This window comes from Chionomys nivalis, chromosome X (assembly GCF_950005125.1).
Source record: "Chionomys nivalis chromosome X, mChiNiv1.1, whole genome shotgun sequence".
Taxonomy (NCBI): domain Eukaryota; kingdom Metazoa; phylum Chordata; class Mammalia; order Rodentia; family Cricetidae; genus Chionomys; species Chionomys nivalis.
This window is the reverse complement of record NC_080112.1, coordinates 124,556,083-124,627,910: the sequence shown is the minus strand read 5'-3', so window position 1 is coordinate 124,627,910 and position 71,828 is coordinate 124,556,083. Positions and strand designations below refer to the sequence as shown.

The window sequence follows — 71,828 nt, the reverse complement described above, 5'->3', positions numbered from 1 at the left end:
ATTTTAAAAAATGCTCCTGGATAGTAAAAAAATTACAGATTCACAATAGAACAGATTTCAGACATAGAAGATCTATAAATGAATCACAGTGTTGGGATGACTGTACGTAGGCTTGAAAGAAAAAAAAATAGAGAGAAAAAATAAAGTTAATGCCCTTTAAAAAGGGGGGATAAAGTCCTTAAAGAGACAGAGTACAGATAGTTGTAGATTAAAGAAATAAAGAAAAATAAGCCACATAGAAATGGAAAATTCACAGAGAGTGCTGGATTCTTTGTATTATTGTGTTTTCTTAAAATTTTTGACTGTAAAGGAGCTAAGTGCAGAGAGACATTTCATTTATGGGCTGCCAAGCTAAACCAGAATGGATATAAGGGTATTATGATTTCAGAATATGGGTCTAAGGATATGATGCTTTGGAGAGGGTCTTCTTTTGTTTTCACAGAGGATGAGACTCTGTGGATTGCGTCTATACTAATATGGTATGATAGACCACGCCCTCCTGAAAGGTTGCTGTGAACACCCTCAAAAAATTACTTCACTCAATTGCCGACTGAGATGACCCTGACACACAGGTTACACCATGAAAGATCTGAATACAGCGCCCCCATTCAGCAGGAAGCAGTTTGGAGAGAAAAACTGCACCCATGTTCCCAAATATGATTTATAAATGTTCTTTTACATTTAAAGGGGGATATGATATAGATATGAATAATTTGCATTGGTGTGGATTTTAAGGTCAATTTTGTTATATATATGTGCATATTTCTAATCTTGATTAAGGTATTGTGATTGTATAGTTCATTTAAAAATGTAATGTATATAGGTTGTTAATGGATAATCATCGATAACTGTCAAGCTTTTAGTCATGTTATTAGATTTTCTAGATGTGCATAGATATATTTCAGCTAGATAGGCATTCTTCATATCTTTCAAAGACTGCAGAATATGGCATTTAATATTTTAATAACTTAGGGCGTTTCATGATAATGAGACACGTCTGCTCCTGGCAGCACCAATCTACTTCAAGAGGAAGATGGGCACCGAAGAGGCTCCTTAAGGAGTTTGATAGCCATTTGGGCAAGAAACTGCTCTTGCCTGGACTGTTGCATAAACTGGACACAGAGAACCCGCAGAAAGAGGACTGCTGAACTTGCCTAAAGGTGAGATGGTCTTTCGGGGTTCCTGACTCATGAAAGAGTCTACGAGACATTCTGCAGGACACAGCAGAAAGTGACTGAACTGTCTTTGGAATTTTCCTGCTTCGTGGAAATGTCTGCTGAAAACTATGGGCCTGTAGGCTGAAGATGGATGCCCCAACGGTACAGAGGAACTTTGGGTGACTGTCCAGGGAGCAAGATGTCTCTGTCATTTCTAGAGTTTTCTTATTTCTTGTTTGCTTAGGTAATATATCCTTCTGGAGTCTTTGATGGAGTTGAAGAATAAATAGATAGTTATAGTTTTCCTTAGTTATGATAAAAGATAAAGTAGATTTAAATATTGTAACTGTAATTCTTGCTTGATAACTGTTTTGTTATATGTAATTTTACTATGTTAAAGTTAAAGCCTTCATTTTTGTTTAAACAGAAAAAGGTGAAATGATGGAGGTGGGTCTTTATCTATCTGTTGCTTTCATTGGTTAACTAATAAAGAAACTGCTTAGGCCCATTTGATAGGCCAACCCTTAGGTGGGTGGAGTAGACAGAACAGAATGCTGGGAGAAAGAAGCCGAGTGAGGAGTCGCCATGATTCTCCCACTCCAGACAGACGCAGGTTAAGATCTTTCCTGGTAAGCCAGCTCGTGGTACTACACAGAATATTAGAAATGGGTTAGATCAATATGTAAGAGCTAGCCAATAAGAGGCTGGAACTAATGGGCCAGGCAGTGATTAAAAGAATAGAGTTTCCGTGTAATTATTTTGGGGCATAAGCCATGTGGGCGCCCGGGTGCCGGGGACGCAGCCCCGCCACTCCTATTACAACAGGATGTAGCTTAAACAAAGGATACCTCAAAACCCAACTCTAAAGTGACACACTTCCTCAAAAAAAAAAAAACAGCTGGAAAATTTCAAATTCTTTATCTTCATGTCTGATGTCAAAAAGCTCTTCAGAGGTTCATCTCCTTTTGGCTTTGTTGATATAACACACTTCTTCCTCTTGGGTTAGCTTCACTTCGTTAGCAGCTTTCCTTGGCAAGTATCCCCACAGCTCTGGCATCTCTACCATCATGGGGTCTCCAAGGCAATCCAGGTTTCAACTCCACAGCTTCACACAATGACTTCTCTTGGTCTCCATTCAGGGACACCCCTGACACATGCCTGGACTCAGTGACTTTCCTTCATTGTGGAGGCCAATTTCATAACCCCTTTTATCTACCCTTAAAGCCAGAACTATGTGGCCAAAGGTGCCAATTTCTGCTGCTTACTGGGGTCGGAACCTGGCCCCCTCATTCATTTACATCTTCACTAACTTTCTGGTTTTGATGGTTTCCTTCACTGTCTAAGCTTGGCTCTTCTGAAACTGGCTTGATAGAGCAGGCTGCCCTTGAACTCAGAAATCTTTCAATTAAGCCGGGCGGTGGTGGCACACGCCTTTAATCCCAGCACTCGGGAGGCAGAGGCAGGTGGATCTCTGTGAGTTCGAGACCAGCCTGGTCTACAAGAGCTAGTTCCAGGACAGGCTCCAAAACCACAGAGAAACCCTGTCTCGAGAAAAAAAAAAAAAGGGAAATCTTTCAATTACATCTTCACCAGCTTTCTGTTTTTCATGATTTCCTTCACTGCCTAAGCTTGGCTGTTCTGGCTGGTTTCAAACTCAGAGATCCACCAGCCTCTGCCTCTGGCGTGCTGGGATTAAAGGAATGCACTGTCACACCTTGCTCTAAGTTTTTCTTTAATTCCTTTTCATAAATTGGAAATTTAACTGGTTGGGATCTTGCCCCAAAGTCACCACTCCCTTTAATCCATTTCTCAGTCTGTTTATTTCTTTGACGATAGAACTCAGCTCCATTCCACTTTCTGGTGCTCCTTTTTCCCTCAAATATCTTTCCTTACTCAGTTTACTCCTTTTCTTTTTATATCTTCATTAAAGTCACCACTAATAACCACATGACAGAGTCTATACTAGGTTGTTTTGAGATTTCCTCTGCCAACAGAATTAATCCAAAACTTTTTCCTTTAGCCTCAGGCAGACTCTTCAGACAAGGGGAAAAAGCAGTCACTTTCTTCACCAAAGTATCACAAGAACATCTCTAGGCAACATGCTAAAATTACTCTCCTCTGAAACCCCTTGAAGCAGCCCCCCCCACCAAAAATCATTCTCAGCACCATTGTTTTCCATGTTCTTACTGGTGTGACTCATTAAACAGTGCTTGAAGCATTCCAATGCTTTTCTAACCCAAAGTACTAAAGTCCATATTACTCGTAACAAAAACATGGCCAGGCCTGTCACAGCAATACTCCACTCCTGGTACTAACTTCTGTCTCAGTTAGGGTTTCTATTGCTGTGCAGAGACACCTTGACCACAGCAACTCTTAGAAAGAAAAAACATTTAATTGTGGTGGGTTGTCGTTTCAGAGGTTTAGTTCATTATCATCATGGTGCCACATGGTGGTGTACAGGCAGACATGGTGCTGGAGATGGAGATGAGAGTCCTACATCTTGACTTGCAGACAACAGGAAGTGGTCTGCCTCACTGTGTGTAGCTTGACCATAGGAGACCTCAAAGCCCAGCCCCACAGTAATACACTTCCTCTAACAAGACCACACCTCCTAATAGTGCCACTCCTTTTGGGGGGCATTTCCTCTCAACATCATAATCATCAAAAACAAAAGATTCCCTGGAAAAAAATTATAGGACCAAAAGTCACTGTGTGTAAATGGTCATACTTTTTATGTGGTTTTGGTTTTATGAGAGTCTTAAGAGTCCAGGCTTACTTGGAATTCCTTGTGTACTGTACAGGCCAGAATTATCTCACACCAACTACATAGCTGATATTGACCTCAAACTTTCTATTCTCCTGTTTCTGTCTCCTGAGTTCTTGCTTGGCAGGTATGTGACACCCCACTTATCACAGCAGTATTTTTCAAAGATGTTTTATGTGTACCAGTGTTTTGCCTGTCTGTACGGCTGTAGTGCCTGCAGAGACTAAGGGATGGCATTAGATCCTCTAGAATCTCAGGTTGTTAGTCACTGCATACATGCTGCGAACTGAATGAACCCCAGTTCTCTGCAAGGGTAGCAAGTTGTCTCAACTGCTGAGCCACTTCTTCAGCCCAGTCAATTTTACTTGTAATTGCTTCAAACCAAAATCAGCACAAATGTTCATCAACTAGTAAATGGATAAGCTGTGGTATATCTATAGAATGAAATAGTTTCCAGTCATAAAAGGGAGGATATTTGTTGGACTTGGTCGTGCACACAGTAATTAGAGCACTTTGGTGACTGAGGTGGGAAAATTGCAAGTTCAAGCCCAGACTGGGTGACAAGAGAAGACTCCAGCTCAAAAAAAGGAGGAGGGACCAACTATTATGCACACGGACACCAAGATTAACCTGAAAGTAATAATGGTGAGTTAAAGATGGCGAACAAGTCAAAAGCATATTGCCATGTTCGTCCACAACTCTGGGAAATTCACAATGTTTCATAACAGCAGAAAGCATGTCATCAATGGATGGGTGAGAGGGAGGAGGAGTGACAAAGGGCACCAGGAACCTTTTAGGGCTGATGGCTATTCACTCTCTTGATTGTTGTGGTTTCATAAATGTTGCATGCATCAAAATGCATCAATTGAAGCCTTAAACAAGTGAAATTTGTGGTATGTCAATTCCACTTTAAATAATAAGGTTAGATTTTTTTTTCTCAATTTAATTTTAGATCTAAAGGGCAAAGAGGAGGAAATTGTGGTTATGGAGTTGGGGGAACATTTGATGGGATGCGAGGGAGAATGTTCCAAGCAGTGAGAACACTGTGCAAAAGTCCTGAGTAGGGGAAGACTAGGACATACTTCAGGAGTTCAGAAATGTCCTGTTGGGATTGAGTTGAGAGATCAAAGAGAATAATTGTAAGGAAGTAAGACTGCAGAGGTTGAAGAGCCAGTAATATGCAAGACCTGCTAGTCATCTCTTCTTTTGACAAATACCTGCTGAGTCCTCCCTGGACACCAAAACTGTGCTAGGTGTTTGGGAGTAAAACTCTTGGGGAATTCTCTCTTTGACTTTTAGACTGGTATCTTCTTGAGCCAGGTATACTAGTAGCACAAGCCTGTCATTGCAGCATTCAGAGGGGTGGAAGCAGAAAGTCTAGGAGTTCAAAGCCAGTCTGGGATGTGTGAAATTCTATCAAGGAAGGAAGGAAGGAAGGAAGGAAGGAAGGAAGGAAGGAAGGAAGGAAGGAAGGAAGGAAGGGAAGGAAGGACAAAAGAAAAGACTAAATAAAGGAAGGAAGAAAACCTAGAGATTCCTAGTCTCGTGGAGCTTCCATTCTAAAAAAAACAGGAAATAGGCAATAAATAGCAGTCAAAATAAAGTATCTAGAGGATGAAAAGTGAGCCAAATGTTGTAGTACATACCTTCAATCCGAGCACTCAGGACGCTGAGACAGAGGCATTTTCCTGAGTGTAAGGCAAACCTGAACTGCTAGACCTCGTTTTCAAAACAACCAAGTGAGGAATGAGAAGTTCTTTGGAGGGCTGGAGAGATGGCTCAGAGGTTAAGAACATTGCCTGCTCTTCCAAAGGTCCTGAGTTCAATTCCCAGCAACCACATGGTGGCTCACAACCATCTGTAATGAGGTCTGTTGCCTTCTTCTGGCCTGCAGGCATACATACAGATGGATCTCTGTGAGTTCAAGGCCAGCCTGGTCTACAAGAGCTAGTTCCAGGACAGGAACCAAAAGCTATGGAGAAACCCTGTCTCGAAAATCCAAAAAAAAATTTTAAAAAAAAGAGAGAAGTTCTTTGGAAAAATGCAAAGGCAGCATGGGGTCCTGGGAACGTGAGCTATAGGACAAACGCGTGGGTGGAAGAGATCAGGAGCATCTCCAAAGTATGGACATATGCTCCTTATTCTAAGGGCAATAGAATCTATCAAAGGAGTTTAAACAAAGCTGTGCTGTGTTGGAGCCAGATGTGTTTTAAACAAAGTTGTGCTGTATTGGAGGCAGATATGGTAGTACAGTCTTGTATTTTCGGCACTCAGGAGACTGAAGTAGAAGAATTGTGGATGGGCTACAAAATGGTGACTCACAACTGCCTATAATTCTAGCTCCGGGGGAATCCAATGTCCTCTTCTGGCATGTGTGTATGTGTATGTGTGTGTGTCAAAAGTTGTGACATAATTTTCTTTTGAAAAAGATCGCACTGGGCTGGGGAACATATGTTGCTCTGTCATAGAGAGTAAGACTCTGGGTTTGATCTCTAGTGATGAAAAAATATAGGTGATCTTTAGTGGTCTGGAGAAATGGTTTAGTTTGTAAATTGTCTGTCATGTAACCATGAGGATCTGAAGTCAGATCCCCTCTGCCCACGTGAAAATATGTTAGGTGGTGTGTGTTTGTAAATCCAGAAACGGGGGAAGGTAGTCTTGGGGCTTGTTGACTAACTGGTCTAGCCAGTTGTTGGGCTCTAGATTCAATAAGATAAACTGTCTCAATAAAATAAGGTGGCCAGCAACAGAGACAGAATCTGACATCTCTAGCTTCCACACATATATACACATGTATACATATGCCACATTAACCCACCACACACACACACACAAGACAGAGACAGACAGAGAGGGGGGAGAGAGAGAGAGAAAGAGAGATTTTCAGACTACTGTGAAAAATAAAATCGTAAGTGGGAGAAGCAGAGAGGAAGGTATAACAATAGTCCAGATGAAAAATAATCTTGCCTCTGAGAAGAGCAGCATTGGGCAACGAATTTAAGATGGGCGGAAGAAATAGATGACTAGGACTGTGACTGATTGAATATAGAGTTAAGAGAAAATGGACCAGTAAAGCAGGACTCCTGGGGTACCAACTTGCATAACGAGATAGGCGGTGGCATTATTCCCTAGGATAAGGCACACTAAGGGAGGACCGGGTTTGCAAAGATCATGAGCTTGATTGGGGATGTGGTGACTGAAATGTGTTCATGGTGCCCAAGTGGAGACGTCCAATGACTAGATGGGAGTCTGGAGATCAGAAGAAATAGGTAGGCTGGAGGAACAGATTTGGGAAACAGCACTTTATAAGTGATAGAAGCAATGAGAACAGATGAGGTCAACAGTGCCTGGAAAGATCATTTTGTTTCTCCATTGTGTTTGATCTCTAATTTTTATCCCCCAAGGTCTTGGGGTTTAGACTTAGAGCCTTGCCCAGGCTAAGCAAGTGTCTTGCATCCTCAGTCTTCTTTTTATTTTTATTTTGATACTGGTTCTCACTAAGTTGCCCACCCTGGCCTTGAAGTCACTCTCTAACACCATCTTGGCATCTTCTTGCCTCCACCTCTTGAGTAGGTGGAATTATAGGTGCTGGGATTACAGGTATGTGTCGCCATATCTGGCAAGAAACGGGATCTTAAATGCAGCCTCAAGGTACAGGCATTAGAATGCAAAGCACACTCAGGGATGGGAAAGAAGGAAAATTTACAACTGCTGAAGCTTTCTCTCTCCTAGGTTAGTCCTGACAGACTCTAAGGAGCAGACTTGGGCCTGCCTCCAGATTTCAACTAAGGTTTCAAAAACAAACAAACAAAAGTCATAAAGCCAGGGATGGCAGTGCACGAACTTAATCCCAATTCTCAGGAGACAGAGGCAGGCAGATCTTTGTGAGTTCTAGACCTACAGAGTGAGACCCTGTCTCAAAAAAAAAAAAATCACGAAAGTATCATGTTCTGTGGTCCTCTGGCTGGCAGTGACAGGGTGCGACAGATGAGGAAGAGCTGCTGGCTTTGGCAATTGTTAGATTACAGGACACTCCAGTTAGTTCTGACATATCAAAGAAACCATTCCTAAAAGGAGTGTGCAGATCTAGGTTTTCTTCAGATGACCCTGGCAATGACCCTGGGGCTTGACCATGCTGGGCAAGTGCTCTACTGCTGAACCACGTGGTCCCTACCCAATTCCATACCTCCCTCTTTTTTGTTTGAGAGTTTTCTTTGATCATTTTTAAAACAGCTTCTCATTGTACAGTACTGGTTGGCCAGGAAGTCACTATGTTGACCAGGCAGGTCTCAAAGTTCCAAAGGTTTTCCTGTCCTTGCTTCCCAAGAGCTGAAATTGTAAGTGTGAATGAACATACCTAGCTAGATTTCTGTCCTTTGGTCTGGGACAGGTCTCATAAGAGCCCAGGCTGACTTTGAACTTTGTATATAGCCAAGAATGAACTTGAAGTCTTTTTTTTTTTTTTTTGGTTTTTTTTTTTTGAGACAGGGTTTCTCTGTGGTTTTGGAGCCTGTCCTGGAACTAGCTCTTGTAGACCAGGCTGGTCTCGAACTCACAGAGATCCGCCTGTCTCTGCCTCCCGAGTGCTGGGATTAAAGGCGTGCGCCACCACCGCCAGGCCTGAACTTGAAGTCTTAATCCTCCTGTCTCTACCTTCTAAGTTCTGGAACTGCAGGTGTGTGCTCCCATGCCTGCCTAGCCCTTCATACCTCTTAAGAGACGGATATAGGGCCAGAGAGATGGCTCAGCATGTTTGGCATTTACTTATCTATTTTAGAATTTTACTTGGTTTTCAATTCGTTACACTTATTTGTGTGTATTGTGAGGTGTGCAAGACATGATGGGAGTGTGGAAATCAGAAGACAACTTTTGGAGGTTGGTTTTCTCCTTCTGCTACATGGATCCTGGGATTCCAAGCCAGGTCATCAGGCCTGATGGAAGACATTTATCTGCTGCAAGGTTTCCTGGGCTGAACTTGAGCTTCCTCGCTTTCTCGAGTGGCATCAGGACACCATACCAGGCTCATCCCCATCTTAGAAATAAAACCAGGGCTACCATGAACAAACACGACGAAGGTGGCACACAGCTAGGATGCGGCAATGATGAAGTGGTAATCTAGAGCTGAATGCATCCTCTCCGAGCTCTTCATCAGTGCCCCGCAGTTCAGGACTCCTGCCTCCTGCCAGGCACTTTTGGAAACAATACAACTGGATTATAGGGCCGGTTCCTTTGAAGTATGAAATCACATGGACTGAAGTGGAGTATAATTATACACAAGCTACATCTTAAGTATGTGTTACTGAAGGATCTCCCTGCCTGGCTTACTCATCCCAGTCAGCAAAATCAGCTGTGTCTCTTTGAAGAAACACGCCAGCTGTGCTATGCCCTCTGCGCTTTCCTCTAAAGTACATCCGTTTGTTGTTCTCCCCCTAGATATGTCTTCCAAGTTTGCTTACAGAGAAAATTGAGAAGTGGGTAAATGGGTAAATGGGATAGATCCTAGATCATGGATGTCTCCCTACTCCTTCCCCCTCCACCATGTGTGTGTGTGTGTCTGTACACACGCTCACACACATGAGACATGTACTGGGATTAAAGGCATACACAGTTTGATTTTTAAGAATATTCATTTAATCATTTTTAAGTTGGTGTGTGCACGGTTGAGTGCATGAGCCATTCGAGGCAGGACATGTTGGGTCCTCCTGGAGCTTGAGTGCCAGGCATTTGTGAGCTGCACAACATGAGGGCTGGGAACCTGGGTCGTTTGTCAAAAGCAGGATGCACTCTAAGCACTGAGCCGCCTCTTCAGACTGCACAGTTTGAACTGGTACTGCCTTGGCATCGCCTTCATTTTAGGCTGTTATTTTCTAAAGCCTCCATCACCTGGGACCTAGCTCGTCCCATTTACCACATGGACTTTCCTCCTATTTGGCAGGCCACCAGGCTAACCAAAAATTGTCTATCTAGAAGTATAGATGGCCTTCAATAAGATCAATGTATCTTTAAGGCTCAAAGTTGTACTTAGCCTTTGGGGTCACAGTGTGGACAGTGTATCAAAGGGCAACACTAAAATTTCATCATGCATCCGAGATGCAAAGCTGGGTGAGGTGGCTTGGAACTTGGAAGGCTGATCCTGGGGCTGACAAATTCAAGGCCAGCTTGGAATTTCCCTGCCTGGAAACTCCCTGCCCTCCAAAAAAGGAAAATAGTAGAAAGCCATTTAGACGCCGGGTGGTGGCGCACGCCTTTAATCCCAGCACTTGGGAGGCAGAGGCAGGAGGATCTCTGTGAGTTCGAGACCAGCCTGGTCTACAAGAGCTAGTTCCAGGACAGGCTCCAAAACCACAGAGAAACCCTGTCTCGAAAAAGCAAAAAAAGAAAAAAAAAAAAAGAAGAAGAAAGCCATTTAGAATACAAAATGGGACCTCTACAACTGAGATAAAAGTGGCCCAGTATGGTAGTATACACCTTTAATCCCAGAAGCAGGTGGATCTCTGTGCTTGGTTTGTATAGTGATTTTCAGGATAGTCAGAAACACATAATGAGATCCCATCTTTAAAAAAATGCAGAGATAGTTACCTAATATAGAAAATGCTGAATGTGTCTGTATTTCTTGTAGAAAAATGGCAAAACTTAGGATTTGATGTGTAGCAGAACCAAAATGACATGTAGAAATATTCAAGGCTAGAGGAACACTAAAATATGGGGAAGTATAACCTGGAACCCATGTGCTGAGTATTGAGATAAGAGGAGATTTTGGAGTTGACCTAAGACAGTATCTGGGTCACAGCATAATTATGGACTCCACTTGACTTTGTTTTTCTTTTGAGACAGACTTTCCAAAGACCTTGAACTCATTCTGTAGCCCTAGCTGGCCTCAAACTTGAAGTGGTCCATATACTTCAACCTCCCAAGTTTGAGGATTTCAGACATGTAGTAACTATAACATGCCTACTTTATGCAGTACTGGTGGATTGAACCCAGGGTCTCATGCAAGCACTCGACCAATCTGAGCTACATTCCCAGCACCTCCCACCCCCTGATGCTGTATAACAAAGTTAACCAGTTTCTGTAACCCTTGGACTTTCTTTAAATTCCTGAAATCTGAGTAATAGTATAATGGACTGAAGGTCTTCTAGTCGCTATACAAACATACATTATCCTGTCAGCTCAGTTAAGCAATTGACCATAGTTTCCAGAGGTCATTAGTCCTTGCTTTGCTGAAAGTTCATACGCTTCATAGGCTTCATTCCCCAGCCATTTTGTATAGTCAGCAAGAATTCCAAACTGGGCAAGATGGTGCTCACCTGCAATCCCAGCAGTTGAGACCTTGGAAGCAAGAGAATCAGAACTTTAAGGCCATGGGTGACAGTCAGGATGATTGCCCACGAGTTTGAAGCCAGCCTGCGTTACAGAGTAAAACTCTGCCTTAAAAAGACAAAAACAGAAACAAAAACAAGGGCTGGGTGTTGTGGTGTACATCTTTAATCCCAGAACCCAGATGTCAGAGGCAGGTGGATCTCTGTAAATTCAAGGCTAGCCTGGTCTACTAGCAAGTTCCAGGTCAGCCAGCACTACATAGTGAGATGCTATCTCAACGAATGAATGAATGAATGAATGAATGAATGAATGAATGAATGAATGAATGAAAGGTTTTGGGCTTGAGAGATGGATCACCAGCTAAGAATACTTGTTGTTTGTGCAGAGGACCAAGGTTTGATTTCCAGCACCCACGTGGTGGCTCACAAGCACCCACAACTCCATCCCAAGGGATCTAGTGCCCTCTTCTGACCTGCATGGGAACCAAGCATGCACATGGTATACATACATACACATATAATAAAACAAATAAGTCTAAAAAAAGTTGACAGATGAAAAAGAATTGCTCTCTTTTATCTCAGTCCTGTGCACAAGACATTCTTCTTGTCTTAATCAACTTTATTTAGCAAGATAACTTGAAAAGCCTACGTAAACAGTGTTGTAATTCAACAGATACAAACAGTACAGGTGCCCTTATTGCCACAACAGAAGATGAAAAACATTCTAGGCTTTTCCCAGAGACTCTAAGTAATCCACAGTTCAAGTCATCGGGCTCCCTTGCTATCTCTAATGCTACCTGCAACTCCTGAAGAATGGGATGTGTTTCCATTCTTTAAAAAACAAAACAACATTTAAAAAGTCATATATACATAGTGTGAACATATAGCAGACAATTTAATAAGAATTAAAAAATAACTGGTAATTGTTAATATGTATAAAGATGTGGAGTGGCTATAAAATACAGGACAATTTCTCCTATGGTTTGATTCTGTAAGTTTGGGCAAAGAAAAAGGCAGGAGATTCAGATGGTAATGGCCATGCTATGGGTAGATGTCCCACAACTGCTAGGTATACAACACACACACACACACACACGCACCATCATGAATAATGACATGAACATGGTGTGTGCTTGACATCAAGTTACAACATATAGGTTCAAATTTGAACTTCGGCTGCCCCTAATAAGTTCCTAGTCCAGTTGGTGAAGTAGACAGTGAACTGGCAATTTGAACAGTCAGCTCTGTGTAAGTCCGCCCATATACTATATAGGGCACAGTGAAAAGCACAAGCTCTAACAGGTGGGTGAGACTAGGTCTAGCCCTTTTCACATGAAAGACAAACAGGAAAATGATGACAGTACTTAAACACCATCATAAAGGGCTATGAGAACTCTGGAGAAATGATCTAACAACAGTAGTTGGTCAGAGCCATTGTAGCACTAAGAAACGTATGGAATATCACCAATTAGTTTGAAGCGGTAAAGATCCTGTTTAATCATTTGGCTTTCCTGGTACGTTAGTTAGGTTAGCTACAATTCTTATTTCACCTGGAGCCAGGTTCTAGAACATTGGGAGCATGGATAAGGAAGTGCAAGGGGATTTTATCCAGATTAGCTGTTGGCATTAATTTGACTGCTTGCTTGCTTGCTTGCTTGCTTGCTTGCTTGCTTGCTTGCTTGCTTGCTTGCTTGGCTGGAGACTCCTTCCAATCTCTGTTTCATCTCTCTCTCTCTCTCTCTCTCTCTCTCTCTCTCTCTCTCTGTGTGTGTGTGTGTGTGTGTGTGTGTGTGTCTGCTTTATCTAAGGACGTTTTCAGAATGAATCCTAAATGAGCTTGCATTGATATGTGATTAACTGCTCATAGAAGAATCTCCCACACTTGCCCAAGGATAAGATCTACCTGGTGTTATTCTGAATTGTATGGTCAACCTTATTTTTCTCTTAGTAATTTGCATTTTGTGAGTCTGATGTAGGGTCTGGAATCTACTTTTTAAAATGTCATTCTTACCCTTAGGCAAATTTGGAAAGTCATGGTCTAACTACACTGTCCCTAAAAATAGAACCACCATATAACCTAGATAGACCACTCTTGAATAAAGAAAATGTGCATATGCACAATGGAGGTTTATTCAGCAATCAAGAAAAAATAAGATTATAACTGTGAAAAAATAAATGCACTTGGAGATTATTATATTAAGTGAAATAAGCCAGACTCAGAAAGATAAATATGGTACAGTTTCTCTCTTATGCTGATCCTAGATTTAAAAGTGTGGGGGAGGGGAGAGGACAGAGAGGATCAGGTGCATGTGTTATGAAATTAAAAATTGGATCATGAGAGAAGAGGAAGAGATTTAATTGGAAAACAGGAAATGCATACTTGACATGAAAGCAGTAAGGGAGACTGCTCATGAGGGCAAAGGGAACAAGCCACGGGAGGAGAGCTGAGGGAGGAGCAGCAATTAGAACGAAAAATGATACATGTGAAGGAAAATGCCATAATTAAGCCCTTTATTTGTATGCTTACTTAAAAAACAAAATATAGAGATTAAACAAAGGTATTGTCCCCAAGGTTTGTAATAAATCACTTTGATTCGTAAGCACGTATGGTTAAGTTGTAGACCATTAAGAATTTTAATGACAGAGTCGGAGAGATAGCTCAGCGGTTGGGAGCAATTGATGCTCTTCCAGAGGACCTGGGTTACTTCTCAGCATCTATATAGTGGCTCACAACCACTTGTTACTCCAGTTACAGGGGATCTGAACCCTCTTCTAGCCTTTGCAGCATGTACACACAGTGCACAAAACTTCACACAGACACACACACACACATATACACATAAGTGAAAATAAATCTTTTTAAAAAAATTTAAAGATTAAATTTTTTTTAAAGAATTTAAATAACAAAACAAATCTTATGTTTGGAAAGCATCATATAGTTTATGATACCATATACACTGTACATGTTACCATAATAGAACTTCCTAGAAGCCTGTAAATCACATAGACCAAGGATCTGCATCTCTGTTTTGGGGTTATGGAAACCTTGCTGTTGTAGAACATAGTCTCCAAAACAAAACAGCTGCTATCTTCAGCAGATCAATTGAACTTGTTAGAAGAGACCATCACAACAAGGTTTGTAGACTGTTGACATTCTCTCAAGGAAAAGTGGGCTGGACTGGGTCACTGGGCCCTCACCTGAGGTTCTAGTCATTCTACTTAGCCATTTTCGTGTGTAAAATTCTGCATTAATTGCTCTTGGCCTCAATGATCTCTAGAAGAGCTAGAGTCCATAGGCTGGGGAAGGTTAACTGAGGGATGCTCCCTTATGCAGCTGAGAAGAAGCCATTGTCCATGCTGATGTGGGATGCCCTTCTGTATGCTGTGAATATGGCTTACTACCATTGGTTAGTAAAGAAGCTGATTTGGGCAATAGCCAGGCAGAATAGAGCCAGGAGGGAAAACCAAACAGAGATACAAGGAGAAAAAAGGCGGAGGCAGGGAGATGCCAGCAGCTGTCAGGGAAGCAAAATGTGAGGCAACAAGCCACGAGCCTCATGGTAAAATATAGAAAAACAGAAATGGACCGGGCGGTGGTGGCGCACACCCTTAATCCCAGCACTTGGGAGGCAGAGGCAGGCAGATCTCTGTGAGTTTGAGGCCAGCCTGGTCTAACAAGAGCTAGTTCCAGGGCAAGCTCCAAAACTACAGAGAAACCCTGTCTCGAAAAACCAAAAAAGAAAAAGAAAAAAGAAATGGGTTCATTTAAGTGGTAAGAATTAGTTACTAATAAGCCTGCCCTAATAGGCTGCACAGTTTGTAATTGATATTAAGCCTCTGAGTGGTTACTCTGGAACTGGCGGGCAGGAGAGAAACACCACGCTGTGTGAAAACTTTCCAGAGTGACTGCTTTGGAGTCACCCACATACTTGTAGACAAGCCCTCAGTCATTCTCTGTTACTAAGCCTCATACTCCTTGATCCCCCAGGTTGAGCTTTAGTGGAATCATACTTTGGTTTGTTATTGGGGCCTTATAAGGAGGAGGCAGACTTTGTTTACACCTCTCCAGGGAAGGAATTTTCTCAGCATCTGCCATAATATCCTTTATAATACAATTAGAATGCAACAGCACCTTAAATGATGGGAGAACAAGGAAAAAGTAAGGCGCCTATTGTTAGATCACAGAGGCTGCCCCTCTAGAGGGGATCGGTCATGCTTTGCATCCTATAAGGTATATTCTCTAAAACTGCTAAGCATGTACCAGCCCCAGAGTAGTGTGGGCCACTGGGATTAGCTTCCTAAATTAGGGCATTGCATTCTATGTAGAACTTTGATTAATGTGCTACACTTAGAGGTCCCCACCCTCTAAGCTCAAAGACCACTTACCTTCTGAAGTCTACAACTGTAAGGCTTTTGCTTTGTCCTGTGGGTGGCTGTTGGACGGTCACCATATTCCAGCTTCCCCCTCTTTATTTTAATGCCCACTCTTGCAATATACTTTTATGTCGCAGACAATGCACGTAGGGTTTGAGTTGGTATGGAGCCCAGGGATAGCCTGAGCCAATAGGAATCAAAAAGGTTCCAAAAGCTAGCAGGTGTCTTGACACGGAAACTCAGCTATTTTCTAGGGCACCATACACTTTTCTTCACTGGACTCGCAAGGGAGCTGCACGAGTTATGTCTCCCACAAGCACATATTGTACCAAACCAGTCCGACCTGCAAGAGGAGTACAAGCTTTGGTCCTTTTGCAATGCTCTGCTGCCTAACCAGGTCAAGATGGAGAGATGGCCTAGTGAAGAAAGCCTTGCTTGGAATCCTTTCTGGGCCTACTTAGGGTTTCTGATGCAGTCAAGATGAAGTATCGCATTTAATTAAATTGTATATATGTATACATGTAGAAAGGGCATTGTGCTGGCAGCTGTGACCTGTTCTGAGGTATTCCTATCCTGGGCAGAGCAGAAAGGAAGATAGAAACATGACCATGTTACCAATGTCAGAAAGAATAACAAAACGGAATAAGCAGTGTTCTTTGGTGATGGAGTAGGAGTCAGTGGTTCTTATGGAATAATCTGATGGACTTTGTGGTGTGTGCTGTAATCCCAGCATGGCGGAGACAGGAGAATCACTGTAAGTTAGAACTAACTTGGCCTACAAAGTGAGTGTCAGGCCAGGACTACATAGTTGGCCATGTCTCAGACAAAGAAAACACTAGGTTCTTAGGTTCTTATAGAAGCTTTGGAAAGGCTGATTGGGAAAGTGACATTTCCCCTGGAACCTGAAAGGTAGGTAAAAGACAGATAAGAGCATTACACACCGAATCTGTGAGTAAAGGTATCACTTAGGCTCTAGCCTCTGATAGCCAAGCTGGTTGCTTGGGTAGGGCAGCCAGGAAGAAATCATTGAGTCTCATACTTATTGGGAGGGGACCGGTGACCATTGCATCTTATTCTTCCTTTTTGAGTAAAATTTAGATTGCATTTTCAATTTATTTTTGAGACAGGCTCTCTCTATGTAGTCTTGGAACTCACTATGTAGACCAGACTGGCCTCAAACTCACAGACATCCCCCTGCCTCAGCCTTCCAAGTACTGGGATGATTAAAGGTCTGTGCCATCAGCCTAGCACACTTATCTTTAAATACAGGTGTTCTAGTTAAGCCCAGAAGCTATTGTCTCAACAAAACACCAAGACCAAAGCAAGTTGGCAAGGAAAGGAGTTTTTTGGCTTGCACTCCATATCACAGTTCATTGTCAAAGGAAGTCAGGACAGGAACTTAAATAGGGCAGGAACCTGGAGGCAGGAGTTGTTGCGGAGGCCACGGAGGGGTACAGCTTACTGGATTGCTCCCCATGGCTGCTTGTTTGTTTGCTTGCTTTCTTGTTTTGTTGGTTTGGTTTTGGTTTTGGTTTTTTTGAGGCAGGGTTTCTCTGTGTAACAGCCCTAGCTGTCCTGGAATTAGCTCTGTAAACCAGGCTGGCTTCAAACTCACAGAGATTCCCCTGCCTCTGCCTCCTGAGTACTGGGATTAAAGGCGTGCCCCACCTCCTCCCTGTTCTCAGCCTGCTTCCTTATAGAACCAATTAAGAAAATGCCCTAGCCGGGCGGTGGTGGCGCACGCCTTTAATCCCAGCACTCGGGAGGCAGAGGCCGGCGGATCTCTGTGAGTTCAAGACCAACTTGGTCTACAAGAGCTGGTTCCAGGACAATCTCCAAAGCTACAGAGAAACCCTATCTCAAAAAACCAAAAAGAGCCGGGCGGTGGTGGTGCACGCCTTTAATCCCAGCACTCGGGAGACAGAGGCAGGCGGATCTCTGTGAGTTCGAGACCAGTCTGGTCTACAAGAGCTAGTTCCAGGACAGGCTCCAAAACCACAGAGAAACCCTGTCTCGAAAAACCAAAAACAAAAACAAAAAAGAGGGATACGTGCGTTGACTTACTCCTTTCTGCTATTGACGCGGCCGAGGAAGCATCGCTGAGGGCTCCCATTTCCCTGCCGTCATGTCTAAGTCAGAGTCTCCCAAGGAGCCGGAACAGCTGCGGAAGCTCTTCATCGGAGGGCTGAGTTTCGAAACAACCGACGAGAGTCTGAGGAGCCATTTTGAGCAATGGGGAACACTCACGGACTGCGTGGTCATGAGAGATCCAAACACCAAACGATCCAGGGGCTTTGGGTTTGTTACGTACGCCACTGTGGAGGAAGTGGATGCCGCTATGAATGCAAGGCCCCATAAGGTGGATGGAAGAGTTGTGGAACCTAAGAGAGCTGTGTCAAGAGAGGATTCTCAGAGACCAGGTGCCCACTTAACCGTGAAAAAGATCTTTGTTGGTGGTATTAAAGAAGACACGGAAGAACATCACCTGAGAGATTATTTTGAGCAGTATGGGAAAATTGAAGTGATTGAAATCATGACTGACAGAGGCAGTGGGAAAAAGAGAGGTTTTGCTTTTGTCACCTTTGATGACCATGACTCTGTGGACAAGATTGTTATTCAGAAATACCATACTGTGAACGGGCACAACTGTGAAGTAAGAAAAGCCCTATCCAAGCAGGAGATGGCTAGTGCTTCGTCCAGCCAAAGAGGTCGAAGTGGTTCTGGAAACTTTGGTGGTGGTCGTGGAGGCGGTTTTGGCGGCAATGACAATTTTGGTCGAGGGGGAAACTTCAGTGGTCGTGGTGGCTTCGGTGGCAGCCGTGGTGGTGGTGGATATGGTGGCAGTGGGGATGGCTATAATGGATTTGGTAATGATGGTGGTTATGGAGGAGGCGGCCCTGGTTACTCTGGAGGAAGCAGAGGCTATGGAAGTGGTGGACAGGGTTATGGAAACCAGGGCAGTGGCTATGGCGGGAGTGGCAGCTATGACAGCTATAACAACGGCGGAGGCGGCTTTGGCGGTGGTAGTGGAAGCAATTTCGGAGGTGGTGGAAGCTACAATGATTTTGGCAATTACAACAATCAGTCTTCAAATTTTGGACCAATGAAAGGAGGAAACTTTGGAGGCAGAAGCTCTGGCCCTTATGGTGGTGGAGGCCAGTACTTCGCTAAACCACGAAATCAAGGTGGCTATGGTGGTTCCAGCAGCAGCAGCAGCTATGGCAGTGGCAGGAGGTTCTAATTACAGCCAGGAAACAAAGCTTAGCAGGAGAGGAGAGCCAGAGAAGTGACAGGGAAGCTACAGGTTACAACAGATTTGTGAACTCAGCCAAGCACAGTGGTGGCAGGGCCTAGCTGCTACAAAGAAGACATGTTTTAGACAATACTCATGTGTATGGGCAAACAAACTCGAGGACTGTATTTGTGACTAATTGTATAACAGGTTATTTTAGTTTCTGTTCTGTGGAAAGTGTAAAGCATTCCAACAAAGGGTTTTACTGTAGACCTCTTCTCACCCATGCTGTTGATTGCTAAATGTAATAGTCTGATCATGACACTGAATAAATGTCTTTTTTTTTCTTTTTTAACAAAAAAAAAAAAAACAAAAACAAAAAAGAAAGGAAGGAAGGAAGGAAGGAAGGAAGGAAGGAAGGAAGGAAAGAAAGTTCCCTAAAGGCTCCCCTGCCTTATGGAGGCATTTTCTTAATTGAGGTTCCCTCCTCTTAGATGACTTTAGCTTGTGTCAAGTTGACATAAACTAACAAGCACATTACCCCACCACACAGGGTCTTGCTATGCAGACTAGGCTGGTTTGGAATGCAATCCTTGGGAACAGTTTAGACAAAAGTAACAGTGGAAGGAATAAATCCAAATTGGGGGCTACTGTAGCAACATGAACAAATAGCCCTGGATCCTAAACAGTCTGCCGTGCTGATGTTAAGAGTGGAGATACAGGGCTGGTCAAGATATTTCTCAAAGGAAGAGTCGCACGCCTTGGGTACTCATTGAGTGTATTCTGGGTTGGGGAGAGGAGTGAATGAGACAGATGTCAATGGTCACCATCAAATGAGGGCAAAGGGATGGCTCTCTGAGAAAGTCCCTAATCGTTTCAGGGGTCAGAGGAAGAGGAGGAGCAGCCACAGGACAAAGAAGGAAGTAGTTCGAAGCACTGAGAAGGAAGAAAGCCCAGAAGCCAGGTGGCAACACCGAAGCCCCGCCCCCGATTAGACCCCGCCCCCGGTTCCGCCTTCTCTCCCTCTTCTCACCCACCCTCCAGTTGCGACTCATCCTCCTGGGCGGGGAGAGGTGGCAGTCGAGTCCTCCCGTATCCCAGCAGGCAGTGCAGTCCGGAGCCGCTGACAAAGGAGCAGGGAGCAGTCGCGGCTGCTTTGCAAGGAGCCACTGTTACTGAGGTGAGAGTCCCCCAGTGTCCCGTCACCCACTTCCTCTGACTTGGGGGGAAACGTGGAACTTACGTGGCCGAGCCCCCGCCTCCCGGTGTAGACAATGCCCAGGACCCACAGCAGAGCTTGGCTCCGTGACTGACAGCAGGGCTGCGCGGTGCCGGGCTGCGGTGGGCGGCTGGGACCCGGCAGCGGGTCCACCACTCTCTGACTGCTGGTGACCCTTCGACAGGGTCGGCCGGCGGGTGTGTAGCTGCCCCTGCCTTGGGGGGCGAAGGCAACCTCTTAAGCCTCCCGCTGCCGGTCTGGCGGAGTTCAGTTGCCCTGGGGATGCGGCTCCAGGGACAACTCTTTGGCGGACGTTGCCTGGAGGGCTGCGGGAGAGAAGTCGGTCGACTACTCTGTTCGGGGTGACACTGTCCTCGCCCTTCCTGCAGTTTAGCCAGTCCCCCCCCCACCGAGCAACTGAGAGGAAATGGGTGGGGAGGTGGGGGGGAGAGGATGGCTGGAGCCAGGCGTCCCGGGATGGCTTTGCCTGAAGGGACATGAAAGGAGGTGGAGAAACGAGGAGGGTTGTGGTGGAAGCAACCGTCTTCTTGGAATTATAGGGGGTACATGGCCTGTATCCTTACTGCTCCCTGGACCTCTGCACGGATCCTGATGGTTGCACCAGCTGCTCAGCTGTAAACAGGCTCACATGACCAGGTTCACATGGAGTCGGGCAGTGTGGGGATAGAGCTGTGAAGGCTGGGCCCCAAGCAGGTGGGGCTGATGTCTTAAGGAGGAAGGTTGTAGTCCCTCCCTAGCTCAGCCTTTAAAGTTCTGTGGTTCCCCTTTGAGAAAAGTAACTGACACTTGTCATTCTCCAGCTGAACTAGCATCGCAGTCCCAGTGGAACTGAAGGAAATTTCACTTGGGAAAGCCACAGGGCAAATATGAAGTGGAAAGGATCCTACCTAGCATTTTGTCCTTTAAGGAAACGAAAAGAAAGTAATCCTGAAAAATTCAAGTTCCTAAATTTTGCCTAGTAGGCAGTCCTGGACTTTTGGAACACATTTTGTTCTTAATGCGAATTCCAGACAGAAGGAGAGAAAGTCTACTCTTTCGGGAAAGGCACACATGGGATTTAATACATTCTTAGTGATGAAAATCTTGTCCACACTTCCTGTAAGGATTGGGAAATTCCTTTGCCTTTTAAATACTACATTCATGAAATTGAGTAAGGGGTAGACACCCAGCTTTTCGATTACACATGTATTTGGTATAGATCGGTGATGAGTTTGGAAAACAGGAAATACGACCAAAAGTGTCTTTAAAGTTGACAAGCTATACACTCAAACAGGGTGTGGGAGTAAACTGGTTTCTGAAGGATATGTAGAACTCGCAAAGCAACACAGGATTTCTGACATGCCAGGGTGCTTAAAATTTTAGTATTTTTCAAATCTGTGAGAAAAGGTTGTGATAGATTCCCTGTACATGTAGTATGTAATCAAGTGTAATTAATAGGTAGTATTTCAGTGTAGAGTAGTGATCCCTTTATAGGCAGAGACAGAAAATAGATACTTCACCTAGCTTCCTTAAATTGTTCACGTTTATTCTTCTCAAGTATTTTATATATATATATATATATATATATATATATATATATATTTGAATATATATATATTCTTTCTCTTGGAGGTCTTACATTGAAGTGCACTGTCTGAAAACATGAAACAAGAAACTACAAAACGCACCGCATTCCTTACTAAACCAATAAAGAAATTACAAACTGAGTGTGCTGGCGTAGGCCTTTAATCCCAGCACTTAGGTGGCAGAGGCAGGCGGGTGAATGTCATAGAGAGTTCCAGGACAGCCAGGGCTACATATGGGATGTCTCAAAATACTGCTACTCTTTCCTTTTTTAAATTTATTCATTTATTTTTGGTTCTTCGAGACAGAGTTTCTCTGTGTAGTCTTGGTTGTCCTGGAACTGTCTTTGTAGACCAGGCTGGCCTTGAACTCAAACTGCCTCTGCCTCCCTCCCAAGTGCTGGGATTAAGTTGTGCACCACCACTGCCCAACTCCCTTTTCTTTTAGTTTTATTGGGTTGTTTTTGTTGTTTGTTTTTCTGAGACAGGAATTCTCTGTGTAGCCCCAGTTGTCCTGGAATTCGCTTTTATAAACCAGACTGGCCTTGAACTCACCTGCTCTGCCTTCCAATTGCTGGGATTAAAGCCATGTGCCACCACTGCCGGGCTCTCCTTTTTGTTTTTAAAAAAGGTTTAAAATAAGCTGGGTAGTCTCCTGTGCTCAAGGCCATCCTGGTCTACATAGTGAGTTCCAGGACAGCCAGAGCTACATAACAGGGAGGGTTTGTGTCAAAACACAAACCGAAATCAAAAAACAAAACAAAAACTCCAAACCAAAACCAAAAAAAAAAAAAAAACCCAAATAAACAAAAGCCACAATAAAGCAAAAAGGGGGGGGGGACATAGAAAATAAAGAAAATTTTAATCTCTCCTAAAAGCTAGCAATGAAGGCAACCAATTCTAAAGGCTGTCTTGTCCCCTTTAGCAGTCTGGAGTATATTTACTTACAATAAATATATTAAGTGATCTAGTCTTTAAATCCTCGATTTCTTCGTCTCTATTATGGGGCTTTCATTTTCATTTCTGTGAACCTCTCTAGCTCTCAAGTTACCCAAAAGTATACAGTTGGAGGTGGAGGGGTTGAGACAGTCTTGACTATGAACCTGCATCTAGCCTGGAACTCAGTGTAACCCAGGGCAGCTCCAAAGTCTAGACAACCTGTCTGCCATAGGCTCCTAAATACTGGGAGTACAGGTGTGCGCCGCCACGCCTGGCCAGTGTACAGTTGTGGACAGAGAGCTATTTTTGGACAAATATGTTAGCCAAATAAGGCAAGATATTGGTAGCCACTAAAAAGCATGAAATAGCAAGAGGTATCCAGAATCATGATAAAAATAGAAATTGTATCCTGCAACAGTCTTGAGGCAGGTGGAGCTCTGTGAGTTTGAGGCCAGCCCACTCTATACTGTGAGTACCAGACGAGCTTGGTTACATAGTGAAACTGTGTCTCAAAACTCCAAAAGACACTGGGAAGGTAAATTACTCCTATACACTGACCTGTACCTGTCTTGCTTTTTCTCAGGTAATTGAAGATGGCCCCAGCTAAATCATGCTCCCAAATTAGAAATAACAGCTCTGCTTGGCTTTTTTGACCTTCAGGGTGTAGCCCAAAGTCTAGTTCTTTCACTCCGTTCAGTTCCCGCTTCCTGCTGAATTAGCTGGGTTCTTTCTGTGAGTTTAGTGGCACAGTTAGGAAAACAGGAAGGGGTGAACTGCTTCACTTTGATAGTACCTGACTTTGATCAGCTGAACCTGTGCCTGGTGTTTAGTTTTCTTAGGTTCAAAATTTGTTTCTGTCAGCGCGTTCTAATATTATCACTCTTAGAATTTAAGTTCATGCCAACTAAATTCACAGAAAATATGAATATGTTAAGTTGTCACCCCACTGACTTACAGTGAGTTACAGGACAACCAAGTAGACTAGCAGGCTCATGTACAAACCTTATTTTCTATGTTAAACCCTACTTTTTGCTTTATTGTGGCTTTTGTTTATTTGGGGTTTTTATTTTATTACTCTTGACTATAAAGAAACACATAGAAAACACTCTCAGCCTCCCTTTTTCTGGGGTCTAGAAATTGACAGATTCAGCAAGACTATAGCCTTTATGTAAAAGCCACTTCAGTGACACATCTGTATGGCTGACTGTACACTAGTCACCTGATTGACCTTTGGTCAGTTGAAACATCTCTTAAATCTGATTCCATCCCTGCTACCGTAGCTAGGCTTACATCATCATCTCAGGCCGTAGTCATCCAACAGTGGTTTTTTTTTTTTCTTCTATCTATGCTGGAGTCAGGTGTTGGAGTTGGATAGTCAATGGCCACCACCCACCCACCTCTACACTCATCAGGTCAGTCCCTGTGGCTTAAAAATTCTTCAGAGGAGCCGGGTGGTGGTGCACGCCCTTAAATCTCAGCACTAGGGAGGCAGAGTCTGATGGATCTCTGTGAGTTCAAGGCCAGCCTGGTCTACAAAGCAAGCATCACGACAGGCTCCAAAGCTACAGAGAAACTCTGTCTTGAAAAACCAAAGGAAAACAATCCTTTAGAGGTTTTACATTGCCTGCAGCAGTGGCTCTCTACATTGGTGAATCTGAGAACCACCCCATGACTCCTTAAAAGCAGGGCCAGACTCTCAGACTCTATCGAATTCCCACTATTCCTGATTCAATAGGTCTAGGGCAGGGACTAAGAATTTCCATTTCTAACCAGGCAGTGGTGGCTCACGATGCCTTTAGGCAGAGGTGGAGGATCGCTGTGAGTTTGAGGCCAGCCTGGTCGACAGAGTAAGTTTCAGGACAGGCTCCAAAGCTACAGAGAAACCCTGTCTCAAGAAAAAAAAAAAAAGGAAAAAAAATAAATAAATAACAATAAATAAATAAATAAAAGGATTTCCATTTACCTCCAACTTCCCTTCCCAGTCTTCCCTCTTCCTGTTACTCTGCCCATACATGTTTAAATCATATGCAGGCTCACTGTGAGTACAGTACCCCTATCCCTTTTATGCCTCTGCGCATTTTTGCAATTTATCCCTTTCACTCTGGATATAGGCCATCGTTTTTTTTGCTCCCAGAGGACACTGTGTCAACCAGCATTTCAATATATGTCCTAATATCATAATAGCATCATATTCTAATACCTGTTGTATGTTTTTCTTGCTAGCCTGGGATAAAAATATTGTTTTCATCTTTTCTTCATATTCCCTGCCATAATTCCTGATACATAATAAAGTATGCAATGAATAAATTAAAGATAGTCTTACCTCCTTTTGTTTTGAGACAGGGTCTCACTCACTGTGTAGCCTTGGCAGGCCTGGTACCAGGTATTTAGATCAGGCTGGCCTCTAACTCAGAAATCCTTTTGCTTCTGCCTCCTGAGTGCTGGCCTCAATGATGCACTCCCCAAGCCTTGAATTAAAGGTCTTCAACTCCACGTGCTACATGTAGCAGCCTACGTCCTCTACACACCAAACTGATATTTTTCTTTGCACATCTTTGTAATAACCAAAGACGCTAGAATGTTGTAAATTGTGGAAATAATACGTTTATTAACGTGGAGTTGTTTTGGGCTTAGAAGGTTTTTGTGTGTGTTGTTTTCTAGGTTTGTTGTTATTGTTGTTTTGTTTGTTAAGATCTCACTATACTATGTAGACTTGGCTGACCTAGAATTTACTATGTAGATCAGGCTACCCTCAAAATAGTAGAGAACTGCCTGTCTCTGCCTCCTGAGTTCTGGAATTAGAGGAGTATACCATCACACCCAGCCTTATTTTCTTTTTGAGACAGAATCTTGCTATGTAACTCTGGCTGGTCTGAAACTTGCTATGTAGACCAGGCTAACCATAAACTTGTAGTAACCCTTCTGTCTCTATGTATAAGTGCTGGGATTGCAGGCTTGTGCCAACATACCCAGCCATATATTTACAAAAAGACATTTCTCTAAGACATTCCTTTCTGTGTGGTACTGGAGATCAAGTCCAGTTTTATGCTAGGCAAACTCTCGACCACCAAGCTACACTCCCAAACCTTTTAAAAGTTTTGCTTGCTTGTGTATTTATCCATTCATTTTCCTTTTTGAGGCAAGGTTTCACTCTAGCCCAAGGTGACTTGGAACACTGTGTAGCCCAGGTTAGCCTTCAGCTCATCATTCTTCTCCCTCAGTCTTAGTGTTGGGATTATAAGTGTATATTACTAATTTCACTTAATTTTGAGACAGGATTTTACTTTGTAGCCCTGATTGGCCAGAATACGCTATGTGGATCAGGCTAGCCCTGAATTTACTGAGTTCTTACCTGTGCATCTCCAGTTCTGGGATTATAGGGATGCCTAGCCACTAATTTTATTTTGATATGGGGTCTTGCTATGTGGCCCAGGCTGTCCTTGAACTTTTGATCTTCCTATCCCAGCTTCCTAAGATGCTGGACTTTATAGGCCTGTTCCACTGCTCCTGACTAGGGTCTTCTTTTCTTTTTGTTTTTTAAGACAGAGTTTCTCTGTGTAACAGGCTGGCCTGGAACTCGTTTTGTAACCAGGCTGACCTGGAACTCACAGAGATCCTCTGCCTCTGCCTCCGGAATACTGGGTTTAAATGTGTGCACCACCACTGCTCAGCTAGGGTGTTGTTGTAAAATCTTGTGTATATACTACTATTCATATACTACTCAGCTTTTATTTTTGAATGTGGATTAGTTTATGACTCTGTTTGATTTGTAGTCGTCAGCTCCACCAGGAAGACAACACATTATACCAGAACCCTAAAAAAATGTAAAAAGATGTGCTCTTGAATAATGGACATTAAAATATAAAATTGGCATTATGGTATCACTTGGGCGTTAAAAATTCTGATATGTGATGCTGGAATTCCTATTTTGTTGCTAAGTTTATAACATTGAGGAGAAACTGCTTTTATACTAAAGAGTCTAAAGTAGTAAAACATTGCTCTTACCTAATTTGCATTTTTCTTGGATTTTTGGCTAAGACTGTACCCAGTGTGGAGGACTAAGATAGCCCCTGCACTCAGATAAAAGGGGCCTGGCTTAAAGGTGGAGCTGAAGAACAGAATAAATATCTAGAGTCAGAGGCATGTAGTTTAAGTAGCTGGCCCTCTGTGACTAAGCAGATGGGTCACTAATTCCTGGTGGGTGGAGGCTAGACTTTAAATAATACTGAACTGTTTTGTTAAGCTTTATTAATTTGTTTTATGTGTATTTGTGTGTGCCCGGGTTATGTGTGTACCCTACATGTGTGCTGTTGTCTATAGAAGCCAGAAGAGGACATTGGATCTCATGGTGACTGTGGTTGTTATGAGCCACTGGATGTTGGTGCTGGCAACTGAACAGGGGTCCTCTGCAAGAGCAGAAAGTACTCTCAACCTTTGTGTTGTCTCTCTAGCCCCATTCTTAATAATTTTTAAATTTTGAAGCATAGTTGTACAAGAATCCAGAAGGACTACTTATGCCCTTCTGATGGGCTCCACTTTCCCAGAAGGGGAGGGGATGAGAATGTACTTTTAATGTAGTTTCCGTGCTTGCTAATAATCCCAGTGTTTTAAACCTACAGTGTTGACGTCATTTGAAACTCTCCCATCTATCCCAGTGCCTTGTCTTTTCCTTCCTCTCTTCAGTGCAAAGTGAGGGAAACAAAATGATCAGAACTGTGGGCAATAGTGTGGATCAATAGCAAAGAGTACGCAGTTTTAGTGTTGCCAGAAATGGGGGCATCCAGCTGTGATCCCAGCACTCAGGAGAACCTCTAGTGTGAAGCTAGCTTGGGCTGCATGGCAAGACCCTTTCTCAAACAGTCAGGATAAACCAGTGTTGCCAGTGCTGTCTGTGGGAGAGTAGTTTGTAAATTGGTCACAAGGTGGTATACACATAAAAGATTTTCTTTTTAATTTTACTCAGGAATGTTCTGTACCTTTATTTAGGAGAGGGTCAAGGACAAGGCGGTTTCTCACCTCTCTTCTCAGCAGGGCTGCCTGCATTTATGGTCAGGACCATGTGTGAGTGTCACGATTCATAAACACCACTGGCCCAGATTGACTCTGAGGAGATGAAAGGGAAGCAGAAGGCAGGGGGAGAAGAGTGTGGATTCCTTCTTTTTTCCTCTCACCGTAGCCCGTGGTCAGCAGCCACCTGTCTGTGTGCAGTGCTGTCTTAGGTAGGGTTTCTAAAGCTGTGCAGACACCCCATGGCCATGGCAACCCTTATAAGGGAAAACATTTAACTGTGGTGGCAGCCTACAGTTCAGGGCTTTAGGCCATTATCATCATGGCAGGGAGCATGGTGGCATGCAGACAGACATGGTGCTGGAGAGGCAGCCGAGAGGTCTTACAGGCAACAAAAAGTGATCTGGGACACTGGGTGGTGCCAAAGACCCCACAGTGACACACTTCCTCCCACAAGACCCCACCTACTCCAACAAGACCACACCTCCTAATAGTGCCATTTTCTTTCAAACCACCACAAGTGCCTTTGACTAAGATAGTTCCCTTGCCTGCCTTTTATGTAAACAGAACATCCCACACATGCTCAGGGCTGAAAGAACTGATTATTAGTGGACACTAGGAAAGCCAATGACCTCAGTGTCTTCTCAGTGCCTGCCCTGAGCTCAGGTCTATCATGAATTCACAACAAGATAAAAATGTGATTAGGGCTACCGTGTAACTGAAAAGGACAAATATCAAAATACTGAATACATTAAAACAAGTAAGAACATTAAAAATACAACATTGGTGCCAGGCATGGTAGCACTTGAGAGATAGAGGGAAGAGAATAAGGACTTAAAGACTAGCCTGGAGTATGTGAGACCCTCCCTGTCTCGAAAAAAATAAATAAATATAGTCCCTATGCAAGACCCTGGGTTCGATATCAACACAGGAAAAGGAAAAAGAAACGCTAACATGGTGTTAATTTAAATTTTATTTAGGACAGGCTACTTGACACTAGGGTACATATAGCAGAGTTGTGGGGATAGGACCTTCTAACTGAGATGCAGAGAAGGTAAATACTGTGAAAGAGTGAGTAGACAATATAATTCTGCCCATAATAATAACCTGTGCAACTTTGGGAAAGGTCCTTAACCATCCTGGGCTTTTCTTATCTGTGAGGCACTGACACACTTTGGCTTAGCACACACTGGACTTTTGGACAACACCTTTATAAACTGATCTGCCAGAAGGTTTTGGCCAGCTTAGTATATAATCTTTCCCCTGGATCTTTGCACTTTATCATTTTGTAACGTGGAGTAGGGCAAAGAGAAAGTGTTAGTCTCCCGGAAAGCCGTCCATGAAAGGTGAGTGTTGTGCTTCGTGATGTTTGTTGGCAATGCTAATGCCTTCTGCTGACCTGGTGCTGATTCCCCCCTTATCACCCCCGCTTGGAGTTGCGGAGGCAACGTCTATTTTAGCCAAGATAAGTGATGACTGGGGAAAGGGATGTGAAAAGAAACAGTAAAGCGCTCAAAAGCGCCTAACCACTTCTTCAATGTTGACAAGGAGATGGCCTCTTAGTGATTCATGGTGAAACAAGGGCATCTTTAACTCACGAAGAGAAAGCCTTGAGGTGCAAAGGATAAAAATGTCTTCTAAGCCTTTATTTGAGCTAATAAAATTCCTCCTCTGACCTGTGCCAACTAAATTCTCCTTAAAGTTAGAACAGCGACTTAGCACTTGTCTGTGTGCTTATTTTTGACTTCACAGTAAGGTTTATGAATCATCTCGTATTCCTCTCTTGTTGTTGTTTGAGATAATCTCCTACTGTAGTCCTCCTGCCTCAATTTCCCTACTAGGATGGCCTTTGCCACCACACCTGCTTAAAAGGCTTGAAAAATACATATTTTGTTTTTTTATTTCTTTACTCATGTAGCGCATGCTGGTCTGGAAATCCCCATGTAGCTGAGGCTGGCCTGGAATTTGCCTCATCTTGTTGTGTGTGATTCAGAAATGCTGTGATTACAGGCATGTATCATCACAACCCAGTTTATCGTTCCTTAGCTACATTTTCCATACAGATGGTAGTATGTCCTTCACAAAGTGCTCCATGCTTTTCCTATTCAACCCTACATCTTCTTTGGGTGTGGGGGGATGCTGGAGATTTAATCTACGCCCTACCACTGAGCTTTATCCCATCCCTCCTTTAATTTTTCCCCCTCTCTTTTTGTTTGTGATCAGACTTTTATTTGGTACTAGGGATCGAACCTGGGACTTCATACATGCTAGGCAAGTGTTCTGCCACTAAGCTATAGACCAACCCAGTTTTTGTTTTGATACAGAATCTCATTAAGTATCCAAGTAAATCTTGAATTTGATAGCCTCCTGTTTTAATGTAGACCTGAGATTACAGGTCTATGTTAGCAGGTCCAGCTTTATCTTACATTGGTGCGGCTTAATTTATGTCCAGCTATACAAAGAGCTTTCTCTATTGTTTTGACAGATATCTTGTATCCCAATGAATGGATATACTACACTTTGTCCCCTATTAATGGACAGCTGGGCTGTTCCCAGTCTTTTGCTATGAACAACTAGTTTATATTGAGTGCCAAGGTCTTTACACCAAGCTTCACATAAATCATTTCCTTTAATCCTTGACACTCCATATAAAAGCTTTCACCCTTGGTGGTGATGGTGGATATATGTTCTAGAAATATTCTAAAAAGTAAAGTTAGCGGCTCTGAAGATATGAATGTTTCGTTCTAACAGGATGGGAACTATTCCAATTTATATCCCCATCAGTAATAGAAGAATGTGCCTGATTTCTGATTTTTCTCCCCATGTGCTAACAAGGTTTTTGTTCCTAATCTGATATCCTTTTAAACATATACCAGAGCATGGCTTTAGTTTGTGTTTCTCTTGTGAGGTTAAATTAAATAGCCTTTTGAAAACTAAGTCCCTTCCCTATAAAATAATATGCTTTTTGTGTGTGACAGGCTCTCGTATAGTTTAGGCTGGTCTCAAAATTGCTATATAAATAAGGCTGACTCTTGCCTCCACTTCCCAAGTGCTGGGATTACAGGCCAGCCATGTGTACTTGTAAGGGTTTATATAAGTAAATTTGTCAATATTTCTGGGTTTTAGTTTCATATCATTGTTAACCTGCATATTTCTTTTTGAATTTTCTATGATTTCTTCTAGTGCTTTGACTTTTCTTTCTCTTTTTAACACTTAAAGCTTTAATCTGTTTGGAATGGGCCATGGTGTTAAGCAAAGGCTTAATTCAACTTTATTGTTTTCTCGATGGCTCCCCAGTTAAACCAATACTTACTGATTATGTCTTCTATAAATTGGAGCTGCTAAAACTCTTTCCCTCCAAACTGAGTTTTAGAACGAGTCAGGGCATGTATTACTTAGTCGTGTCAAATTTGGATCTTCCTAATAGCCAAGTTTCTTAAGAATCAAATTACAGAACTTATTTTATTGCATTCTATTTATAAATATATGCCAAACGTCTCAGAGTGCCTTATCCAAGTAGCAATGTGTGTGGCTTAGAGTAAAAGAAAGGAATTCTGAGCCTTGTGTGTGTGTGTGTGTGTGTGTGTGTGTGTGTGTGTGGTGGCTTATGCCAGAGCATTGCTGTGTGACTGAGAACAGATTTACCAGAGAGCCTGTCAAAAAAGAAAGTGGGGGTGGGGGTGGGAGCAGTGGAGAAGGATGGAAAGGAAAGAAAAATAGATTTGGAGAAAAATATGTTAAATTATAATCACTTGAGTCAGATGCTTTTGAAAATATTCTTTCTCTTGTGGAAATATTGTGGTATAGTGGAAAGAACACTGGACTAGAAGCCTGATGATATTGGGGTTTTTGTTTGTTACAGGCTGGTCTATTCATAATTAAATATCACTATGACCAATAATAATAGGAAACACTTAGCACTTAGTATAGTCCGAGCAACACTCTATCTAAGAGCTTATTAATCATTCAGTCCATGTAATTAATAAAAGTCTGAGTAATCTGTTATGAATTATTCAAACATTAGATATTGTTACTCATAAAAATGTCAACAAGCTCGGTCAGCTTATTGAAAACCAAACTCAGGACCAAAGCCAACATTGTCATGCGCTCTGTATGTGCTCTGAAGTGATGGCTAGGGAGCTGGGGCTCAGCGCCTTCCTTCCCTTTGGCCTTCAGGTTTCCATGCCTTTGCATGTGCAGCACTCTTGGTCTGAATGCCCTCCTCCCGGTACTCATGTGTACACGCTCCTGGTTTTCTTCTCTTGAGACTAGGTCTCACTTTGAAGGCCAGAACAGCTTCTAACTGTGGATCCTCTTGCCTCGGCCTCCAAAAGCCTGAGATTCCAGGTGTACAGCACAACGCCCCATCTCCAGACTTGAACTTCTTTTTTCCTTCCTTTCTTTTTCTATTTTTGGGGGGTTTGTTTTGTTTGGTTTTGAGACTGTAGCTTACTTATGTACCCTGCCTGGCCTAGAACTTCCTATGTAGTCCAGGCTAGCCTCAAAATGAGAGCAAATCACCTACCTGTGCCCCCTGAGGGCAGAGATTAAAGTGTGGATCACCATGCCCCAGCAGACTGTCTTGATGGCACAGTGTGCACGTCTCCCGTCTACGTTTTGACATATGATGGTATTATATTCTATTTTGGTGAAAGATCAGAAAGCCTAATTAAGGATCAGAGCCCTGGCAGCTGACAAAGCTAAATAATGTGTTCATTGGTTATAGTCCTCTTTGAATGTCTATGAAGCTCGACTCACAGTAACAGCTGAGAGCCCGTTTTAAAAGGATATTCTACAGAATGAAAACTGGAGATTTTCTGAGTTAGATTTGCCGCTTTGCTGGGGTGGTGGGTTTTAAGAGGTAGGGCTTTTGTTGCACAGAAAACACGAGCTTCAAACTTACAAGCAGTCCCCTTCCCTCAGTCTCCCAAGTTCCGGACTGCAAGTATGCATCACCACGCCTGGCCCAATTTGTACTTTGCAGTGGGGGTGTGTCGGCGGGGGGAGCCTTAATTTTTTTTATTATTTGTTCGTGAGGCAGAATCTCATGTTCTCAGGCTGGTGGCAAACTTTCTATGTAGTTTGTCTTTAATCTTTAATCTTCCTGCTTCTGCTTTTTTTAAACTTTTATTCTTTTCTCATACATTACGTCCTCACCTCAGTTTCCCGTCCCTCCACTCCCTCCAATCCCTGCCCCTACTCCCTCTCTCCCCCAGATCAATTCCTCCCAGGGATATCCATGGAACATGCCCTAACAAGATACAATAAAACTGGGCACAAACTCTCATATCAAAGCTGGATGAGGCAACCCTGTAGAAGGAAAAGAGTCCCAAACGCAGGCAGAGACACCCTCCACCCTCCCCATCCCCACAGTTGGAAGTCCCACAAGAACACCAAGCTACACAACCATAAGGTATATGCAGAGGACCTAGCTCTGACCCTCATAGGGTCCGTGATTATCACTTTGGTCTCTGTGAGCCCTTGTGAGCCCTGCTTAGTTGATTCTGTGGGCAGTGTTCTCCTGGCGCCCTTGACACACTCTGCTTCCTACAGTCCTTCCCCTCTTCTTGGTTTCCCTGATTCTGCCTAGTGTTTGGCTATGGGTCTCTACGTCTGTACCAGCAAGTTGCTGGATGCACCCCTCTGACAATTGGGCTAGTCACTGATATGTGAGTGATTATAGCAGAATATCATTAGGAATCATTTTCATTGATTTTTTTTTTCTGGTCATGTTTGGTTCTATCCTGGGTCTCTGGACTGTCCTGCCTCTGGTTCCTGGCCCTCCCAGCAGTGTCAGACATGGGTTCCCTCTCATGGCACGGGCCTCAAGTTACACTAGTCATGGGTTGGCCACTCCTACAAGTTCTGCACCAGCATTGCCTCAGCACCTTTTGCACGCAGGACAGATTGTAGGTCGAAGGTTTTGTGGCTAGGTTGATGTCCCAGTCCCACTACAAGGTTTCTTTCCTGGTTGTAGAAGAGAGTACTGGGAGATATACTGAAATTGGGGGCATTGCGGGGCAGGGGGGATATGGAAACCGAGTGCTGCAGAAACTCCCTGCCTCTGCTTCTTGAATGCTGGGGTTACAGGTGCGTGTATCTCCATAGTTGGTTTTATGCAATCCTGGGGATTGAAGCCATTGTTTGGTGCATGCCAGGAAAGCACTCTACCAGCTGAGCCACGTCCTCAGACCATGTATTTTTATGTTACTTTTAGGAGGTTTGCTAAATAAGAATATTGATTACAATGAGATTGGGAAATAAAAGCAGAAACATCACATTGGACAGACAGGCAGACAGACGTCTGCCCCCTACAGCTACCTGGAACACATTCAAGAGGCGGAGAAGGAATCTGAAAGAGCCTCTGAAGCTGGCAAAAGGCAACTCTCATGAAGCCTGTGTAAGCTGGCATACGAGCAGAAGAACGGTAGCACTTAGGGACTTTGAATGTTCAAAGAAAACACCAAGGACTGCTTAGCAAGTATATTCAGCTCCCAGGCATCTTGGTTATAGTAGGAAAAAAAATTAAGAAAACCTTCCCCATACTTCTACACAGCACTAAATAAATTGTTATTAATGTCACTGTAAAAGTGATTCTTAAATTTTCTATGTGAAATACTGGAAATTTTTAGGGTTTTTTTTTTTTTTTGTAGAGAGATTTTATTTTTTTAGTGTATGCGTGTGGGTATGTCATGTGTATGGAGGTGTCTGAGGAGGCCAAAAGAGGCCATCAGATCCCCTGCTGCAGGGGTTGTGAATCACCTGAGGTGAGTTCTGGAAACTAAACCCCAGTCCTCTAAAAGAACAGGACGTACTCTTAACCGATCCAGCTCTCCAGACCCATATTTGGTCCCAAGCACACACAAAGACCACCCCAGCTTTAGATCAGACAGACAGACAGACAGACACAAACACATATACACATAAATAAAAATCAGTCTTTAGGGGCTGGAGAGATGGCCACTCTTCAATCCTGGTTTAATTCCCAGCTTCCACAACATCTCAACTGTGTAGCCCTGGCTGGCCTGGAATTCACTATGTAGACAAGGCTGGCCTGGAACTCATATGAGATCTACTTGCCTCTGCCTTCTGAGTTCTGCATTAAAGGTGTGTGTATCACACACAGCCTACTTTAACCTTTCCTTCCTTCCTTCCTTCCTTCCTTCCTTCCTTCCTTCCTTCCTTCCTTCCTTCCTTCCTTCCTTCTCTCTTTTTGTTTTTCCTTCCTCCCCGCCCCCCCCCATCTGTGTAAGGGAGAAAGAGAGAGAGACAGTCAGGACAGCTTGACTGACTTGGTTCTCCGTGAACCTCATGGATGGAATGTGGGCCATCAGGTCTGGCTTGGCATCAAGCAGCTTCACCCACTAAGCCATCTTGCTGTTCCCTAAATATGCTTTTTTTGTAGGGTGACTACAGATTACTGAAAATTGATATCATGCAGTTTCTTTTTCTCCTTTATAGATTGCCAAAATGCGTTGGAGTTTTTAACCGAATCTAAGAAAGTCCAAAATAGATTTGAGACTGTAAAGACAGAAGCTGCAGCAAGGGGGATTCAGTGCCAATGCATCAACAAAAAAGACAACCAGAGTTAGTGGAAGGAAATCTTCCTGTTTTTGTGTTCCCCACGGAGCTAATATTCTATGCGGATGATCAGTCAACACATAAGCAAGTGTTGACTCTGTACAACCCCTATGAGTTTGCCTTAAAGTTCAAAGGTGAGTCTCTTAGCTTCTGAATTTTTAACCAGTTCCTACTAAGTTAAATGAATTGGTTTAATCACACTAATGACATGGTGACTTTTTCTTTCAGTTTTATGTACGACTCCAAATAAGTATGTTGTCGTTGACGCCGCTGGTGCAGTGAAGCCTCAGTGCTGTGTGGATATGTAAGTGAGACTCACATAACATGTTCTTAGTGAGTGGATATGTAAGTCAGACTCACGTACCATGCTCTCAATGTGTGGATATGTAAGTCAGACTCACATAACATGTTCTCAGTGTGTGGATATGTAAGTGAGACTCACATAACATGTTCTTAGTGAGTGGATAGGTAAGTCAGACTCACGTAACATGCTCTCAGTGTGCGGATATGTATGTTTGAACTTTAAAATGACACCTTCTCAAAGTGATTCCTAAGTAGGTATTTCTGCTCTTTTTTATTTGGGGCTGAAAGCTTATCAAAATTTAAGAAATTTTTGCCGGGTGGTGGTGGTGCATGCCTTTAATCCCAGCACCCCAGAGGCAGAGGCAGACGGATCTCTGTGAGTTCAAGGCCAGCCTTTTCTACAGAACAAGTTCCAGGACAGGCTCCAAAGCTACACAGAGAAACCCTGTCTCGAAAAACCAAAAGAAAAAAAAAAGTTTGAGAAGTTTCTGAAAGATTCTATATAAGGCAAGCAAATACTTATACAATTTGGGCCAGTGTTTTCTTTAATAATTCCTCATTGTTTCAGTTGAGCTCGTAATGTGTATGGTCAAATTCTTGTTTATTCCTTTTCATTTCTCTAGCTATAATAGAGAATTTAGCTTTCTTTGAGACATCCTGCTACTATAGTAACATTTGTGAAGCAAATAATACTACATTGTAGAACAAAAGCAGTATAAGATTGTCTGACAATGGTTCTGCTAATAAGCCTGGAATTGAATCTCAACAGGAAGCGAGTGTGTAACTGCTCCTCTGAAAGGTTATCCGAGTGCTTCTAGTAATTTCATTTTAGAGTGTCAGATGAGTGATTGTTTGCTCAAGCTGTTCATATTTAATTTTTACGTTAGAAACTAGTAGTGACCAAATGAATCCACTGGTCAGCCCTTAATATTAAAGCTCCCAAGTCAGCTGTATTTGTCTAAGGCTTTTTTTTTCTTTTCTTTTTTTTTTTTTTTTTTTTTTTGTCTAAGGCTTCTATGAGAGGCAAAGCTCTTTTCGTAAATTTTCCTCAGCCCAAAGCCATAGGTCAGTGGTTATTAGCCTGTGAGTCGCAACCCCGGAGTCAAACCTCTAGCTCCCCAAATATTTACGCTACATTCATAACAGTAGCAAAATTACAGTTAGGAAGTAACAATGAAATAATGTTGCGGTGGAGGTCATCACATGTGAGGAACTGTACTGAAGGATCTCAGCATTAGGAAGATTGAGAACCACTACCATAGGTGATGTGTCTTTTTAAGAACAGATTTTTGCATATTTCTTTGGGTTGTCATTAGGTACACAATAAACAAGGATATTCAAAAAAAATGTAGTCTTACCAAATAAACACCCATTACCCTTGACCTAATTGTTTTTGCATTCCCTCAGAAGAATTAGGCACAATAAAAGGAAGATTTCTTATTTCAATAAAAAAATAAGTAACAATAAGAATTTATTATGTCTGTGAGGAAGAAACTATTTAATGTGTTCTAATTTAGGAAAGAAATCTTTAACAGATGTACAGAAACAAATTCAATGTTAAAAGCAATTTTCTTTACCATTCTTTTAGTTGAGACTTTGATTCTCAACAGTAGACTGCTTGCTTATTCAGTGTGTTTGAAGCCCTGGGTTCAATCCTCAGCCACATACACAGGGAAGACTTTATTCCATTTCATACTGTGTGTGTTCATCTAATATTTCACAATTACCCATTTTCTTTCTTAGGCCATATGATGATTGGAGGGTTTTTTAGAGACATTAGCAAATGTTGAGTATTTAGTTATAGTCAGAAAGATTCTTTTTAGTTATAGTAAGATTATTTTTACCCTATTGAAATTTCTGATGTTTGATAGCCCCCCCAAAAAACCTAAACAGACTTTGTAATTATTAATTATTGTTATTATTATTTTGCTGTTTTCAGTGTGATTCGTCATAGAGATGTTCGATCCTGTCACTATGGTGTGATAGACAAATTCCGCCTCCAAGTTTCTGAGCAAAGCCAGAGGAAGGCTTTAGGAAGGAAAGAGGTTATTGCTACTCTCCTCCCGTCTGCGAAAGAACAAAAGGAAGAAGAGGAGAAGAGAATAAAGGAACATTTAACGGAAAGTGTATTTTTTGAGCAGTCATGTCAACCAGGTAGTAATGTTTTTAAAACCTTATACATTTCCACCAGTAATCATGGCGCTTAGACTAACTACTCACAAGATAACCACTTTCAGCCTAGTCAACAGATGGAGTTTCAGGGAAGGAAGGGATGCCTGCCACAGTAGGTAGGAGAAGCAGACAATTGCTACCCTAGGCTTGAAATGTAGGAAATGCCATATATCTCCAAGATATATAAACTTAAAGAATGTGGGTACCAACCTTATAATACCAGCACAATTTAGCAATTATATACTATTGTTTCTATGACTTTCCCATATCCTTTTTCATTTAATTAGTTTGAAGGAGGAGAGAGATTCATTTTGGCAATAGGCCAAGTATAGTGTGCTGTTCATATTATTTTGAAAAAAAAATCTCATTAAAGTTGAAGTTAATTAAACTAAGTAGATTATAATATCCCCTGTGGGCTATTAATTGAATCCCTTTCCATTCCTCATTTCCTTCCAGCTTAGATACTCAGAATCGCTATGATATATATTTTCAACAATGACACTCCTCATATCCAACTTTCAGACATCATCCCCCTTTCTTCCCAGCTTGTAATTATTGTCCTGCAATCCTGGTAGAAGAGCAGGGAGATAAAAGTTTTTATAGAAAACAAAGGTCTTGGGCTGGAGAGATGGCTTAGTGGTTAAGAGCACTGGCTGCTCTTCCAGAGGTTGTGAGTTCAATTCCCAGCAACCACATGGTGGCTCACAATCATCTGTAACGAAATCTTGCCCCCTCTTCTGGCGTGTGAGCATACATGGAGGCAGAATGTTGTATAATAAATAAATAAATAAATACAAATCTTTTTTAAAAAGAAGAAAACAAAGGTCTTTTCAGAGAGCGATACATGCATGTGATACCAGCTGTCTGTCAGGAGTGGTGGCCCAGGCTGTTAATCCCAGTGCGCTAGAGGCTGAAGCAGAATTGCCATGAGGGCTACCTAGTAAAACTCTATTAAGACAGAAAAAGAGCTCAGGAAATGACCCAGTGTAGAACATGTGTCCAACCTTGTTTGAGCAAGGCCCTAGGTTCCGTCCCCAACAAAAACAAAGGGAAAAAAAAACTATTTTGTAAATATAGTGCATGTATATGAAATTAAGTTAAAACTAAAACGAATTAAAATGAATTAAAACTAAAAAGTAAATTAAAACAAAGATAAAAAGGAAAGAAATTGAAGCTTATATTGGGACTATTTTACAAATGTACTTGTCATTTTACGAACCACTATGTCAATATGTTCATCTCCAAATATTTGTTTTAGAAGGTAGGAAGGGCTGTCTTTTTGTTTGGTTCTGCTGTTTTTTTCAGTCTGCACAGGGAGTGCCTAGACTTTCTGCTTAACAGCAGGATTGCGGACTATGGACTAGACGTTAGTTTCCTAGCAGTGGTTGTTCAGTGACAGGAGCATCTTTTTTCTTTTCATGAGAGACAACATTGGACTGGTGCGGTGCCCCAGGCCCTTTAACCCCAGCCCTTGGTAGGTGCTAGGAAGTAGAGTCAATAGGTTAGGAGTTCAGAGTGATCCTTAGTCAGGGGACAACTTGTGGGAATAGGCTTTTTCCTTTTTTTAATTAATTTATTTTTTAAAAAATAATTTCTCATTTTACATTTCAATCCCAGTTCCCACTCCCTCCCCTCCTCCCACTCCCCTCCCCTTCCCCCCAGCCCACCCCCATCCACTCCTCAGAGACAGTAAGGCTTCCTATGGGGAATCAACAAAGTCTAGCACATTGCTTTGAGGCAGGAACAAGCCCCTCCCTGCTATATCTAGGCTGAGCAAGGTATCCCTCCAAACAGAATAGGCTCCAAAAAGCCAGTTCAAGCACTAGGGATAAATCCTGGTCTTACTGCCAGTGACCCCACTGACTGCCCAAGACACAAGAGTGTCCCCCATATTTAGTGGCCCTAGTTTGGTCCTATGCTGGTTTTCCTGCTGTCAGTCTGGACTCAGTGAGCTCCCATTAGCTCAGGTAAGCTGTTTCAGTATGTATCCCCTTCATGGTCTTGACCCCTTTGCTCTTATTTCATTCCTCCGACTCTCTTTGACTGGCCTTTGGGAGCTCAGCCCAGTACTTCAGTGTGAATCTCTGCATCTGCTTCCATCAGTTGCTGGATGAAGGTTCTATGATGACAATTAAGGTGGTCATCAATCTGATTACAGGACAAGGCCAGTTCAGGCATCTTCTCCACTATTGCTTAGGGTCTTAGCTGGTGTCATCCTTGTGGATTCCTAGGAATTTCCCAAGTGGCAGGTTTCTTGCTAGCCCCATAATGGCTCCCTCAATCAAGATATCTCTTTCCTTGTTCTCCCTCTAAATGACATCTTGAAATATGCATGAAAATGGATGGAACTAGAAAAAACATATTGAGTGAGGTAACCCAGACCCAGAAAGACAAACACGGTACGTACTCTCTCATAAGTGGATATTAGACATAAAGCAAAGGATGATCAGCCTATAGTCCACGACCCCAGAGAAGCCAGGTAACATGGAGAATCCTAAGAGAAACACACATGGATCCCCTGGGAAGGGGAAATAGACAAGAACCCTAAGAAAACTGGGAGTGTTAGGGAGGGGAGAGAAAGGAGGGTGGAAGGGAAAAAGAAGGGGAGGGATGGAGAAGGAGAACATGAGGGAACAGGATGGTCGAGATGGGGGAAGGTTCTTTCCTTTTACAATGTAAATCCCGGGGATGGAACTCAGGCCATTAGACTTGGCAGCAAGAACCTGTACACTCAGCCATCTCACTGACCGTCATCCTCTATTAGATAGACGGAGTTTAAGGCCAGCGCGGGCCACATGAGAACCTGCCACCCCAAATAACAAAAACTACCAGCAATAACAAATTTTAAAAAGAAAAAAACACTACAGTTCATGCACTTAACAAGTTGACTTATACAAGTGTTGCCTACATATAAAAACACAGTTTTATATTTTTTGGATCTTTTCATGTTATAAAAATAAACTGTAAAATATATAAAATATACTTTCATAAAATACTAGTAGTCAAGGCTATTAAGATATTTTTAAAAGATTGAGGTGAATATTGGTAGATTTGTCTTAATTAATAATACATTAATAATGAATTGCAAAGACTTTGTTACACATTTGAGTCTGCACCTTCTAGCTTCAGAAAAGTATCTTCTTTATTATTGTTTGTAATAATAAAAAACTGTTGAGCTGGAGAGATGGCTCGGAGGTTAAGAGCACTGGCTGCTCTTCCAGAGGTCCTGAGTTCACTTCCCAGCAACCACAAGATGGCTCACAACCATCCAGAATAAGATCTGGTGCCCTCTTCTGGCCTGCAGGCATACATGCAGGCAGAATACTGTGTATATAACTAATTAATTAAATAAAAAAGCCTGAAAGTGGCATGAAAGGCCATCAGTTGAGAGTTGACTAAGTTATGACTGTTGATGAAATGGAATGTCAGACAGGCAGTTACAAGGCTCTGTTAGAATGAAGTTTGTATACTGAGTGGAAAAAGCTGGAGAGAGGGCTCATCAGTTAAGAGCACTCGCTGCTCTTCTGGAGAACCCAGGTTGGATGCGAAGCACTCAACAACTGTCTATAGCTCCAGTTCCAGGGGGTCTGACACCCTCTTCTGGCCTCCATAGGCACTAGGCACACATGTGGTGCACAGATGTACAAACAGGTGAAACACTCACAATACCTAAGATACAAATAACGAAGTCTTTTCCAAAGTGTCAAGGACATTAGTAAAGGGGGAAGGCAGGTAGATAGCATGCTATTTTCGTAAAGTTGTATGGTTTTATCTTTGCATGTGTAAGGTACGTGAGTTGGGGGTTCCGTGTGGATGCAGGCGTGTATATGCCACAGTACATGTAGGGGCCAACCTCAGGTGTCAGTCTCCCTTATTTGAGGCAGGACCTCTTGTTCACAGCTGTGTTCATCAGGTCCCTACCTCCCATCTTGCTGTTGGAATTACAGACAAGTTTGCTGTGTCCAGCTTCTTTTAAGTTCCAGGGATTCAAACTCAAAAGTCCTCACATTTGATACATCAAGCACTTCATCCATGGAGCCATCTTTCCAGCCCCTATTTTACATGTTTATGTGAGCATTTATAACATCTGAAAGTTGTCCACTGTGCTAGCTGTAGGAAGAGATGATGGGGGACATTTGCTTTCCTTATCATTTTTCTTTGAGACAGGGTTTTGCTCTGTAGTCCCAAGTTACTCCTGATCTTCCTGCCTCTGTCTTCCAAGTCCGGTTTATAGCTGCGCTGTCACACTCAGTTTGGAACTTCAGGCTAGTCTCAAACTCACTAGGAGTCCTGCTACATAATCCAAACTGCCTGCAATTTACTCTGTAGATCAGCCTGGCCTTGAGCTTTAAGCAATCTTCCTGCTTTTGTCTTCTCCCAGGTGCTTGGATCACAAGTTGTTGGCCACCGCACCCAGCTCTTTGAAATTATCTTTATCTTAATTTGCAGTGAATGGTGTAATTGTCATATTTTCCTTAAAATCAGTCTTGCAGTGGATGTAAATGCAAAGTTATTTTGCTTATGAACTAAGGGTTTTTAAAGTTATTTTTGCTATTGTTTTATCCCAAGCCATCATTACTGTGAAATTTGACTTTGTTTTACCTATTTGGCTTTGATGAAGTTCAATTAAATTTCACAATAGCTAAGGTATTAATAATTTAGGAACGTTCCACTTAATAATAGAATGAACAGCATTATTTCATTAATAAAACACAAATTGTGTTGCTCTTGGCTATTCCTTTTAATGAAAGGAAGATTAGTGGGGAAAGGTACATGGTAGAAAAATGCTGTTACTGGATTATTAGTCAGGGTTCTCTAAGGAACAGAACTGATATAATGAACTATATCTATTATAGTGTGTATAGTGTGTGTATGTATGTGTGTGTATGTGTGTGTGGATGGATGGATGGATTAATTAGGGTGGCTTGCTGTGATCCAAGTCGTCTGGCAGTAGCTGTTTTCTGATGGAAGGTCCAAGGATCCAGTAGTTGTCTAATTCTTGAAACTGGATATTTCAGCTTTCACAATCTGGTGCTGGTGTTGCAGGAAGGGTGTCCTAGAGAGCTGCCAGTTTTCAGTCCATGTTGGAATCCCAAACAAGTAGATTAAAACACCATTGAAGGAATGGGTCAGGATGCATGAGCTTGCCAGTGAGAGCGAGGGTAAGCAGACAGCACAAGCATCCTTTTTCCAAGTCCCTTTATGTAGGCTGCCACCAGAGTGTCTGGCCCAGATTTTGGGTGAATCTTCTGACTTGAAATGATCTGGAATTAGGGTGTATCTTCCACCTTAAATAATCCAACCAAGAAAATTACCTCACAGTATACCTAGCTGCTTGGGTTTTAAGTTATACTTTCAAGTGTAGGCAAGTTGGAGTCCAAAATTAGCCATTATACTGGCTTTTTTTTAAAAGATGCTTGGATACTGTAGATATACAGTCAGAACTGTGTCACATCAGGCTTGACAACAGGGGTGGGTGTGTGGGTGTGTGTGTTATTGGTGATTTTCCATGGGTTCTGGGTCAAATTCAGGTCCTCATGCTTGCGCAGCAAGCACTATACCCAGTGAGCCATCTTTCTAGCCCTATATTTATTTTTAAGAGAGAGCCTCACTAAGTTGTCCAAGCTAGCCTTATGGTTTCAATCCTCCTGCCTCAGCATCTGAAATAGATGGGATCACAGACTTGTGCCACCATTTCTTCTAGAAGAGGTAGGGTTACAGTGTGAGCCACCATGTGGTCATGTTTCATTTTTATTGTAAGAATATTCAACACGAGATTAGAGTATGCTATCTACTATAGGCTGGCCTTGAATATACAATCCTCTGACCTCAGCCTTCTGAATGCTAGGATGATAGACCTGTACCACTAGATCACGTTCTCAACGAATTTTTAGGTTTATAAGAGTATTGCTTTTTTGTTGTTGGAGACAGGGTCTTACTAGGTAGTCTTGACCATCCTGAAACTTGCTATATAGACCAGGCTGGCCTCAAAATTGCAGAGATCCACGTGCCTCTGCCTCCTGAGTGCTAGAATTAAAGGTGAACACCACCGTGACCACCTCCAATATAGCGTTGCTAAATATAGATCCTGTGTGATGGAGTGTGCCTTTAGACATGTGAATCCCATATGGTTGAGACTTACGTGAACTAAACTACAACTCCCATTAGCCTCTTCTCCCAGGTCCTGGAAGCCACAATTCTCTTTGGTCCTATGAATTTGACTATTTTAAATCCCCAGTTTGTCCCAGTTAACTCATTGTGAATTGAGCATCTTATCTGTGGAAAGAACATTGAATACACAATCCACTGCAGGGTGCTGGTGTTTTCCTCTTGTGCTGGCTATGCCGAAGTTCTGCAGTTCTCCGCCGAAGCCCAGTAGCCTAGCTATCACATCATATGCCAGTAAGCCAAAAGCAATGAAAATTCACCATCTGGGGTGTGGTTTCTGTTGTGCCTGCTGCATTCACACCAGTATAAAGTTGAGCCATCTTAAGTCAGGACTTCCTGGGGTATCCAAGTAATCCACTGGTGTACAGGAAGAAAATGGTGACTGTCCGTTCATTTCTAGCACATGCTTCTAGAACTGTCTGTATGTTTTCTCTTTGGTGCGTATACTAGTGCAGTAGTCATCTGTACAATTGAGAATAATGCTGGGTGTGGTGGCACACGCCTTTAATCCCAGCACTGGGGAAGTGAAGGCAGGTGGATCCTGTGAGTTTGAGGCCAGCCTGGTTTACATAATTGAGTTTCAGGCTGTCCTGGAGAGAAACCAACCAAACAAAGGAAATCTTAAAGGTATTTCTGATACATACTTGATAGACGATTTTTGTCCTGTAGACTCCAGACAGGGGGTTGGGAAATTTGTAATCACTGTTCTTTTTCCCTCCCTCCCTTTGCCCTTTAAGCGAGCCAGTGTCTAATGATTGAGGGTTAAATTATAGACATTTGTGTGGGTGCAGCGTGCAAGTCTCCCTGGATTAGAGTACTGGTGAAGGTTGACAGACAGAACCAAAACACAGTCCTCTGCATGGCGGCCACTGCCTGTGAAGGAACTTTAGACTTTTGTCTTAGATTGGCTTTTGAAGCAAACTCAGAGATTATCTTTTTTTTTTTTTAAATACAGAAAACAGAACTGTCTCTTCAGGACCTAGTTTGTTAACTGTCTTCCTGGGAGTGGTATGTATTGCGGCCCTGATGCTGCCTACTCTGGGGGATATGGAATCGCTGGTGCCTCTCTACCTCCACTTAAGTGTGAATCAAAAATTAGTGGCTGCTTATATCTTAGGTAAGGGTTTTAAAGATGCTTTGTTACTGGTTTCCACTGTTATAAAATATGTATAAAGTTTATACATTCCAGTTGGGCATGGAAGTGTCATTGGGAGGTGGAGGAAGGAGGCTAGGAGTTGGCAGTCCATAGTTTGAGGGTGGCCTCCACTATAGGAGGTAATGTCTTAAAACAAAAAGGTCTCTCCTTCACTCATGTTCTCCTGTCACCTCTACTTGAATGCCAATTCTTTCTTGTATTTCACTCCGTATTCTCTGGAGTGTTCTTTTGTTTTGTTTTGTTTTGTTTTGTTTTGTTTCCTGAGACAAGGTCTCATATAGCCCAGGCTTTCCTTGACCTCCTGATCTTCCTGTGCTCACCTCCCCAGTTCTCATACGCCAGCACACTAGGCTTCTCTTTTTCACTTTTATTTTTGTGGCTTCAGGCCTAAGCTGTCACCTTCCTTCCCTGTGCTCTTTCATTGCTCCCCAACATACATGTAAGACTGAGTATGCAAGGCAATGTGGGGGTGCACGCCTTTCATCCCAGCGGGGAGGCAGAGGCAGGAGCATCTCTGAGTTTCAGGCCAGCCTAGTCTACAGAGCGAGTTCCAGGCCAGCCAGGGCTGTGTAGAGTAAGACCTTGTCTGAAAGAAAGAAGATGGAGCATGTTTTTACATTATTGATTGGATATGGTTTAATAAGTGGAATCCCTCAGGGAAAGTGGGACCACTCTACTGCTGTGTCCTTGTGGCCCTAAAGCCCTGACATAAATAGGCTGCTGAAGTCTGTTTGGTTTTACAGACACTTTTAAATGGCATGTCTGCTGTTATTACAGCTGATGTGACTGGATAAAGTAGGAGGTATGTTTGATAGTGAAATTAGCCATGACCAGACGTAAGTGATTTCATTAAATCTATCCAGTGACTGCCTATTGTTGTAAATTAGATTTCTTCTGTATAATATCAACTAAATTCAAATCGACTTTGAGTTCTTGGTAGAGTGCCTGCCTGTGGCACTCGATTTTATTTCCTTCCAAGCTACAAACCATTGTCTATTGAATGGCAAGTCGTGTAAAATGTGTTTCTCACTCTCCTCCATTTCTTTCTTTTCAGGTCTTATCACAATGGCTATACTTAGAACATGAGCAAGGATTCAAACTGACTTCTGAAGTAAATTTATCTTAAATATGAATGTGGACTGCCTTTTATCTATTTCACTCCATTAACACACTACAAATTATTAAATGATTTCAAGTAACTGCAAATGTATAATATATATTTTCAATTAGTCTATAATTTTATTTGAAGGACTCTAGCACTTTATGTTACAGACAACAAAAAGATATTTCTGAGTAATACATTGGGGATTATTTGAAGGCATTGTTTTCTAATCTTTACCTATTGTGCAAATAACTTTAAATATTATTTTTCATCTTTTTTTGTCTAATTCACTTTGATAAGGGTCATGGGTCCTTCAGAGTTTAAGACCTAAATGAGCAGCTGACCAGCTTGAACATCAAATGGCATTTATCACCTAGACACGGGCATCAGCATTACTCCATAAATCATCCATTTCCCTCTGTCATTGCAAGAAGTTGCTGTCGTGTTCTTAAAACAAGTATGTTACAGTCCATGTGGGAGAGGGGTGAGAAAACAAGGTACTTACTGAGGGATCACACTTACCTGACAGTCTCACCAAAGACAAAATGTCTTTCAATCATCTTGTGAACTACAGAACAGGCTGTGGGTCAGACACCAGGCACCTCATAGAAGTAGACTGGCTTCTCTGTTTAGCCTGAGAGTTCTAAAGGAAGGTAGGCATTTTTAAAAAATTAATTTGTTCATCCTGGCTTCAGCTCTGGCTAACCTTTTATGTTATTAAGGAGAAAATCACCTTTTGGTTTTCTCCCAAGTCCCTTGCTTGCCTGAGTGTTAAATGACTTGCCCTGATGGCAGTTAATATCCAAGGACATGATTTTTTTCATCTTCAAACTCTAAACCAAGTAGAGAAAGCCCTAGAATACCTGTGTCTATTTTGTATCAGTCACCGAGATATTTTTTAAGTTTTTATTTATTAAAAAATTTTACCAAAAAAGCCCCCTAAGCACAAATATTTCCATTTCTTTATAGCATTTTCTGACCTCTGACATCTGTATGGCTCTAACTGTTCTTCTCACAGCAACTGATCCTTTTCGTCTTAGGATTTTTATCTGAAAGCACAATGCATCGAGTCTCTTGAAAATCGATTTCTCTTTCAGCTCTTTTTAATAAACTTTATGCACTACTAATGTAGCATTCTCGAGGAATATGTGTAAACACAAATGTATGCCTGAGGTTGATTGTTTGCAGGCAACAAAACTCTGCTTCTAGAAGCTTGTTTGTCTAGTATTTCATAGGAAATCATTGTTTAACCATTTGCAGAGCATAAATCATTTCAGTGAATCATGTCTGTACATTGTATAATGACTAAAAAGCACATAAATGTAATCAACTTTGAACTCAGAAAAACATGTTTGTGAGGCTCTATTTTGTCTCTCTATTCATTTATTGAATTGTGTGTGTGCGCGCATGTGCATGTGATAGATAGCACATCAGAAAGAAAAGACATTACTTTCCAAGAGAAAACCATGGAGAAGACCCAAGTTTTACTGATTTAAACATTTTATTGACATCACCTCTGAGGAATGCCAAAGTATTATCTGACTTCTTTCTTCAAGTTAGTTCATACCTTTGTGAGTTAACATGGGAAATAATAACGGTCAAACAGCTGGGGTTGTAACTTAGTGGTAGAGCTATTCCTTAGAATGTATAAGGTTCTGGGTTTAACTTCCCATATCATACAAAAAAGAAAAACATACTGAAGTAAATGAAATGGAAATATATTTAGTTTCTAAACATTCCAAGACAGTTGATTATCTTTTAAAATCATTTTTTATATGTATCAATTTTATATGTATTAGTTGCCTGTATATGTATAAAGATATGTGTGCTTGGTACCCACACAGGCGCCAGAAGAATGTGTCATTTTCCCTGGAACTAGAGTTACAGACAATTGTGAGCTGCTATGTGGGTGCTTGGAATTGAACCTATGTCCTCTAGAAGAGCAGTCATTTTGAGTGTGTGTGAGTGTGTGTGAGTGTGTGTGTGTGGTGTGTGACAGAGAGAGAGAAAGGCAGACATAGAGAGAGAGAGAGAGAGAGAGAGAGAGAGAGAGAGAGAGAGAGAGAGAGAACAGTGCATGAGTATGGGTACCATTAGAGTCCAGAGATGGGGTTGGGTTGGATTCCCTGGAACTGGAGTTATAAGGAGTTGTGAGCCACTCTGTGAATGGCTGGAAGCTGAACTCTGCTCCCTTGGAAGAGCAGCTCTTAAGCCCTGAGTCATCTCTCCAGCCTCTTATGTTTGTTTTATTTGCTTGTTTTTGAGACCCGCCCTTACTCTCGGTCATGCTGAAGTCAAACTCACTATGTAGCCCAGGCCAGCCTCTAACTCACAGCCACCCTCCTGCCTCAGTCTCCCAAGTGCTGGGATTACAGGTATGAACTACTATACCTAGCTATGTATTTTTTAATCGTCATTTTTCACCCCACTTGTTCTTCTCACCGTCCTTACCTCTTTTTCAGATGTCATTTCCTCATATAATTCAGGCCGGCCTTGAACTGGCTATGTAGCTGAAGGTGACCTAAACTGATCGTCCTGCCTCCTACTTCCCCAGTGCTCTACCCCATACATGGTTCAATTCATTTTTAATTTCTTATATAACGTAACAATCATGTTTCAAAACCTAAAAGCTAGCTAGGCATGGTGTTTTATGTGTATAAGCCCTGCAATTGCAAGTCTGAGTCCAGAGGATCAGAAATTCAAAGATAGCCTGGGCTACATAGTGAGACCCTGTGTCCAGAATAAATAAGTAACCACATTAAAAACACTTACAAGGTGCACAATGAAAATATCACTCCTCACTGTCCTTGCCTGTCCATCCTACCCAAATGACGACTTCCAGGAGTTGATACTTTCAGGGGCTGAAGAGATGGCTCAGGAGTTAAGACCACTGCTGCTGTTTCAGAGGACCAGAGTTTGTTTCCCAACGTGACAGCTCACAACCATCTGTAGCTCTAGCGCCAGGGAATCTAGCGCCCTCTTCTGGCCTCTGTGGTTACTACATTCATATGGTACACAGACGTTCAGATAAAACAGTCCTACAGAAAGTAAAAAAAAAAAAAATACTTTAAAAATAAAATATCCTTTTAGTATTCTTGTATATAAAACATAAGAATTGTAAGTGTTCAAAGAACTGGGAGTTGAACCAGTCCTGTTTTGGTAAATTCGTTTACTATAAAGAGACGAGTTAACAGACAAGACAAGGCTGAACACCACAAGGGAAGAATGGTTTGATATTTGAGCCTCATGTGTGAGCCATTACCTTCAGTCCCCTCGAAAGAAACTTCGCTCTCAGTGACTTACAGGGATGAAGGTGAACGAGAGAGGAAAGGACCCAGCTAGACAAGGGGCCACCGTATGGATTCCAAAGTTCAATGAAGGAGGCGGCAAAGCTGTCACTGGGAAAACAAGTGTGATACATCCTGAGAGCAGCTACCAAACAGGAAACTTGCGACAAGAGACAGGGTAGTGGGTGTAATTATCTGTCACTGCAGGTGTGGCTGCCACCTTAATATTGTTAGGCTAGCATAATCCTGGCATCCCAGTTCACTCCAAAAGGAACCGGACAAGGTCAGCCTATAAAGTTTGGTGTTTCTAGAGGGATTCTAGGAAGAAGCTCTAGATGTTTTCATTCAGGCAAGCGATTAAGCGCGTGGGGGGGAGGGGGATGAAGCAACCTCTCAGGAGATAGCTGCAGTAGTGCCTGTGCACACACAAGGAACCACACGCCAGGATTTAGAAACCGCTCCTGTGAAAAAGATTGACGATTTCAAGTGGCCCCAAATGCTCTGACATTTAGAGAGAGCGTGCCGAAAGAGAGCAATTTAGAACGGAAAGGACGCTGGGGGGAAATGCTGTGACTCTTAGGCCCTGATAAAGATTCAAAATGGAGGGGTCCACAAGAGGCTCGCCGCGTTATTCTAGCTGCAGAATGTCAAGTGAGGGATTATTGCTTGCTTTAAGAAAATATTTGCAACACCTATAATCTAGAAGTGATAAACAACGTATCAAAGCAGAACATTAGTCTCCAGGATTAAATATGAAACAGGGCATTGCAAGTACAGGATATTAAGAACCACTTTCTACCTCAAAAGCGATTTATGTCAGTCCCAGAGAAAGGAGGAATTAACTACACACCGGCCTAGGGGCTTTCTAGGCCCAAGGTAGCTAACTCTGGCTAGTTTCCTCATTTTGTTCATTTCCTTTCTGGCCGATCACCGGGTTAGCCCAAAGATTTTCAACACATTATTAGAGACACCGACTCTGAGTTCTGACAGCTTCAGTGCCACTGAAGGGGAGGTGGCTGTGGGGAATGGCCTCCACACTAAATGCATTTTCTAATTAGCCGGGTAATTGCTTTGTGAATCACCGACTTAATGAACGCATGAGGTGGCGATGATTCAGGATGTGATCAAGGTAGATGGCAGACAAGCGTGTTTCAATAAAGTCAAAAGAAATGATTTCTTGGAGGGGGGCAGATTTTAGTCCATCGAGATAGAATAAACAATATAATTTTGTCTCGAATCAACAAAGTGTAAACTGTGCCAATGTTGAGAAAACTGCTAGATCCTGACATGGAAGGTAGGTGACGAAATTAGTGTGTGCATGCGTGCACACACACATACACATGGGTGCACACGCAAACGAAACCCCACAGTAGATGACTTTTGTACAATTGTAAGTCTTGGGAGTCAAAGTTAGGGATGGATTTACTTGAACATTGAAACAAAAGCTATTTTTTTGAAGTAATGTATTTTGGGAGCCAGACACAGTGACACACACCTGTAAACAACCAGTAGCTAGAAGATCAAGAATTTGACAGTTCAAGAACATCCTTGGCTAAACTCAGTTTAAGGCCCAGTGAGCTACATATGACTTCTAGCTCAAAAATGCAAACCAAACAACACAATATGTATTTGATTTTTTTTTTTTTTTTTTGAGATGGAAACTCTCGCTATGCTATCCAAGCCAGTCTTGAGCTGCTGGGCTCAAATCATCTTTTTAAAACCACTCTTGGTACTTTTTAAAATGAGTGATTTAGCCTTATGCTGTGGCTCACACCTACCAACCGTCCCAGCATGTGAGCGGCAAAGGCAGTAGAGGGCTGCAGAGATAACTAGTAAGAGCTGCTCTTCCAGAGGAGCCCAGCTCAATTCTCATCCAATGCCCTCTTCTAGCCTCTGTGGGTACTGCATACATGTGGTACACAAGCAGACATAAATGCAGGCAAAATAATTATACACATAAAATGTTTTTAAGAGAGTCAAAGACAAGAGGATTGAAGCAAATTTAAGGTGAACCTAACCTATATAGTAAGATCTTAGTCAGCCTAGGATATACAGACAGACCCTGTCTGAAAATAATAAGCAAAAAAAATGCTTGAAATACTTTGTGGTAACTATTATTAAACACTAACTGTGATAGGCTCCTTCAAATGATAGCAAGCCCCTTGCTAGGGCTGGGAGTACTTGTGCCCCCCCTGTCATCTAGCACCTGGGAAGTGGAGGCCACTGTGGGAGATCAAGGTCATCTTCCTACTTACCAAGTTCAGGGCCAGCCTAGACTATAAGATACCCTATCAAAGCAAGCAAGCAAGCAAACAAGAAGACTCTTACAATTCCCAGTGTGGCAGGCACCAGCAGCGCATACATTCACCTAAGAATTTAGCAGTGGAGATCCCAAGCGTCCCCTAAACCAACTCATTCAGAGTCAGAATCTCACCACGATCCCCAAGGGATTTGGGCGTGTTTTAGAAGTTGAGAGGCGCCGTCTGCCTGTCACAGTCTAGACACTGCATAGCCTTCCAAAAAACAAATCTTACAACAGTTCCACAGTGCAGATATTTGCCCAGTTACAGATGAGATGCCGAGCACTGAAACATACTATTTGGCTTTTTTCCAGGATCCCACAGCTAACAAATTTAGATTTGTCTACCTTACAGTGTATCATTTATAGCATGTTGTTCCCAGTTAAAGAGTTTGACTCGATGGCAGCTCTGCAAAAAAGGAAACCAAAATGATATGCATTTGTGCAACAACCAGCCCTCTCTGACACCACAGTAGAGAAGCAAACCGTTTGCTACTGTGCCAGCAATCACTTGCTCCACTGAAAAGCCTTGCCCCTGTCAGCCGCTTATTATGGTATCTTGTAGACAGTTAAATATTTCAGTGGTCAGAAAAAAAAAATGGAGCGATTTCAAAGTTATTCCCTCTTACCAGTTACTGTTGACCAAACATGCATCAAACTGCAAACTACAAGCTCAGAAGAATCAGAAGATGTGCTATAAGACCCAAATAATTGGTAAACACATTTTAAAAGTTGTCAGCCTAGGTTGGCATCCTACAGGCAGGAAGGACAGGTTGACTGACAGCTGTTTCCAACCAGTTGAAAATTGTGTACAGGGAGAAAGGTATTTGAGAGGCTTGCATCTGGCTGGCCAATAATACAATGGGAACCTTTATTTCTGGGTAGCTTTTTTTTTTTAAGGAATATAACTGGAAGAGATAGAAAAAGTACTGAGTCAGGCGCATACTTCCAGGTTACTAGGAACTCATTACATCTCAGGAACTTCTATCCGTTAATCCTAGAAGGAGATTAGGCTGTTTCCTTCTCTTCCAATGCCCTAATGACTCGGGAGGCCTGCATTAGTGGATCAGCATAGACACTTGGTTTTGCAATGAGCTGATGCGATGATTAATTAGCCTGTAGCAGGAGTCTGCTGATGTTCTCAGCTCAAAGCCCCAGGGATCCAGAACAGGCAGTCAGCCCTCATAAGCATGCACGCGTGCACGTAGGCACACTTGCGCACACATGTGCGTGTGTGTGCATGTACACACACACACACACACACACACATGCACGTTGAACCAGTGAAGTTCTGACTGATTTTTACATTCAAATAACATGGAGATAATTTATGGCTGTGAAACCACAATCTTACTTTGTTTGAGACATCAGAGTCTCTATGTAGTGCAAACTCACAGATATTCCCCTGCCTCTTGAGTGCTGAGATTACAAGCATGAACCACCATGCCTTGCTTAGGTGTCCTTATGAAGGAGATAACATTCTGTTGTATTTTTTTTCTTTTGAGACAGGGTTTCATGTAGTTTAAGCTGGCCTCTAACTTGCTATATATTAAGGATGACCTACAACTCCTTATCTTCCTGCCTCTACCTCCTTAGTGCTGAGATTACAGGCATGAACCACCAGATTTGGTTTTTGCATTGCTGGGGGATTGAACCCAGTCCTATATGAACGGTAGCTAAGCATTATACTCACTATATCCCCAGCACAAGATCAAATTCTATTTTTAAATTACATTTATTCTGTGTGTGTATAGAGGTCAGAGGTCAACCTGCAGAAATTGATTCTCTCCTTCCACCACGTGGGTCCTGGGAATGGAACTTTGGTTGTTAGACTTGACAGTAAGCACATCACTTGCTGAGCCATCTGGCTGGCCCGAGATCAAATTCTTCATGGATCTTTTTCCCATTTAAATGGCTATTTGGTTAATTTAATGCCATATTTCAATTGATTTATTAATATCCCATGGCCTTTTCCTTGTACTTAAAAATATAATGAACAGTGCTAAAAATTAATTCAACATAAGAGAAAAAGGACACACACACACAAAATAAAAAATCAAATCAACAGCAAAGAACCCCTTAAGGTAAAACGCAGAAGCCTTTGAAAGAACTGCAGAGCAAGCCGATATTCCCAGAAGCACTTGGGAGGCGTAGGCAGAAGAGCATTGTTAGCTTGAAGTCAGTCTTGCTTACATAGTGAATTCCAGGTGGACTTGGACTAGAATGAGAATTTGTCTCAGAAAGAAACAAGGCAAAATAGTGTCAGTTTTTTATGATATGTCATTATCATCTAAATTGTATTGGGCCTCATTCATAACTATCCTGGGCTGCATGTGGCTCCAAGGGAATCAAGGCTGGGGAGCCTGCAAGAGTTACTTTAGCAGTGTTTTCTTAATGCTGGAGAGAAGACTCAGCAGTTAGGTCAAGTCGGGGTCAGTCCCCAGCCCCATATGTTGGTTCACAATCTTCTCTAACTCCAGTTCCAGGGAATCTGATACCCTCTTCTGGCCTTTGTGGGTACCAGGCATGCATGTGGTACACAGACATATGCAGACAAAACACCCACACACATAAAAATAAGTAAGTGAAAATTTAAAAAGAAATAAAAAGTCCAGACTGGGTGTAATGGCTACTGCCTTCAATCCCAGCAAACTAGAGGAGAGGCAGATGGAGCTCTGTAAGTTCAAAGCCAGTGTGGTTTACAGAGCGAGTTCCAGGCCAATCAGAGCCACACAATGAGACTTTGTCTCAAAGAAATTAATTAAAAATTGAAGAAGTCAAATAAGGAGGGAAAAAAAAGAGTACTTAACTGTTCTTGGTGCAGGGCCTGATTGTGTCCCAGCACCTACATTGGGCAGTTCACAACTGCATGTCATTCCAGCTTCACCGAACCTAATACCTTCTTCAGGCCTTCTTGGAAACTCTTGGTGTGTACACACATAGACACACACACATACACACACACACACACACACCCTTAAAAATAAAATAAATCTTTAAGAAAGCAGAATACTGTGAACATTGTATTTTAATAATTCCTTGATCACTGTATTTTTCTCCCCAAAATCTTTCCACTGATGTCATAGTTCCCCTTTGACCTCAATGATTATCCTTGGAAGGGCAGAAGAGCTGTTGTTGCCTGTCCACCTTTTGTAAGTGAGGAGACCAAGGCTCTAAGTGTTCACATTACTTGCTCGCTACAGTAAGGCCTCGTAGCAAGTAAGGGACAGGGCCAACACCAACACATTAACCAGGCATTGCCTGTGCTTCTTCCAGTCCCCGTAAACTAGAGACAACACAAGATGAACCACATAAGCAATCCCCTAAAGAAACCAAAGCAGCTGAGAATGTGGGAAGTGGCGACTGTTCTGAGATGGTGGAGCTCTGACTGAGAAAGTAGGGAACTGGGCCTAATCGCCAGGACTGAACGTCTCCTTTGAGGCAGATACCAGCCCCTCTATCTCTAGCCCTGGCTTTGGAGGGAACCACTAGTCTGAAGGGTGCCACGTGTTTTTGTTTTTTTTTTTAATTTTTAAAGTTATTATGTGTTTGGCCACTTTGCCTGCAAGCCCAGCAGATGCCAGAAGATGGAGTCAGATCCACTACAACTAGAGGTACAGACAGCTGGGAGCCACCCCGTGTGTGCTAGGTATCTAACCCAGATCCTGTGGAAGAGCAGCCGGTGCCCTTAACCACTGAGCCATCTCTCCAGCGCAGGACACCACATATTAAAGGTTCTGAGTCTGGCTTTATGGGTGCAGTGCTGGTAAGGTAAGGAAACCCTGGAGTTCTTTGTGTTGAGAGGTAAATTAGATCCAAGTATAAAGACGTTTAAAAAAAAAAAAAAAGCCCAAGAGAGAAGGTAGTGGATCCAAATTATTTCCAACCAGGAAAAGCCAGGGCTTCCCTTCAGCTTTCTCCTTCCAGGCTTTGCAGGACTTGGAGCCCTTTCCTGACTTCATTTCAGTGGGCTAGAGTGTCTTGTAGAGCTGCTCTCCTCACACAAGTCCCTTTGAGGTGCTGCTCCATTTCGAATATCTCAGAGAAGGAGCCTTGTAGATATCTGTCAGGTAGAGGCTGTGCTCACAGCGCACTTGGGAATTCAAGTCACCTCAGGTACCACAGTCAGTCACTCTGGAAAACTTCAGTTGCTGGAGGCCAGATTAGTTTACCTATGGTCAGGAGAATTCTGGAATTTCCTGTGTGCCTTCCAGGCTTCCTGAACCTCAAACCTTTCCACTAGGTAAAAGGAACGAAAAAAAGAGATGCTCATTTGAGATAATAGTAGACACTTAAACATTGCTTGGGCTGAAAAGCACCCTCTCTGAAACCCACCATAGTGGTTCAAACATCATCCCAGCAGATGGAGACAAGAGGATCAAAAGTTCAAGGTCATCCTTGGCTACATAGTAGTAAGTTCCAGGCCAGTCTGGGCCTTACAATTTCAAACAAACAATTCATTCCTCAGAGAGCCTCAAAGGAACCAAATCCAGGCTAAAAAGCTGACATTTCTGCCACAAAGATAAAGCATTGTCTTGAAACTCCAGCCACCTTGGATTCCAGGAAGAACAAAACCTCACAGAACAGAGCCCTGCCCAGATAGGAAATATTCTGATGATGACGAGATCACGTACTGGAGCAGAAATAGTCATCGTGTAAGGACCAGATAGCTGCCCTCAAGGCAAGACTGCAGTAAGAGAACCAGAGCTGAGACAACGATCAACCAGGCCTCAGCTTGACCAGGACTGGTCATTTCCACATGTTCCCTGTCCTACTTCGTTTCCTATGCAAATTGAAAGCCTGTGGGGTATCCCCCCAAAGACAGACCTGGGAATCACTAAATGCTTTTATCTGTAACTCTTTCCAATCCACTCTGAAGAAATACCCTTTCTGTATTTTGACCATTTGTCCTCTCTTTAGTGTGCATATTGTGGCTAGTTAGCTGAATCTAGATTTTTTTTTTTTTGGCAGGGGGAGGGAGTTTCCAGAGCCCAGGCTTTTGTTCCTTCTAAACTCCAGCTACAGCAGGACTCTGTGTGATGGGCTCATCAGCATGCGAGAGGGCATTTGTAACAGTTAAGTTAAATAAAGGTAAGGGTTTGCTGATCACAGAATGGATGGACGGGAAGACTGTCCTTGCTCTAAACATTAACACGAAAGTCTTCAAGAGCCCTGGAATGGCAAACACGCTTTAGCTTTGTAAGTAGAGCTTTTAGGATAAAAGTCTAGGCACTGCTAATCCCTGTACACTAGGCTTGGCCACCCCTCCCCAACATGCCAATTCAGGGCATAAGTAATATTGGAAAGCAGGGAAGATTTATTCAGTGTGGTCACACTAGAAAAGGGGAGAAGAAGGGGCTCAATTTCCGAAATACTGATAAGAGATTATGTTTAACCAAAGCCAGGGCGTATTGATAATTAAGCCGTCCTGCTCAAGGTGTGGTCCTCGTCACCACTGACCCATTGTCTTACGTGGCTCTCTTCAGTCTGTCGTACATGGCGGTTGGTTACAAGGTGTCTTACGAAGTTGTTGGAACTGTGTGAAGCCCCTTTCTGAGAGGCAGAAGGGATGGGGGCATATCTAGGGTGGAAAAGCCATACCACTGAGCATGAGGATCTGTTGAAACTAGAGCTCTCGATCCATTTTCTTGAGTAAACTACCTTTTGGGGGCTTGAGGGAGTCCCGCTGCTGGTTTTTGAAACAGGATATTATTGTCTAGCTCATCCATGCTGAATGTTTATACTCCAGGTTCAGCCTGAGTGCTGGGGTTATAGGTATGTGTTAGCACACTAGGAAATCATACTTTAAAGTATTGAAAGTATAGAAATGGAGAATAAAGTAGTAGCACGGGTTGGGGGAGTGGAGGAGAGGTCGGGGAGCCTATAGTAGTGAGGGGTGCATGAGCAAGATGGTTGTGGTGAGAGAATAGCTCAATATTGTGATTGCATTGGTAGGCCCACAAATCTATACGTGTAATAAGATGGGACAAAAGTGGACACACGTGTGCCTATGTCAAATGTGCTGGTATATATCCTTTCTAGTATATATTGTGTGTAATGTATTTATTGAGGGAGGCTGAGTAAAGGGAACTTCTTGTAAATCTATACATTATTTCAAGATACAACATTGAAGAGAGGGAGATGGCTCAGAGGATAAAATCCTTATTGCGCAAGCAAGCATAAGGACCTGAGTTCCAGTTTCCAGCGGCGGTTTTAAAAACAAGTGTGTCGCCAATGGTTGACAGGGACGTGACTTCTGGAATCTTGCTGGTCAGACAGATTAGCCAAAATGACAAAGTCCAGCGTCAGTCAGAAGCCCTGTCTCAGAAACTAAGGTGAAAGGATAGAGAGATGACTCAGCCATTGGAGAACAGAGGTCGTGAGTTCAGGTCCCAAAAGCCACCCTGGGAGGCTCACAGGCTACGGTAACTCCAGTTCCAGGGGATCCAGGGCTCCCTTTTGTGCTCCTTGTGCATCTGTGCTCACACATGAACACTCATGATGAAAATATAAAAATAGATCTTTAAGGAAAATCATGCGATGAAGAAGTGATTGAGGAGGACATTCTAATGTCACGCACGCATGCAGCCATAGGGATGAGTACAGCTGTGCACGCAGATCTGCATGCACACACCACATGCGCATGCACACACCACATGCATACACACACACTCAAAGTGAAACAAATACAGAAAGGACACTGAAGTAAATGAAAAAGAAAAACCTTAAAGCACAATCCTGTATTTCTTCTCAGTGGCCTCCAAAACACTTCATTTTCCAATTCCCCTTTTGTAAGAAGCCTTTTCCCCAAATACTCCATAAATTCCTTGCCTCTCTTTTGGTGGTGGTGGTGTTGAAGCCCAGGCTGACCTTAAACTGATCCTCCTGCCTCAGTTTCCAAATACTGGGATTATAGGCATGTGCCACCAAGTCTGGCCACTCCTTAACTCAATGTGTGCTGGGATGTAGGGGTGCTAGGGGTGCCATGCTGTATGAACAAGCATCATCCACAGCCTCAAACCTTAAGATGGAAAATGAAAGTTTGTTTCTAAGTCCGTACTTCTTCTAATTCTCAAGGAGCGCAGGCTGGCGATGTCATTTAATTGTGGTGGTTAGTTTTCACAACTTGACACAACTGAGCCTCACCTGGGAAGAGTCTCAATGAAGGATTCTCTACATTGAGTTGAACTGTGAACATGTGCGGGGGGGGGTTAATTAATTGATGTGGGAAGAACGAGTCCACTCCAGGCAGCACCAGCACCATTCCTAGGCAGAGGATCTTGAACTAAGAGTGGGGAATCTGAGCTGAGTGCAGGCGCGTGAGTGTTTACGCATTCCATTCTTCTTTGCTTTTGTCATATGACTGACTATGCTGTGACTAGCTGCCTCCAGGTCCTGCCACAGAGGCTTGTCTGCTAGGATGGACTGTAACCTAGAATTGTAAAGCTAAAACAAACCCCTTTCCCTTGGTTGCTTTTTTTTCTCTTGGAGACAGAATCTCACCATGTAGCTCTGGCTGGCCTGAAACTCACAACGTAGACCAGGCTGACCTGGAAATCAAAGAGCCCTGCCTGCCTTTGCTTCCTGGGGGCTAGGATTAAAGGTGTGTATATGTCACCACACTCTCCTTCAGTTACTTTTCGTGAGGCAATTTTTATCACAGCAACAGAAGGAAACCAGGACAGAAATTTGTACCAAGGAAGTGGGGCCATTACTGTGATAACCCTAACTGTGTAGCTTTCTTTCTTGTGAGATGTTTGAAGACAGAAATCCTGACAGATGTGCAGAAAGTGGAGCCCTAGCTCATGGAGTTTTAAAGAGTAACAAAGACTCTATTAAGAATAGAGGCTACTCTCTCTCTCTCTCTCTCACACACACACACACACACACACGGGGAGTGGGGAGGAGGCTGGGGGTTAAACAGTGTCTTTCTATATGTCCCTGACTGTCCTGGAACTTGCTATTTAGACCAGGTTGGCCTCAAACTCAGAGACCTACCTGTCTCTGCCTCCTGAGTGCTGGGATTAATAAGTGCTTTCATGCATGGGAAGAACAAGGACTGCTTGTGTGATGATATGACCAATGTTCTGTGTGTGCTCATCATGTTAAGGCTGAATAAGCAGCTGTCATTATCGCGGACATCAGCATCCCTACAGTGAGGTCTCCAGGATGCACTGGGACAATAGGAAAGTGTGTTCTCAGGGCCAGCACCCAGAAGCTGGGTTACACGTTGAGCTGGCAGCAGAACATAGCAATGTAAGCGCTGTCAACATGCTGCTGGTTTGGAAGGCATGAAAGATGCAAGATTGAGGAAGTTGTAGAGAACATCTAAGGCCTGCACCCTGTGACCTGGTCAGAGTCCTTGTTGAGAGAAGCCTTAAGAAGCCATTGCAGGGGGACTGTGAAGGTAAAACCTCAGTTGCAATGAGAACTCAGTATACTGGAGATGATATAGTCAGGTCAGAGGGTGTCCACTAAGGGGAGCTGGAGGTGTAAGGTGGAGGGGGGCTAAGCCCAAGAGGGAAGCTTGTGGACACGGCAGGTTGTATATATGGAGGGATGGGGATCCCCAAACCTTTTGGTGACAAGATTACATAATGAGCCCCAGATATTGGACATTGGAGATACAAGATTTGGTATTTTCCTTGCAGAATTTGGCTTTGCTTTGATCTGACCATTCCTGTATTGCTCCATGTTTTCACTTTTGAAACAGGAATGACTGCTCTGTGCCATTAGATGTTGGAAGATCACAGTTTATTTTTATTTTATAGACACTCACAAGTTAAGAGACTTGTGGCTTTTAAAGAGATGTGGGACTTTTAATGTCGAACTGTATTTTACACTACAAGAATGAGACTGGGGACAAGGAGTAGAAGGCCATGACTTAAAAGTAAAGTATTTGTGTGTTGAGTGGACAAGAGGTGCAGTGTGATAGTTAGCTGAGAATCATCTGGAAGGGGACTCTCGGTTGGCCTGTGGCCATGTCTGTTGGAGGTTGTCTAAACTCAGTTCATTGATGTGGGAAGACCCAGCTCACCATAGGCGGCACCGCTCCCTAGGCAGGGAATCTTGAAAGGCATGAGTGGAAAGATCAAGCTGAGCGCAAGCAAATGAGCAAGTGAGCATAGTGTAACGTGCGTAACGTGTGTAACGTGTGTGTTCATTTCTCCGTGCTCGCCACTGTGGGTATGATATGACTAGCCCTTTAAAGTTCCTGTCTTAACCTCCCTACAGTGATGGACTATAACCTGGAATTGCAAGATAAAATAAACCTTTTCTTCCCTTAGTTGCTTTGGTCAAATAGTTTTGGTTTATTTTAAAAAGATTTCTTTACTTTTATGGTATGGTATGGGTGTTTTGCCTGCATGTATATCTGTACCCTGTACCTGTGGAGTTCAGAAAGGGATGTTGGGTCCCTGGAGCTAGAGATGGTTGTAAGCCACCGTGTGAGTGCTGAGAATCTAACCTAGGTCCTCTGGAGGAGTAGACAGTATTCAGAACCAGTACTAACAATTTCTTCAGATCCTTGTCAGAGTGTTTTGTCACAGCAGTGGAAGGGACAGTAGGACAGCTCTAGAGTGCTTAGATAGCATGCGTGAGGCCCTGTGTTCAGCCCCTAACACCACAGAAACAAAACAAAAGCCCTAAACCAGAGGAAAGGGGGAGTCAGAGAATGTATGCGTCCTTCGTTTATTGTACTCTACAGGTCTGTTGTTTCCATCGGAGCTATCCGTCACAGAAGACATGAACAGACTGGGTAGGTTCCGTATCTGATTAAGAGAACTCTTCTCCCTGCGTGGCAAAAACACAGAGACAGGTTAAGCTCTTTCAACAACTTCACTGTGAAAAGAAGCATAAGGTAGGAAGAAGAACCGGAGGCCAGGAGGCTGTGAGGCCAGGCCATTGTTCTGAGATGACAGACACCAGGCTAGCACGCAAAACCTAGTTGCCTCCCGAAGCAGACAAAGCCCTAGGAGGGATAGCAGTTCGACTAGCCTCAGAGGGGGGACTTAGAATAGAAGTCAGACGTCCCAAACAGTCCTAAGTCACTTCCTCAAGTGCAGTAGAAGTGAGGTGGACAGAGTCTGTGCCTTTCATGGGAACAGGTGGTTGTGTTGTGCAGGATGGGGATCAGCAATCTGTCACAGGCTGCCGGAATCCAGACACACGTGACATTATAGAGGCCCTATCTTGATCTTATACATTGCATGTACCCCCTGAAACCTCTTCAGCACCTTTATCTGGCTTATGCAACCTAGAAGTTGATGAATGCTGTCTCATTCATGTTCTTATTTTAGGTTACAGGTAACCTGAGTAATTCTGTCATTTACCAGTATGTGCTCTTGGACAAGTCTGTCTAAACCACAGTCCCTTAAGTTGCTGGTCTTGGAGGAAAATTTGGCAATAGTTAAACATTTCTGAACATACAACTGTCAAAAATCGAAACCAGGGGCTAAAAACGTAGCTCCATTCGCGGAGGGCTTACCTACCATGCATAAAGCCCCGACTTTGATCCCCAGCACTGTGTAAAGCAAGACACAGTGGCACTGGCCAGCAATCCCAGCAATAGGGTGATAAAACAGGAGAATCAGGGGTTCAAAGTCCTCTTTGATTACGTAGTAAGTTCGAGGCCAGCCTTGCATGAGACCCTGACTCAAAAGAAAAACAAGCTTAACAACAAACATGCAATGAATTTGAGTTGTCTGGCGGCAGCTGCCTATGTCACATCAGCAACTTCCCTGAAATTTGCTTCTGTATGTACAAAGGGCATACTTTGTGCTACAGTGCTGTCTTTGAACTCATAGAGATTTGCCTGCCTCTGTCTCCTGAGTGCTGGAATTAAAGGCGTGTGCTACCACACCTGACTGCGGGCATAATTGTTTAATCGTGAAAAAGTCTTTAAATATATCTCTATCATCATGCTTCAGTATCTAACTATCAAATTAGTGTATTTTTGGGTTGTGTTATGTTAGAACATTTGATTGTTTTAAAATTACTGCTTGCTGCACTGGGACTGAGTAGGCATGGGTTGAAACGGGACTCTCTGAACATGGCGGACAATGAAGGCTGATGAGAAGCCAAGGACAATGGCACTAGGTTTCAATCCTAATACATGAACTGGCTTTGTGGGAGCTTAGCCTGTTTGGACGCTCACCTTTCTGGATGTAGATAGAAGGACCTTGGTCTTCCCGCAGGGCAGGGAATTTGGACTGCTCTTCAGTATCGAGAGGGAGGGGGAATGGACTGGGGGGAGGAGAAGAGGAGTGGGGACGGGGGAGGGGAGTGGGGGGAGGGGGCAATGTGTGGGAGGAGGGGGAGGGAAATGGGAAACGGGGAGCAGTTGGAAATTTTAATTAAAAAAGAATAAGAAATAAAATAAAATAAAATAAAATTACTGCTTGCGGGACTGTAGAAATGGCTCACTAAGAGTGCTTGTTGCGCTTTCAGAGGACCAGAGTTCAGTTCCCAACACCCAGTTAGGTAGCTCAGAACTGACTATAACTCCAGCTCCAGGGGATCCAGCACAATTCTAGCATCTGTGGGCATCTCCACACATGCACATATAGGCGAATGCACGCGCGTGTGCGCGTGCGCACACACACACACACACAAATATTTAAATAAATAAAAATTAAAAAGTGCTGTTTGAGTTACTGCCTTTAGCTATATGTTTTGAAACGTTAAATGAATTTTGACTTGGAATTAGGACAGACTTTTAAAAATGAAAACATTTTTAAAGTGTGTGCACGTGGTGTGTGTGTGTGTATGTATGCTACAGTGCATCTGTGGAGGTCAGAGGACTACTTTATGGAGTGAGTTCTCTCCGTCCACCTCTATGTAGATTCTGGGGATTGGACTCAGGTTGCTGTGCTTGCATAGCAAATGCTTTGATCCACTGAGCCACCTTGCTGGCACTGGGATAGAATTTTTCACAACTCCTGAAATAGCCCTAAGCATCCGTCTGCCACTTTGCTCTATGTATTTGTGGGAAGCTGTTCTCTCAGGACTGATGATTATAAAATCAAAACATCTATTACACTGAAGATGCTCCATGCCTTAACATATTCAATATTGAGGCAAGATTTAATTCTTTATGTAAAAATAAACAAAGTCATCCATCTTATTAGTATGCAAATTTTCCTTCTTCTTTAATAAATGGTAAAATGATATATTTACCAAGGAATTGTTTAAAATTCTTTATGATTTATTATTGGTAAATGTTTAATTTGTGTACTTATTTTTTATACCTAGGTTGCTATGAAATTATTCAGGATGAAAAGGGGCCCCACATGGTAACAGATCAAGAAGCTCCGGTTTAAAATCCTCTGCCCCAGTTTTGATTATATGTTAAATGAGGAACTCCTGCCCTTACAGGATTTACAAAGAACTCAGCACCAAATAGTTGCTCCCATCTGTCACCCTTCTCCTTGCTCTGCTCATTGTTTTTGGGGGATGTCACATAACGCATTACTCCAGAAGTTTCTATTCTTTGTCTTCCAGTTACCTAGATCCTGCCTGAGACAGTAGCTTGTTAATGTGGCCTTGCTGGCAAGGCTAAAAGCACCGGACCTTCTAGTGTTGCTGGTGGAGACCTGGAATATGCAGAGGGTGATGCTGTAGTAGTCTGAATGAAATGTCTCCCATACTCTCATGCTCATTCATGGGAGTCTGAATGGTTAGTCCACGACTGATGGCCCTGTTTGGGGAGACTTAGGAAGTATGATCTTGTGGGAGGAAGTGTATCATTGGAGGCAGACTTTGAGAGTATAAAGACTTACACCATTCACGCTCAGTTTGCTCTCTGCTTCCTGCTTGCTGTTTGGGATGTGAGCTCTTAGCTTGCTGCTCCAGTCTCCCGGCCTACCTGCTGCCATGCTTCCTCACCATGACAGCTATGAGCTCTAATCCTGTGGGACTGTACGCCCTAATAAGCCTTTCCTTCTATAAGTTGCCTGGTCATTAGTGTTTCCTCACAGCTATAGGAAAGGAACTAATACAGATGCTAACATTCCATCTCAGATGTATTAAAGGAACATACTGAATTCTTTCATTTTAATATTTAATTTTTGTTGTTCTAGGAATTGAACCCAAGGCATGCTAGGCAAGCATTCTATCTCTGATTCGTATCCCCAGTCAACAGACTAAATCTTTTGCTTCCTTGATATACTGTCACAGCAAAACTGTCCATGTGATAAAGCCTGCCTTTTTGTCCAAACATAATTTTAGACAAATTTATATGACTTCAGTAAAACCACAAGCCAAAGGACTCTTAATATCTTGGCAACAATGGCTTCTTGTTCAGCTCAACAGACACAGGAATCAACTCCAGATTATCATTGTGGAGGTTATCAGATAGAAAGGGAATCTGAAATGGACCCAACTACATCAATGTTCCAGTCTCTGCCTTGGTACCATACTTCAGTCTGTGGTTAATTGTGAGATACAATAGCAAGAGGAATGGATCAGGAAATGAAGGCAAGAGGTGTAGCTGAGGTCTTAGCCATCCATTTATTCAACCAGTGGTGACAGGCACCCAGGTCATATTTTTGCCTGAATAAGTAAATGAATATACTATATTCAATAACCTTCAGCCATGATCCTCCTCTTGCATAAAGTTTACTGTCAGTAGCTGTGTAACCTACAGGAAGTCAGTCTGCCTCTCTGGGACTCATGCTCCCCACATGTCAGAAGGTGACACATTTATTTATATTCTAAAGCAATTATTAGAGCTATAAGAATACAGGTGTGAAACCTCTGCAGGCTGTGAATGTTCTCTGTGATTGCCCTCTATGTAAAAGGTATGCAAGTAGCTGGTACTGTCATTGGAAACTTATGTCCTAAGTCTATTTTGAGGATACCAGGCATATTCTAACTATCTTGTTTTCCTTCCTTACCTGCAGGAAAGCCAGCCAAAACTAGAATGAATGAGAAAGAGAAAATTCTGCTATCTGCGACTAAGTGTTACATATAGATAGGGATTTCTGCTACAGTGGTCTAAGTACTATAGAGAACTGAGCTCTACTTGGCATTCTCAGATGGGTTGGATTTCAGATATGGCTCCTGATGTGCACTGAATAATATTCCCCCTAAAAAATAGATCGAAGTCCTGTGGGAAAACTTGTTGATGGAATGACTTTCCCCTATATAAAATTACTACTACAAATTGGGTGTGGTAGATAGGCCATGCTTGTAAACCCAGGTACTTGGGAGCCTGGAGGATAACAAGTTCAATGGCTTCCTCAGATATATAGAGAGTTTGAGGTCAGCCGAGACAATCTCTTTTGCTTTTCGAGACAGGGGCTTCTCTGTAGCTTCAAGAGCCTGTCCTAGAACTAGCTCTTTGCAGATCAGGCTGACCTTGAACTCACAGAGATTCGCCTGCCTCTGCCTCCTGAGTGCTGGGAATAAAGGTGTGCGCCACCACCACCCAGCTAAGATGCTCTCTTAAAATAAAAAGGAGGAGCTGGGGATATAGTTCAATAATAGAGAACTTGCTTAGCATACACCAGGGCTTGGGTTCAATTGCCAGCACCACAGCTAAAGACAATATAACAAAGCAAGAAAAGGTCATTACAATGGGTCCTTATCAGATATCTAGCCTGTGTATAGCAAGGTAAGGTAAATTTGGGCACGCACACGCATGCACGCACACAACGTGATGGTGTGGAGAACATCCTGTGATGACACAAACAGAGAAGGGAGGAAGGTCACGTGAAAATGCAGTTTCTAGTGAATGAACATCTGGAGCTACCTGCAGCTGGAAGAAGCTCTTCCATTACAATCTACAGAGTATGGCCCTGCCACCATGTTGGTTTCATATTCTAGCTTCTGAAAATATGAAACAATATCTGTTGTTTATACTGCTATAGTATAGCAGTTTCAGGGAAGAACACAATCCCCACCACATGCTTCCTCTGCCTCCCATGTCATTATGGTGACGTTTCCTCTTCTACCCATAAGCATGCATGAAAATTGTGCCTTGATCTAGTGTGAGCATTCAGAATGGCAGAAATGCTTAGATAGGACACTGAGCACCATCTCACGTTTTTTTTTTCTTTAAAAAAATTTTTTGCTTTAGCTTTATTTTTCTGAGACAGGTCTCACTATGTAGCCCGACTGCTACCCTTGATTCTCCTGTTTCAGCATCCCAAGCACAAAGATTACAGGCATGTGTGAGGGTAGGAGTATGATGCAGAGGCTGTTCTCATCACGGCGGGCCAGGGACCAAGGACCAGGCTATCACCTTTTAGGGCCCACCCCTACTGACCTATTTTTGCTAGTTGGCTCCACCTCCTGAAATTTCCACAGCCTCCTCCCAAAATAGTGCCACCAGCTGGGAAGCAAGCATTCAAAATATGAGCCTTGGTCGGGTGGGGGGAGAACTCCAGATTCAAACTGTAACAGTTAGGAAAGCTCGCGAAGTTTTTGGGCGCTGCTGAGACACGTATGCTGAGGTGGCTGACAGATTTGGATATAAGGAAGACACTTGAGCCTGTAGCAGAAGAAAGTCACCTGCCTCCCAGGGACAGACAACAAGAACTAGTAGGAGTCAGCAGCCAGGATGAGGCCACTATGGTCTCTTAGGTAATATAAGAAGAGCAGACATAAGCAAACAACTTGAGGTTGAAAGGTTGAGCACAAGTGTGCTCGCTCACCCATGCGTGACCTTTCCTGTGATGTGTGACTGAATGTCCAAGATACATCAGTCCCTAGACTGATAAGTATAAGTAACCAAGTTAAGGTAATGGCCACAAATTAGTTAGGGTAGCTAATAATAAAACGGGCTAGAAACAGAATGTCAAGTGGTCATTAAAACACAAAATCTAATGAAGTGATTTTTTGAGAACAAGATGAGCTTTGCAAGCGATAAGAATAAGGTAGTGGCCAATTAACACCCAACAGGACGGGGAGAGATTGTCATTAATAGGAAAAATCCTGAGAACGGCACCAGACCCTGTAATAAAGGGAAATCAGCGAGGTAATAATACTGTTTCAGAAGTCAATGTGGGATGGGAATTTCCACTCAATTACGAGATACAAGATCCAGGACGAGAAAGTACCTGAATGTTCCTAGCAAGAGCGTGAAAGGAATTGTTTTCCTGTATGTTCCTAGCAAGAGCGTGAAAGGAATTGTTTTCTTTTTTTTAAGTTGTGTGTGTGTGTGTGTGCCTGAATGTGCTGAGGTGCACTTGAGGAGGCCAAAGAACAGTTTTGGGGAGTAGATTCTCTCCTTCTACCATGTGGGTTCTGGGACAGAACTCAGGTATCTTTATCTGCTGAAGCATTTTGCTGGCCCTTTTTATTTTTTCTCATGCCTGGGAGACTGGGGTAGGCAGATCTCAGTGAGATCCAGGCCAGCTAGGACTACATAGTGAGACCCTGCCTCTCCCAAAAGATGACAATCTTAGCAGAGCATGGCAGGTCACACCTGCCATCCAAGCACTTGGTGGACAGGCTTGAGGCCACCTTTGAGTTCCTGTCTGCGTTACAGGGTGAGACTCTGTCTCAAACAAAAAAAAAAAGCAATTTCATATTTCAAATGAAAATAAATCCCCATATATTCATCACTTAACTTCAACACATAGTTCATTCCATTTCATCCAAACCCTGACCTAACATCCTGGCAAAATGACTGGTTTGAAGCAAAATTCTATGGGAAGTTTTCGGTGTGCTTTTAGGCTAATGATTTATATCTCTAAAGTAGATATAAATTACATATATACCGAAAACTGAGGTTGAGTGATTAAATTCATATATTTTAAATTATTTTCTCAGCAAGTAATACATTCACAAGGCTCAAAATACAAAAGGTAGGAGAAAGCGGGGAAAAGAAGGGTTTCTGCAATGACTTCATGAATAAAAATGCTTGCTTACAGCCTAATGGCCGGATGTAATGGAAGGAGAGAACCAGCTTCCACAAGGTGTCCTCTGACTTCCGTATGTATTCCATGATGCATGCTTGAAAATCTGCATGCTTCATACACACACACACACACAAATATGCGCTTTTAAACTTTACAAAAGAGCCAAGTCTGATGGTGCATGCCTCTAATCCTAGCACTTGAGAGGCATAAGCAGGCAGATCTCTGAGTTTGAGACTAGTCTTGTCTATATAGTGAGTCCCGGGATAGCCAGGGCCGCATAGCATAACCCTGAATTTTTTTAAGACTGGCTTCTGTTCTATGTTTGTCCCCAGACAAAAGTTTCCAGCTCCTTTGCACTTGCCAACAGCTGTCTTTGGAGAAACCAATATTAATGTTTGTGTCTTGCTCTGGAACTATTTTATGCCTATATTGTCAAATGCACTGCACACTATTCTCTCTCTGCCTCTCCCACTTAACACAGTAATTATTTCATAGCAGCACATGAAAGCCTCCTTTTAGACAACCATAGAGCACTCCACTTTGTGGATTATAACTGAATTCGCAATGACTGGGTTTCAGGCTGTTTCTCATCAGATGCAGTTACAGACAACGCTGCGGTGTCTCCTCTTTCCCAATCAGCCTGCATAGAAGCAAGCGTGTGTAAAGACCAAGCTCCGTAAGACAGAACTGCTGAGTGATCCTCACAGAAGACACTACGTTCTGCTCGCTCGGGTAGGTGCTGCTTGAAGTCTGTCTGTGCTCCTTTGTCATGTCTCGGCTGCTTCTTCACACTTCCTTCCAGAGTCCTGTACTGAACCGGTTCAACATCTCCAACTCAAAGACACTTCTGTGACCTTAGCCCTCTATTACTGGGCTTTTCTCCTCTCTCCGTCCCTCTGTCTGACTGTTTGTCTGCCTGTCTCTCTGTCTGTCCCTCCTGTTCTTTGGACTTCGCAGCTAGCACTCTGCCTTTCTTTAGCCTCCTATTGCTAGACCTCTCTCCTCTCTCTCCTCTCTCCTCTGTCCTCTCTCTCTCTCTCTCTCTCTCTCTCTCTCTCTCTCTCTCTCTCTCTCTCTCCCTCTCTCTCTCTCCTGATCTTTGGCCTACAAGGCGAGGCTAGCACTCTGCCCTCCTTCCCTTCTCCTTTCCCAGAAACCACTAGTAACCTCCTGGTCTCCTTTCAGCTCCTTCCAATTCAGCCCCATGGCCAGCCATTTTAGCTCCGCTTGTGTGGCTCTACTCAACTCCCTCGCCCAGTGACCTTTTGGCAGCACCTGCTCTGCCAATCCTCAGCCTTGTGAAAACCCTAGCACAGTGGGCATCATCCTCTCCATCACCCTCTCCTGGGCAGCCTTCTATTGCTGGAGAAGGTCAGGAAGTTGGCTCCACTACAAAGCCTGGCCAGCCAGCCCCCGCTGGGCCCCAAGGGCTATGAGGCAGTCCTTTTTATATAGCGATATCACATTTCTCTCAGTAATTGTTCCAAATCCTTTCCATCTCCTCATACCCCCTACCTCACTCTTGCCTCAGACCCCTTTGGCCAAGCCCTAGCTTTGGATTTTAATGAACAGACATAGGTCATCAGGTGGCTACTCCCTTATTATATCCTCCTTCACCTGCCGTCCCCCACTTCTCGCCCACTCAGTCAGGCCTTTCACCTTCCCACCCCCAGCTTCCCTGAAGTCGATACTTCCTGCTCAAGTTGACCCCTTCCACTTATGCCTTCCCCTTACTCGACCCCAGAATCTATCTTCCTTCCTTTTAGGCTAGTTTTCCCTCTCCAGTAATTATTTTCCTTTTTACTTAAGAGCAATTCTCGCTATGTGTGCCATGGTTTCCTATTACCATCTTACCCCCAGACTTTTCAGAGTTAGTAAGCTTTAAAATTACACAAGGATCTCATCTGCCTCCTGGCTTCGCTTCCTCTTCCTATGGCTGTCAAAGAAACAGAAAGCATCCCAGGCATGGCGCTGCACGTTAGTAACCTCAGCACTGGTGAGGTAGGAAGGGAGGATTGGGAATTTAAGGTCAGTGTGGGCCATGTGGTAAGTTTCCATCTCAGAAAAATGACAAACAGATAAATAAGACAGAAGAAAATAACAAAATCACAGTGACATCACCCGCCAACATCTTATGTTTTCACGTGCACAAATATACATCTCTATATATACACAAATTGGATCATATATGCAAAGTTTTTGTCATAATAAATTCTAGCATATTGAAGCCTTGCTATTTATTTTCTGGCCCAAATTAAGAAAATTAACTTCTCTGATTGAGTCAAGTTCCTTTTGTGCAAAACATAGACTATTACAGTAACTTCTTCACCCGGTTTTATGAGAATTAGATGAGATAAAACATATTAAGGCACATGTCACAGTACCTGACATCTAGCAAGTCTAATTAATGTTGGCTGCATGACCTTCCACAGCAAATAACATCTCTCTCCATGCTAATGAGTCCTGTCCTTCTGATAGCTAACAGAAGTGACTGAAGCAGCTGCAGCAGCTCTCCAGCACAGGAGGAAGCATGGGAGGGGGCTGCAAAGCTGTAAATAGAGTCTTAAAAGCAATGTGTATTTGTGGGTTCGATGTTATTGAGATAATATTTCGCTTGTAGCCCAGGCTGTCCTGGAATTCACTATGTACCTCATGCTAGACTCGAACTCACAGCAATTCTTCTGCCTCAGTTTTCCAAGCACTAGGATTATAGGTGTGAGCCTCCAGACCATTTTTCTACTCTTTCTCCCTCCCTCCATCTCTTCCTCTCCACCCCCCCTCTCGTGTGTGTGTGTGTGTGCGTGTGTGTGTCTGTCTGTCTGTCTGTGATGCTGGAGACTAAACACGGGGCCTCAGATATGCTAGTCAAGCACTCTTGCCATGGAACTGTGCCTAGCCCTGTGCATTTGCAGTTTTGACAGACACTGCCAAAATGAGTTAAAACTATCACGACCTGCTTCCTTCCTCCATTCCTTCTTTCCTTCCTTGTTTTTAGTCATGGTCTCATATAGCCAAGGATGGCCTGGAACTCTCTATATATGAAGATAACCTTGACGTTTTGATCTTCCTGCCTCCCTTCCCAAGTGCTGGGATTATAGGCATGTACCATGCCCAGTTTATGGGGTAGTAACTGAACCCAGTGCATGCTAGGCAAGCACTCTATCCACTGAGCTCACCCCTGACCCTACCATGATTTTTTTTAATTATCAATTATTGATGGATGCTTTGGCTATTTCCCATGTTTTTCACTTATCCAAGCTCAGACTGTGAAGCACGTCCTCAGAACTGAATATTTGCAAAG

At 43.0% G+C, this 71,828-nt stretch overlaps 2 protein-coding genes across 3 annotated transcripts; both read left to right on the top strand.

Annotated features, from left to right (window-relative positions):
• Positions 1–17,664: 17,664 nt before the first annotated feature.
• Positions 17,665–19,178, top strand: LOC130867677 (heterogeneous nuclear ribonucleoprotein A1-like). The gene has a single exon (XM_057759789.1). It carries the CDS (start codon positions 17,740–17,742, stop codon positions 18,853–18,855), a length of 1,116 nt encoding a protein of 371 aa, XP_057615772.1. The 5' UTR covers positions 17,665–17,739; the 3' UTR covers positions 18,856–19,178.
• A 720-nt stretch (positions 19,179–19,898) lies between these two features.
• Mospd1 (motile sperm domain containing 1) lies at positions 19,899–47,429 on the top strand. Of its 2 annotated transcripts, XM_057759624.1 has the most exons (6): positions 19,899–20,026; positions 35,056–35,309; positions 35,404–35,479; positions 37,418–37,632; positions 44,774–44,935; positions 46,029–47,429. In XM_057759624.1, exons 2-6 carry the CDS (start codon positions 35,156–35,158, stop codon positions 46,058–46,060), a joined length of 639 nt encoding a protein of 212 aa, XP_057615607.1. In that variant the 5' UTR covers positions 19,899–20,026; positions 35,056–35,155; the 3' UTR covers positions 46,061–47,429. The 2 variants fall into 2 exon arrangements, with proteins under 2 accessions (XP_057615607.1, XP_057615608.1); XM_057759625.1 differs by lacking the exon at positions 44,774–44,935.
• The last annotated feature ends 24,399 nt before the right edge of the window (positions 47,430–71,828 follow it).

Excerpts from the sequence above, each read along its gene's own strand:
- LOC130867677 (XM_057759789.1), top strand. The coding sequence starts at position 17,740 with ATGTCTAAGTCAGAGTCTCCCAAGGAGCCGGAACAGCTGCGGAAGCTC.
- Mospd1 (XM_057759624.1), top strand. The coding sequence starts at position 35,156 with ATGCATCAACAAAAAAGACAACCAGAGTTAGTGGAAGGAAATCTTCCT. Across the intron at positions 35,480-37,417 it reads CCTCAGTGCTGTGTGGATAT|TGTGATTCGTCATAGAGATG; the intron begins GTAAGTGAGACT and ends TGCTGTTTTCAG. Across the intron at positions 37,633-44,773 it reads TGAGCAGTCATGTCAACCAG|AAAACAGAACTGTCTCTTCA; the intron begins GTAGTAATGTTT and ends TTTTAAATACAG.